Source organism: Rattus norvegicus, chromosome 18 (assembly GCF_021556685.1).
Source record: "Rattus norvegicus strain SHRSP/BbbUtx chromosome 18, alternate assembly SHRSP_T2T, whole genome shotgun sequence".
Lineage (NCBI taxonomy): Eukaryota > Metazoa > Chordata > Mammalia > Rodentia > Muridae > Rattus > Rattus norvegicus.
The window spans coordinates 48607265-48679353 of NC_141551.1; the positions used below are offsets into that span (position 1 = coordinate 48607265).

At 40.4% G+C, this 72089-nt stretch overlaps 1 protein-coding gene and 1 pseudogene across 1 annotated transcript; one reads left to right on the plus strand and one right to left on the minus strand.

Annotated features, from left to right (window-relative positions):
* Positions 3657-5513, minus strand: Amt-ps1 (aminomethyltransferase, pseudogene 1; annotated as a pseudogene).
* On the plus strand, positions 7801-49376 carry Snx2 (sorting nexin 2). The gene is given in 15 exon segments (NM_001106135.2): positions 7801-7944; positions 18315-18432; positions 23549-23712; positions 27015-27081; positions 27302-27345; positions 28857-28998; positions 32564-32642; positions 36344-36419; positions 37116-37229; positions 37485-37578; positions 39547-39752; positions 44908-45051; positions 46612-46692; positions 46798-46869; positions 48885-49376. Coding segments are annotated over 15 exon segments (1560 nt in total). The 5' UTR covers positions 7801-7836; the 3' UTR covers positions 48936-49376.
* The last annotated feature ends 22713 nt before the right edge of the window (positions 49377-72089 follow it).

The window sequence follows — 72089 nt, forward strand, 5'->3', positions numbered from 1 at the left end:
GAGTTCTTTTAATCGTTTTAGGGTCCTTGATTCAAGTAAAGTCAAATCTTGGTTTTGCCACAGAAAAGAATTTTAGCCAGCATGAAGCAGAATTGGTGTCTACTAAAGGATTATTGTGTGTGTGTGTGTGTGTGTGTGTGTGTGTGTGTGTGTATCTTAAGCACAACAGTTAATAGAAAGGTACTCAGGCAGAAAGTAAGGCACAATAAAAATATGGGTGTGGTCGTCTCAAACAGACCTATCAGCAAGTGTCTTTAAAGTAGTCATATACCTTGTTTGTGGTGGCTTCTTAATGTCTGGAATCCATTGCTAAATGAGGTCAATGGGGTAGAATTCCTATGTGTTGCCTAGAATTCGGTAGATAAGAGAGCTAGGTCATAGGTCTCAAGGGCTTAGTTCTTAGCTAAGAAGTTTTTACTGTAAATAAGAGATTTTTATCTTGTTTATGATAAAAGGAAAGGAATAAGGTCACAGTGGAAAAGGAGTAATGCCATTCTTGAAGGTCCTGTGCCATTATGCCTGGCTTATTTGTTTTTTATTCAGCCCTTGGCTGTCGTAAAATCCACTTCTCCTCCGTCTAACACTGTTTTATGGTTTGGAACTGAAATAAAGTCAACTAGGATTTTGAAGCTGGTGCATTACAAGTTCCAGGCCAGCGGAGGCTACACAGTGAGACAGTATCTCCAAAAAGTAACACCAAGGCTGGGGGTGTGGCTTGGCTGGTTGAGAGATTGCCTGATGTGTGAGAGGTCCTGGGTCCTCTCCCCAGAACTACTTAACCTGAACACAAAGAAGGTGGAGGGAGGTAGGGGGATCAGAAACGCAAACTATCTTCAGCTGTATACAGTCAGTTTGCGTGCTAGGGAGAAATCCAAAAAGAAAACAGAAAAACAGAACAGAACAAAACACCAAATTGGAGAGAGGAGCAGCCGTGCTTATATCCTGTCTAGAACCTTCCCTAGACAACTAAATGTCTAACATAAAGCAGACTCCAGGTAGGATGGAGCAAAAGGGTCAGATTCTTTAACCTGCTAAAAAGTCCTTCCCCCTCCCTTCCCCTAAACTCAGATGCCCCCGAAGTCCACGCAAGGAAAGGACTTTGTTCTGCAGGTTGTTGTATCCCCCAACCCCTGTGATGAGAAAGGCTCTCTCTGTGTAGCCCTGGCTGTCCTGGAATTCACTATGAAGGCCAGGCTAGCTAGGAATTCACAGGCTGCCTCTGCCTCCCAAGGTTGAGGTTGGGTTAAAAGCATGTGCCAGCCATACCCAGATGGCTATTGGATCTTCTGTCCCAGACATCCCCTTGATGTGAGTGGCTGTTACAACAAAAGGATACTTTACCATAAATCTGTTTCGGTACATCTCTTTGTTGAATTGATGATGTTTATCATTTAAAAACATTTGCATTCTAAATTTTTTATTTTGATTTTTCTTTTAGTGGGGTTGGGGGAGCAGCTATGGTGCATGTGTGGAGGTCAGGGGTCTTCTGCAATGTGGGTCCCAAGGGATTCAAGTCAGGTCATCAAGCTTGCATATGTTGAATGGTATGTGCCTTTAACTACTGCTCCATCTCAAATCCCTCTAGGTCCACACCTACCCAACCCCCGGATTCTCACTATGTGGCCCAGACGTGTCTGAACCAGATATCCTGAAGTTTCAGCCTCCTGAGTGCTAGGATTACAGGCATGTGCCACTGTGACCAATTTGTGTTTATTTGATTTGATTATATGGTTCCTGTTTTTGGTTTTTAATTTATTTTTCTTAAAGTCTCATGTGGTCTTGGGACTAGAAAAATGGCCCAGTGGTTAAGAGTACTTGCTGAGGACCTGGATTTTGTTTTCGGTTCGGAAACCAGGCAACATTTCATCCCATAATCTAGAGTAGGTGTTGGTCTGAGCAGAAGTTGGTTTTATGACAGAAAAGGGCTGAATTAAAAATAAATAAATAAATAAATAAATAAATAAATAAATAAGTGAGGTCCTTGTATAGCCCAGCACTCTGGAGGCTGAAGCAGGGAAATGGACAGTTCCAAATCAGCCTCAGAATAAGGTGGATGGGGGGCAGACAAAAACAAAACAGAAAAGAAGAAAAAAAGCAAAGAAGAAGGAGACAGCAGACAAGAGTGGACAGGATATAGAGGTGGGGAGATCAAACAAGAGTTAAAGCCCAATCTGAGCTACTAGAGACATAGAAGGGAGTGCGTGAGAAGGGAGGGAGGGGGGCTGGTTCAGGGTTTCCTGCATTAGATTTGAGTTCATGGTCTGATGATCTTGAAGAATGATACTGAAAGACAAGAAGTATGCAAAGTGTAGAGAAGAAAGCCCTTGTAGTCAGGCTGAGACAGGAAGTGAGTACCTCTCTGGACCACAGGTTCCTTTTTTTTTTCTTTTTTTTCTTTTATTTCTTTTTTTTTTTTTTTTTTTTGGAGCTGGGGACCGAGCCCAGGGCCTTGCGGTTGCTAGGCAAGCGCTCTACCACTGAGCCAAATCCCCAATCCCCCAAAGGTTCTTTTATATCTTGAGAATGGGTCCGTTTGGTCCAGCAAGGATCCATTAGCTAGTTCAAATGTACATGGGGAATCCTGATTGGCCACCAACTCAAGTGGAAGAAAGCAAACTCAGGAAAAAAAAAAAATACCAAAGGAAATGTCCTACAAAAAAAGTGTGAGGGTGGGAGGAAGAGGGAGTAGGGAGAACACTGTGTAGTAGTTAGCCGACATCTTGGTGAGTCAAGATGGGTTTGGATTTTTAGCTCCTGATCTTATTGATTGTGCCGAGTTCACTGTAAAACTTTGGTGTTGTTAGAAGTTGACTAGAGGCTTTGTTTTCCTAGGACCTGTAATTCCAACCAGTTGCCTATAAAGTGGGGTTACTTTACTCCTTGTTCCTATAAGAGGAACCCAGAAGCAAGTCATTTCGAAGTAGGTGCTGATGGAACAGAAACTCATGGATTGGCTGATGCTAACTTCTTTCAGTTCATCATTTCCCTTGTGTATTAGCTTTGAGGCAGACACCCTTGTTGAGGAAAGGGGCTATTCATTCTTACTTGTCTTTTGATCACTCTGTTAAACGGTTAGGTTGTAGTTTAGGGCAAGTTGGCGTGAGTGACTCCACCTTTGATTTCCTGTGATTTGTTTGCTGTACTGGAGATAATGTTATAGTTGCTATGGCCAGGGCTAGGTTGAGCTAGGGAATGGAATCTACAGTTGGCTTGGGTGGAGTCCGAGTGTTCCAAGATTCCTAGAACACAGTGTTAACCCAGTTGCTTTGTCAATCAATCATTTGGCTGAAAAGACTGTCTCTGTGGAAAGTGGATTCACCTAATTCCTCACTAAAGAAATGGGAGGAATAATTGTTTCTTTAAAGAGATACTGTACTTCTCTTTCCCAGACTTCCCAGGCCTCTAGGCCTCTGTGCAGTTACCCCAGAGCCAGGAGCAGACTGTGTTAAGTTGGCCTGATGCAAAAGGCATAATTTTGACTTTTTCTTCTTTTCTGTTTGTTTTTTCTTTTTGATGTTGGTCAGAGTCCAATGTGCTTTCTCTGGTACTTTGGGATTTTTCACTATTTCTCTGAAGCTATCTCTCCAGCCCCCACCTTTGCCGTGTGACTATTTACTGTGCCTAACTCAAAAAGTTCTTTCTTTCTTTTTTCTTTCTAAGAAGGAAAGAAATTTTAATTTTTTTCAAGAGTTAGTAAAGTATAATTATTGACATCAGCTGACCGAGATCAGCGCAAGTACTAACCCTGCCATGTCTTGACTGCACAGCAGGCTGGGTTGACTAGGGAATGTGGAAAGGTGAGTCCCATGTTTGCTTAGCCATCTCTATGTTTGCACACAGGAACAGCCTCAGCCAACACAGAGTCAGGAGTCATTTCTATCTAAGGAAAGGCTTCAGTGTACATTCATGGAAAGCAAAGTAGAGAAGGTGCCTAAGCCCACACTGCCCACAGTAATAGTCCTTTGAATTAGGGAAGTCATAGTGAGGTAGGTGGGACAGCTGTTATCCTCCACACAGAGCAAACCTTTGTTCTATAGCCAGCACCAGGCAGATGAAGGTTAGTGGAATTGTGGACTAAAATAGGACAAACACTGAGTATGGTGATTCGTCATTGAAGAATTGGGCCCTAAAATTGGAGTGGCTCTTAAGGGAGAGTCTAGATGGGATTCTCTCCTCACCCCTAAGCAGACCCAGCAAATCTCATTCGGCTTCCATGCCTGGGAAAGAGTTCTACTCCACTGGTCTGACTAAGCACTATGGAAAGCCCTGTAGAGAAACACTCCAGAACGGACTTTTCCATGGGCTGCTTCACTTGAGAGTATAGTACTTTGTGAGCATAAAAGGCATTTTGCTAATCATGGTTATTTGCTGCTTCCGCCGAACTTCTACCAGCAGCTGTGTTCCTGGCCGTCTGTACTTGAATGCCACATAACCCATCGCCACATTCTTCTTCAGGCTGGGTGAAGGGCAGTCACTGGTCACTGTACCGATCACAGCGCCTTCTGTGTTCAAAATAGGACTGTGTGCTCTCATTGGAGCCCCTTCGCATATCAACCCCACATATCTCCGCAGCACCTTACTCTTTAGCTGGGGAACAATGATTTTGGCTCCCCGGAAGTCCATAGCAATTCGGCGGCGCTTTCCCAGCATCCAGCTGAGGCTGCCCTCCACAGGTGTGGTATGTTTATCAATGTCATTCCCATACAGACAGAGGCCAGCCTCCAGGAGCAGGGTATCTCCGGCTGCTAGTCCTGCCAGCTTTACCTCTGCGTTTTTCAGCAGAGCAGTCGCCAAGTGGACTGCTCCTACTGCTGGCACTGATATCTCAACATCATCCTCTCCTGTGTAGCCACAACAGGTCACACGACAGCCAAACACACCAAACACCTCCATCACAGCACTAGTAATGGAGGGCAGTTTCCTCCTATCATCTCTCATCCCAGCCTTTCACACCTGTACTGCCGTGGGTCCTTGCAGAGCCAACAGAGCATTATCTACCACCTCCAGGCCCACATCACTGCCCCTGTTCCGGAACTCCTTGACTTTGTCCTGCATGAAAGTCAAGTCCTTGTCCCAGCAGCCAGCATTGGATACTACATACAGGTGCCCCTCAGAAGTATTGGTCACAATCAAGTCGTCTAAGATGCCTCCAGCCTCATTGGTAAACAGAGATAGTGCTCCCTGGTTAGGCCTTAGTTCTGCAGTGTCTCCAATCACTATACTCTCCATCAGCCTCACTCGGACACAGCCAAATATCTTGGTCTGTAGCATGTGGGACACATCAAAAAGAGAGCAGTGCCAGCATGTGTGCAGGTGTGAATCAACATGACTGTCCCGGTATTGCACAGGCAGATTCCACCCTGCAAATGCCACCATTTTCCCTCCATGGGCTAGGTGGAAGTCATGGAGTGGAGTCCATCCTGTGCAGAACTGAATGGGCAACTCTGGACCAAGAGTCATACCTGCAGGTGAAAACCCAGTGGGGCTACCTCCCTGACTGTCCACTGCATTGTGAAGTTCTTTCTTCCTTTCTTCCTGCCTGCCTTCCTGCCTTCCTTCCTTCCTTCCTTCCTTCCTTTCTTCCTTCTTTTCTTTTCTTTTCTTTTCTTTTTTTTCTTTCCATGTCCCTCCCCTAGGCAGTTGCTAAAAGTTACAGCTTGCCTGCCTGGCAGTTTTTCTTTCAAAGTCTGAATGAAACTGTCCTGGAGCTATCTTTTGAGTCTGTTCTACAATCCTTTTATTAATGAAACTTAGAATCTTGAAGAAGTGTTTGATTTCCCTGGAAGCACCCGTCGCCCTGACAGGACTCCCCAGAATTCCTACCAACAACCCAATCCAGGGCTGCACACACTGGGCAAGAGCTAACTCTGGACTGTATTCCCTGCCCTCCATTTTGAGCTTCAGGTTGGTCTATATAGGAGCTCAATCTGAGGGGATGCTTTCCTGGAAATTTTATTTAATACAACAGGAAATGGGCTGGCCGGAAAGTTATCACATGGTAATCCCTGACTATGAAGGAAAAGAAGTTTGATTGATTGATTGATTTTTGTAGCTGTGGCTGTCCTGGAACTCACTCTGTAGGCCAGGTTGGCTCGTATTCAGAATGCCGCCTGCCTCTGCCTCTGCCTCTGCCTCTGCCTCCTGAATGCTAGGATTAAAGGTGTGTACCACCGTGCCTGACTTTGAGTTCTCGCTATTCTTGTTTACTGTTTCGTAATATTGCCTTAATTAACATATTAATTATATGTAAATATAAATAAATCGTAAGAGCCCAGGAAAATACTTCTGTGTCAGGCTCACATGCTAGTATTTTGCTTCCTCTGATTTAAAAGAACTGGGTCTATTTTCTTTGTTTGATTTGTTATTTTTAGTCAAACAACCAATGTTGATTGAGTACTAAATCGAATAAGAATTTTATAGGGCACCATGGGAAGAGCAGTGAGGAACAGAAAGGCAAAAAGATGCAATTTGTAGTTAGAATAAGAATTTCTCTGATACTGGAGGCACAGTTCATGACTAGAACGCAAGAAAAGATAATGTCAATGACTTATTAATAATTTTATTTTGTTTTCGATTTACTAGTTTTTCTTTAATTTACTTGGCCCTCAATATTCTATTTTCTTAAGTCTTTTTCAAGTGTTTTTTTTTTTTTTACTTTACATTCCTGTTTTAGGTTATTCAAATAAACAGCTCTGTCCCAAACATTCCACATCCATAAACTATATCTTTAGGAACTATCAAACTGTTACTTCTTTCTTTCATTGATAATGTTCTACTGAAAAATTATTTCCCAAATATATACCAAAATTACTTTTTATTTTTATTTAAACATCATTTGCTTTTATTTAGATACACACATATATATGTATTATATATATATATATATAATACGTATATTATGTATATGAGCGGATACATGCCACACTGTTGTGCTTATGGAGAAGAAAGAACAACCAATTGGAATTGGTGCTCTCCTTTCCCCATGTGAGTTCCTGTTATCTAACTCACATCATTAGACTTTGTGCCAAGTGACTTTACCTACTGAATCATCTTGCCGCCCCCCCCAATATATGTGTGTGTATACATACACACGCGCGCGCGCGCGCACACACACACACACACACACACACACACACTAAGCTAGAGCGATGGCTCAGTAATTGAAAGCACTTGTTTCTTTTACAGAGGTCCAGGGTTCAAGTCCCTGTGAGACTATGGGGAATGTCTTCATTCAAACAACCACAGGGCATAGCCAGAGAGAGCAAGCCCCATTGCTGGAGCTCAAACTCAGAAACATAAACATGCTATGCAGGTGTTTGGCCCTCAAACTCCAACCTTACTCAAATGAAACAGCTCAGTTCCTCAAACTAGCCACATTTCAAAGGCCCAGGAGTCCCGCGTGCTTTGTCTACTGTATTGAACAGTACAGGAAGAGAAAGAACACTTGGATTGTGTCAGAAGGTTCTTTTGGAGCACTCTGACAATATTTGAGTGTGATTCTTGCCCTGAATCTGTCTTCAATCCAAGCTCAAAGACTGGCGTCCAAGCTCGTCTACTTCCTAGTCCTGTAGTAACAAGTATAAGCTTTTTGGACTTTCAGTCTGGTCATCGTGTGGGTAAGGACGCCAAAACAGACTTGCAAACAAGAAGGGGTGGGACCCGCTCAGAGCTCTAGAACAAGCACTGCCTCAGTCGGGGGCGGGGCCTCCAGGGGCGGGCCCGAGGGGGCGGGCCGGGAGGCGGGCCAGTCAGCGGGTCGGCGCGCCAGCCCGGCCTTGCGTGCTCACGTGACAGGTCCGCGAGGCCCGGCTCTTGCAGTCGTCCAGGCTAGCGAAGATGGCGGCTGAGAGGGAACCTCCTCCGCTGGGAGACGTGAAGCCCACCGACTTTGAGGAGCTGGAGGACGGAGAGGACCTGTTCACCAGCACTGTCTCCACACTTGAGGTGAGACAGCCCCGGCGAGGAGGCCGCGCCGTGCGTCTAGCCTTTCGCCTCGCCGCCTCTCCCCTGCCGCGACTTGTCCCTTCCCACCCCCGGGTTTGGCCAGGCCAGGTCCGGTGACACCTGTGACGCCGGCTGCACCTCAGGTGCCTGTCAAGGGGCCTGAGGTCGGCCTGGGCGGCCAGGCCTCCGGACCGCAGCTTGCGGGCCTGGGCGCCGACCTCATCTCCAAGGGGCCAGGACCCACGGACCGAACCTAGCGGTGCTTGCGGGCTCTCGGGCCTTCCGAGTCATTCGCGCCTCTTCCTCCAGGCAGGAGGAGGGCTTGTCTCAGGTTCCCGAGGCATCTCCGCTCCTCTGGGATTTCAGCAGCCCCGGGGAAGGGTGCTTGCTTCTCTGCCCACCGGAGGGTGTGCCCTGCTACGGGAGAGCCAGCAAGTCGTAAAGTGAACGAATTCTCAGTGGCTGAGGGTCCGAAGGGAGGTCTGAGCGCGCTTTTCCCTGTCAGTGCCCTTCACGGACTGTTAGTTCTCTTGGAGATAACAGCCCGTTTTTTAGTTAAGTAAATGCATTTGAGTTAGTAGGCTTGGGCAAGATCTCGTTGAGGCGCAGGCTGGATTCGAACTCACTATGGAGCTGAGGATGGCTTTGAACCTCCGATCATCTTGGCCTCACTTCCGACGTGAGCCACTGCTTGGGTGTTAGACTTTTTAGGGGCTGTAATGTTTGAAAAGTACAAACTCGGAGGGTGGAGTAGTCCAGGAAACTGGTTTTTAATTACCAGGGGAGAAATAGAAACAGATCTCCACTCCTTTTTCCTCTTTTTTCGCATGGTCAGCGATCTCTGTAACAGAGTGTTCCTGTTTTTGTCAAAGGAAACACTGAGTTTAGCTGTATTGGCCCGCCTTTTTCTAGTCACATTTGAATTATTTTACCTCGAATGAGAGCACATACACCGGAAGACGTAATTTTAAGCATGTAAGCACTTTTCTCAGAAGATTGTTTACCTCAGCTGAGGGTTTTTTTTTTCTTGAATTAGGGGTGTGTGTGTGTGTGTGTCTCTGTCTGTCTGTCTGCGCACTTGCACACGTGTGCACGTGCGCACACTTGCACTAGCACTTAAGAAAATAAAAGAGCAACTTTTGGGAATTGGTTCTCTGTTTACACTGTTGTCACGCTTGGTAGGCAAGCCCCTTTACCAGTTTAACCATCTTACCTGCTCTCTACTTTTTTTAATTTTTATTTATATGAGTACACTGTAGTTGCCTTCAGTTCCACAACAGAAGAGTGCATCAGATCCCATTACAGATGGTTGTGAGGCACCATGTAGTTGATGAGAGTTGAACTCAGGACCTCTGGAAGAGCAGTCAGTGCACTTAAGTGCTGAGCCATCTCTCCAGCCCTCTACTTTCTTATAAAGTTTTTTAGTATTAGCTTTGTTGGCCTGTTCAGGTCTGCACCAAATCAAATGGAAATAGCTGTAAAATATTCATTATCTGAATTTCAGTGACCAGAAACTGAAAACTTGGGGAACCGTTGAACACTGGTCGGATTCTGTTAATTTTATCTGTAGTGGTGAAGCCAAACCACTTTTCAACAGATTATACATTCTTCAGACAATGCCTCGGTCACTGATATGTACTAAAAACCTCGGGTGTTTGTGTCTTAATATAGCTACTACTGGTTTAATTGTCAATACCATCATCTCCTAAAATTAGTTAAAATTACTTTGCAGAATATATTTTTCTAGGCAGGGGGAGTTAGTGTCTTCATAGCCTTTGTTATGTTTTATGCCACTAACATGTGTTGAACATGTCTGCAGGGTCCTAAAACCTGAAGTGTCTTTTCTAGTCACAGTACGACTAGAATAAGAAGAAATATAGTCTGTATCAGAGAAAGTCTGCAAAGGTTTATTATGAATAAACTTACCTTGGCTAATGTACTGTGAAAGTTGTAAATAAAGTTGTTAATTGGTTATTGGTCTAAACCTTATCTCGAGGATTCATTTTAAGAAAGTGGTGTGACTCAGATTTTTAGATTCAGTTTTAAACATTTCAGGTTGGCATACAAGGTTCTTTTTTCCGCCTTGTAAATGTTTGGGGCGATCTATGCAGAACGCTGTGCTGTCGCCTCACTCCTCATTTACATGATGCTCCTTACACCTCGGTGCAGAAGAATCCAGTGTTCATGCACACATGCCTGCTGCACCTGGCTGGAATCCTACATGGTTAACAAATGCTTTTTTTTTTTTTTTTTTCTTTTGAGACCGGATCTCTCTTTGTAGCCTAGATTGACATGGAACTAATTCCTCTCGCCTGAGCCTGAGTGTTAGCATTACAAACATATACCACATTAGTGACATGTTGGTGGCGCGTGATTTTAGGCCCAGCACTCAGAGGCGGAGGCAGGAGGATCTCTTGAGTTTGACCCGAACCTGCTCTACAGAGTGAGTTCCAAGACTGCCAGGGCTACCACCCAGAGAAAACAAAACAAACAAAAAGAAGCTGTACCACCACTCCTGGTTGTAAAGTGGTACTTTTCCTGTAATTAGGTTGAATGTGACATTACTAGCCCCAAATCAATGCTTCTGACAATTGATAAAATTTATTCAATGGCCTCATTGTTATATATATTTTGTTTCTGTAGGACACTATAGAATCCTATTTATTATTTATTTAGAGACAGGCTCTCACTGTATAGTAGCTGACCTGGAAATATGTAAGAGAGAGAGAGAGAGAGTGTGTGTGTGTGTGTGTGTGTATCTGGCCTCAAATTCATAGAGAACCTCCTGCCTTTAATGTATTAAGAGTTGGTCTTTTAATGAGGTGAGAAATAGAGATCCACATAGACAGCCAATTATCTGGTTTCTATTTGTTGAGGAGGGTGTCTTTTCAGTTCTGTATATTTTGAACACCTTTGTTGAGAATCTGGTGGCTGGCTGCTGGTGAGATGGCTTAATGTATAAAGATACTTGTCATCAAGCCTGGTGACCACAGTTCAATTCCCAAGGAGGGAACTAATTCGTCACATGTTGCCCTCTGATCCCCTTGTTCGGACTATGCATGTACCCCTCATATCCTCAATAAATGTAAATTTAAAAACATTTAAAATCAGGTGACTGTGGTTGCATGGATTTATAGCTGGGACCCTGTGTTATCACAGTATGCACATGCTGGTTTGTGCGGTGCCGTGTAGCGCAGTAGGACTTGAAATCGCAGTGTTGCAGCGCTCCTCTTTCCTCTGCTCTCCTCGGTTGGTTGTTGCATCCATATGAACCTTAGTGTTCTTTTTTTTTTTAAGATTTATTTATGTATGTATATGAGTACACTGTCGCTGTCCTCAGACACACCAGAAGAGGGCGTCAGATCCCATTACAGATGGTTGTGAGCCACCATGTGGTTGCTGGGACTTGAACTCAGACCTCTGGAAGAGCAGACAGTGCTCCTAACCGCTGAGCCATCTCTCCAGCCCTTAGTGTTCTTTATATTTCTCTGAAGAGTGATACTGGAGTTTTGTTAGGATTGCATTGAATCTGTTCATAATATTAACTCTGTTGATCTGTGAATGTGAAAAGTCATCTTATTTCCTAGATATTAACAGAAATGCTTTGAATTTCTTTCCCTCTGTCTAGTGTGATAATGGCCATAGGCTTGTTATAAGTAGTTTTTATTATGTTGTGATATGTTTTTTCTATTGTCAGTCTCTTTGGGCTTTTATCGTGGAGGATTTTGCCCAAAGCCCCCCCCCCCTTTTTTTTTTATCTGTTGAGATGATCATGTGGTTTCTTGAGTCCAGTTGTGTAACAATTACTGATTTGTATGTTGAACTATCCCTATATCTGAAATGCAGCCAACTCGATCATGATTAATTACTGTTTTTGAAAAAAAAAAAACGGTAATTACGTGTGTACATGCCTGAGTACATGTACACTGCCTCTATGCAGGGGCCCAAGGAGGCCAGAAGAGGGGGTTGGATTTCCTGGAACTAGAGTTACAGGCAGTAGTGAGCCATCATGTGGGTGTTGGGAATTGGACCTGGTTCTTCAGAAAGAGCGATGAGTACTCTGTACCACTGAGCCATCTCCAGCCTGAATTATTATTTTTTTAAGTTGATTTTCTATGTATGAGTTTTGGGGTTGTTTTTGGCCTGCATTTATGTATGTATATTCTGCATGGCTGATGTGTGTATACTCTGCATGGCTGATGTGTGTATACTCTTCATGGCTGATGCCTTCGGTGGTCAGCCATTGGAGTAATTAGAATTGTGGGTAGTTTTTAGGCCACCATGTGGGTGCTAGTGAAACCTGCAAGAACAACAAATGCTCATACATAATCTGTTCTCTCTCTAGTCCCTGGGTTACCTTTTTAATGTGATACTGAATTTGATTTGCAAGTATTTTATCGAGGATTTTTGTGTCTGTGTTCATCAGGGAGACCGGTCTGTAATTTCTTTTTCTGTTGTGTTTATCTGGTTATGCCATCAGCATAACGCTGGAGTCATGGGAGTGTGGAGCATTCTCTCTTTTATTTTATAGAATATTTAGAGAACGATGATTGCTGATTCTTCTTGAAAATTTGGAAGAATGCTATAATGAATACATCTGGGGTTGGATTTCTTTTAGCTAGAAGATACTTATTACTGTTTAAATCTTGCTTCTTTCAGGCTTGGTTATATCATTTATCTCTTAGTTGAATTTCAGTAAGTCATGCATTTAGAAATTAATTTCCTTTTGATTTTCAAATTTAGTAGACTATAAGTATTTAAATTTTTAACAGCAGATTTGTGTATTTTATATTTAAAAATGATTTATTTTTATTATATTTATGTGTATCTGTGTTTGAGTGAATGCTGCGTGTGCACAGGTTTCTGGAAGGCCAGGAGAGGAGATGAAATCTCTTGGATCTGGAGTTAGAGGCCTTGGAAGCCACCAGACATGGGTCCTGGAAGGACAAGTGTGCTCTTACCTGCTGAGCCATCTCTCTAGCCCCCAATATACATTCTTCACACATAGCCGTATGCTTTTATGACGTTTTCTCCATTGTATTGGGGTTTGGGGTGTGTGCTACATACAGTGCATGTGTGGCACTCAGGCCTATTGTGTAGGTCCTGAGCTTTCTGTTAGGTAGGTGGCTGGGCTTGTTGGCTAAGAGCCCTTACCTGCTGAGTCATCTCATCAGCCCAGATTTTCTGACTTTCATTGTTTTTTGTTGTAATCTTTACCTTTTTGGCTCTGATTTTATTAATTTTGTTTTTCTCTGGTTCTTTTAGTTTGACTAAATATTTGGTAATCTTTCTTAGAATCTTTTCAAAGAATCAATTCTTCATTTATTCATGTGTTTTTTGTATTTTAAAATTTTTTCTATGTCATTTATTTGTTGATATTAGTTCTTATACTCTGTTGACTTTGGGTTTGCTTGTTCTTGTTTTTCCAGCATACTGAGATTATGTGAGGGCCCTCTAGTTTTTTGATTTTTTGTTTTAAAATATAAATGCTGGTAGTTACACACTTTGTTCTTAGAACTCCTTTCTCTATATTTCATGGACTTTGCCATGTTCTCTTCATTTTCATTCAATTCTAGGAATTTTTAAAAATTTTTCTTCTTGATTTCTTGAGAGATCTTTCTGTCATCTAGTTGGATGTTGTTTAATTCCCATGGGTATATGCATTTTTCTGTAATTTCTCTTGCTGATGATTTCTGTCTTTTTTACATTGTGGCCAGATTGGAAACAATAAAAAGTCATTTCAGTTTTCCCTCTTTGTACTAATTGGGTCTATTTTAGAGAACGTTACATGGGCTACTGAGAAGAATGTGAGTTCTGTGATATTTTAATGAAATGTTCTATTTTTCAGCCCCTTGATCTGTGATGTCACTTAACCTGGATTATGTATTTATATATTTATTCGTGTATTTATATACATAAATATTGTATTCGTTGGTCTTTTGAGATAGGATTTCTCTATGTGTTCCTGGCTGTCCTGGAATTTACTCTGAATTCAGGAGATCAGCCTGCTTCTGCTTCCTGAGTGCTAGGATTAAAGTCGTGTACCACCACTGCCCAGCTTTACTTTTACTCTTAAAATCTACTGTGTTTGTCGTGTACGCGCACATTCACCTGCATCAGGGTGTGTACAGTTAACATATGCTGCAGTGCATGTGTGGGGTAAGTGAACAACTTTGTGGACTTGGTTCTCCCCTTCCACATTGGTTTGTTTGTTTGTTTTAGTGGGATGACCTGTCTTAATTGGTGAGAATAGTGTGTTAAAGTCACCATAATTGTGTTGGGATGAATTTGATCTTATATCTAGTAATATTTGTTGTATGAATTGGTTGCACTTGTGTTCTGTGTTAAATTGTAAAGTCTTGCTGGATTGTTCCCTCTTGACTATAAAGTGGGTTTATCTTTTGCTTCAAAGTTTGTTTTGCCAGATATTAACAGAGCGACATATTTACTTCTTATGTTTCCTTCCTTGGAATATGTTTTCCCTATGCTTTCACTTTGAAGTTTCATTTGTAAAGCACATTTCTTGGCAGCACATAGATAGATAGTCCTAGGGGTTTTTTTATTGTTTAATTTAAAAATTATTTTATGAGTATTTTGCTTGCATATATGTCTACATACCACATTCAGGCTGTTGCCCACAGAGGCCAGAAGAGGTTGTTGGATCTTCTGGAGGTAGAGTTACAGGTAGTTGTGAGCCAGCTGATGATGTGGGTACTGGGAACTGAGTCCAGGTTCTCTGCAAGAGCAACAAGTGCTCTTAGTCATCTCTAGAGCCTTGATTTTTAAGTTTAAAACAAAATTGTTGTGTACACAGGTGGAGATTCGAGAACAATTTGGGAAAATCCCTTTCCTGCTTCCAGCATTACATACGCTTAACATGTTGAATTAAACATGTTGTCAGACTTGGTGACAAGTGTGCATGTCTGCTGAGGCATTGTACCTCCCCAATGATCTTATAGTGCAGGTGCTTGCAGCTGTAAACTCCTTTTAGGATTGCTTTTTATTGTACTATAGACTGTAGACGAATTTTCATTTGATTTTTAGGTATGTTTTTCGGTGGGGGTTGGGCTAGGGGAAGGTAGGGAATGGGCATTGGAAGTGGTGGCTGAAAGAGTCTCAAGCAAATTTGCTGAATGACCTTGAATTTGTGTTTCTCTTGCTTCTCCCTAGAGTGTTAGGATTATAGGTTTATGCCACCACATCCAGTTGATACTGTGATCGGTTTTAAAATCCAGGTCTTCATGCATGCTTGGAACTACTTGTCCAATTGGGCCGTGGTCTTAGCCTGTCTTTGATATTTTTTGATGACCTACCGATCATTTGATAGTGTGTTGTTCAGTTTCTGTAGTGAGTGTTGTGGCTGTTGATTTCTGTTTTTATTCCACTCTTATCTGGTGGAAGGCAAGAAATTCTTTTTCTTTATTTGTTAAGACTTGTGCCCTTTTGTTTTAGAGAAAGTTCCAGGGTTGGTTGAGAAGAATATATTTTCTACAGTGATTGGGTGGAATGTTATTAGATGCTTGTTAGTTCCATTTGAGCTATGCTATCATTAAACTGTTTTTGACTGGTTGACCTGTTTATTGGTGAGGATAGGACATTGACGTCATTCACTTACTAAGTTAGAGTTAATCTCTGATCTTATAGGTCTAGTATTACGTGAAACTGTGCTCTGTACATATTTGTTTAAAATTGTATTCTTGATGAATTGTTTTCTTAATCACTGTGAAGTATTTTTCTTTATCTCCTTGGAAGAGTTAGGTTCAAACTCTGTTTGATCAGAACAGTGACATCTGCTTACTTTTCAGTTCCATTTGCTTGGAATACCTTTATCCTTTTACCCCAAAGATTCCCTCTATCTTTGATGGTAAGGCACATTTCTTAGGCCTTATAATATGGATCCTGTCTTTCAGTGTGCCTGTTTCTTTCTTGAAATTTTATATATATTGGGGATTTGGGGGGGGGGAGTGAGCGCCCAAGCCATACAGATGAGTCATGGACTTCATATTTATAAGACTGATCTTAAGCCTCTTAAGTCTTGGTTGTCACTTCCAAACATGTGTCGACTAGCTGTTACTGCGGAGACAATAGGGAGATACGTCCCTCATGGTTGCCACTGACTTTGGAGAGCTGTATTGTTTTTTTTTTTGAACACTGGTCACAGTCACTTCTGCCTGATTTTACAAAGACTGTACCTGGCTTAATAAATTCTTTATAGCAATTGTCTCTCGCAGGAATAGATATTATCGTGTGGTGTTCTGGTTTCCTTTTACTGTCACACTAATGAGGCTTCTAATCTTCTAACTCACCTGGAAGTCCTGGTTTGTTTGTTTACAATTTCTCTCTCTCTCTCTCTCTCTCTTTCTCTCTCTCTCTCTCTCTCTCTCTCTCTCTCTCTCTGTGTGTGTGTGTGTGTGTGTGTGTGTGTGTGTGTGTGTGTGTAGTTTATGGGGGTTGGTTGTCTCCACCACATAGGTTCTATGGATCACACTAAGGTCATCAGGCTTGACCGCAAGCATCCTACCCACTGAGCTGTCATGCTAGTCTTTTGTTTTGTTTTTTGTTGTTTGTGTGTTCATTTGGGTTGTTTTAGTATTGTGAGATATATGTATCTATTACCACAGTCAGTTTTAGACGTTTCATTATTTTAGAAAGAAATCTTGTACCCTTTAGATGTTGTCCTATTTTCCTAGCCTACCCTCCCCCCACCCGCAAATGCTTTCAATGTTTTTTTCCTACTCAGCATTCAAGGGGGAGGGAGATGTTATTACAGTATACCATATACAGTGTAAATAAATAAAAATAAGGTCTTGCCTTGTGCTCAAGTGGCCTTAAGCTTGTGATCCTCTGGCTTCAGTCTCACCTTTGTACTACAGTCTCAGAAGTTTGTTACTATGCCTGGCCCTACTTTCATTGTTGATATTTTAATTGTCATATCCAGTATCTGATAAATGTTGAGTTACAAAGATTAAGGCCTTGGTTTTTTTTTTAATCCCACACCCCACCCCTGTCTCACTATGCAGTCTGGACTGTCCTGAATCTAGTAATCCTCCTACCTCAGCTTCCCCAGAATTAGGATGATATGAGTGCCCTACCACCATACTGGTTTTCTTTTTCTTTTTTTAGCTTTTATTTTATTTATTTTGGTTTTTCCAGACAGGGTTTCTCTGTGTAGCCCTGGTTGTCCTGGAATTCATGTAGGCCAGGCTGGCCTCAAGTTTGGAGATGTCAGCCTCTGCCTGTCCCTGGGTTTAAAGGTGTGTACCACCAGCACCTGGCAAGTTTTTAATTTTTTAAAAGAATTGTGTTTGAATGCACATGTACATGTGGGTTGCTCACGGAGGCCAGAAGAAGGTATTGGATTCTCTGAAGCTTGAGTTTATAGGCTTGATTCAGGGCACTGAATGTGGACCCTCTGCAAAGACATCAGGAACTCCATCTCTCCAGTTTCCTTGGTTTAAGATGAGGTCTCATGTAGCTCAGACTTGCACTGTAGTCAAAGATGGCCTGAGCTCCTAATCTTCCTGCCTCTGCCTCAACAAAGTACTGTGGTGACAAGCATGGACCAGCATGCCCAGAAGATGAATGATATCAAAGGGAGATATGGATGTGGTTCAGTAGCAGAGTATTTGCCCAACTTGTGCACAGGGATCTGGTCTTAATCCCTTCCACCACAAAACAAAAGATCATTCATCTTACAAAATGTTTACTAACCATAAAAATTTTTTTTTGCCCTGTGAAACTAAGAAATTCTGTTGTAGGTCTACTATTAATATAGAAAGATAACCCATGGACTGGCTGAAAATACTGTAATTTAAATCTGATCCTCCCTTCCCAACAAATTCTTTTTTTGAAAGTATATAAAGAGCCTCTACCAGCAGGGTGGGGTGCCTTTAATCTCAGTCCTCTGTGGGCAGAGGCAGGCAGATCTCTGAGTTTAAGCCCAGCCTGGTCTGCAGAATCAAGTTCCAGTTCATCCAGGTGCTGGTGTGCCTTTAATTTTCTTAAACTTGGATATATCTGCCCCAGTAGAAATGTAACCATGATTTAAAAACAAACAAACACCCAAAAACAACAACAAACCCACTCATTCTTAAAGTCAAGGGACTTGCTCTGAATTTGCTTGTACTGTGTTACATATGGTTTTGTTAATAACTAATTATGATATGTTAGTGCCTCTAAAAGGGATGATATACTTGAGTTAAGTGATTGTTGAGCAAAGGGGATGTATTACAGTGTATTTGAACCTTCTCTAAATATAAGTAATTGTTCTTTTCCTCTCTAACAAGAGAATGTTGTATTTCTTTAGCTAGAGACACAGTGAAAATCAAATAAGCATCCCAATCCATTGTCCCCCATTGTTCTTTTAACAGTCAAGTCCATCATCTCCTGAACCAGCCAGTCTTCCTGCAGAAGATATTAGTGCAAACTCTAACGGCTCCAGACCTGTAGAAGTCACACTAGACGATGACAGAGAAGATCTTTTCGCAGGTAATTGTCATATCTTGGGTTTTTTTTAGTAGTAGCCAATTATAATACACATACTATTAGAAAATACTCTCTAAGGCAAGTGAAATTCTGTCTTTATAGGAAACTCTGTAACACCTTAGAGAGTGAATGTGAATATAGTTGATTCCTGTAATCTTAGCATTTGGGAGCTGGAGGCATGAAGATCGCTGAGTTCAGAGTCAGTCCATCTTATAGGGGAGACCTGCAGCCAACCGAAAAGAAACTTAGCAGGATAGGGACTGTCTAGTTATGTCATTCTGTAAGAAATACATACAGAACAGTAGGAGAAGCAAAAATACCCTCAGTTTTTAAGCATTTAAGAGTAGGGTACATGATACTGACCATACCTTGGGAGGAAGCAGTGATTGTATTCTTTTTATTATTGTTGTTACAAGTTGTCACAAAGCAAAATCAAAGGATGAATTTAAGAATCACTACATGAGAGCTAGAGAGATGCCAAGGCAGCTCTTCCCGGGGACCCAGGTTTGATTCCCAGCATCCATATGGTGGCTCACAGCCATATGTTAACTCTGGGTCCAGGGTATCTGATGCCTTCTCTTGGCCTCTAGTGGCATCAGGCACACATGTGATGCATAGACATACACATAGCCAAAACACCCATATACATAAAAAATAAGAATCACTGTATGCTATAGGATTGCTGTTAGGTAAGTTGACGGTTGAGTTTGTTTTGGATATAGGATAGAATTTGGTGTAGTCCATTGTAACTTAAAAAATCCTTGACTCTTCTAAACACCTATGTCTTAAAATTAAATTAAGATATAAGTTAATATTTTAATATTAAAAAGAAAAATTAAAAATTTAAATTAACAAATTAAAATTTTAATATCGACACAGAATTAAAATAGTAGATAGCTTTGTATTTAGCAACTTAATTATGTAATTGGCTTTTATTGAGTTATTAATGCTTTCAACTTTTGTAGTGATCATATTCAAATATACAAGTATGCTTGAAGGTACAGTTCTTCATAAAAATCCATAGTTTCAAGCTTGAGAACCTGTGGCAGAATATTGTTTAGAATGTGAGGCTAGCCTGGGCTATATAATGAGAATATATATATATATATATATATATATATATATATATATATATATATACATATACATATACATATATATACATACATATACATACATACATACATATACATATATGAATGATCAGGGATACATAGCAAGATCCTATGCTGAAGAAGGAGTGAAGGGAGGGAGGAATAATGAAAGAACAGTATATGTCGGTGTTTTTTTTTTTTTTTTTTTTAACAGCCCAAACTATTTGGGACTGGTAAGAGGAATCAGTGGGTAAAATTCTCTATGTATAATCCTGACTGTGCCTGAGTTTGATCCAGTGAGCCCTCAAGGAAGGGAGAGAACTTACTCCTGAAATTGCCCTCTGACCTTTACATGCACTCTGTGACACATATTCCTGCACTGCCATACATGCATCATGCATACATACATATATGCATACATATAATTTTAAATAAAATTATCTTTATGCTTTACATTTTAACTTAGCTGTGTTTTGTAATGACTTTAGGTGATCTAAGACATGTTTGTATAAATAATACAACACTTGGCTCATATTTATAATGCATTTAGTCAGATCTGTCTCTTTTCCTATGGAAGCGTGTGATGCTAGGAACCAGTAAGTATAGCATATGCTCTCAGGATGATGAAACTGTTGTATAGTAGTAATAACATCTTGGGTGCATAAAATACAGATCTGGCTAAAGCAGCATAGCCATTGTGATTTTAAAGTCATAAAGAAACCAGATTATGTTGTATGTATTGGTGTGTTTTAGATAAGTTATATAGTTTGTATAGTGTTGGTAGTTCAATCAGCAGCACATGGAAAAAAAAATTAGCTGCGACATGTTATAAAATGTTCACCAAATGAGTTCAACTGTCTAGCCCTTCTCCACTTGTTACATTTTTTTTAAAAGATTTGTTTATTTACTTTATGTATATGAGTTTTCAGACACACCAGAAGAGGGCATCCTATCCCATAATAGATGGTTGTGAGCCACCATGTGGGTGCTGGGAATTGAACTTAGGACCTCTGGAAGAGCAGATAGTGCTCTTAACCACTAAGCCATTTCTTCAGCCCCATTTGTTACATCTTAAAGAATGCTTGAATATGGACAAAATCAATGTGTATTTCACTCAAGTTACAGCTCTATATTTTTCTTAACTTTGCCCTACATATGTATAGCTGTTTATTTAAGCACACACACAAAAAAAATTCATGTCAGCAATTTAAAGTCTGGGCACACCTCTGATTCCAGAGCTTAAGGCAGCAACCGCAGGGTCAGATGCTCCTCAGTAAATGAATTGGAGCTTTCATGAGATCTTGTCCTAAGAGCCAAACAACAAGGGGGGCAGTGGTGGTCCACACACTTAATCTCACTGAGGAGACAGAGGCAGGCAGATCTCTGAAGTTGAATGAGTTCCAAGACAGCTAGAAATACCCACAGAGAAACCCTGTCTCAAAAAAAAACAACCAACAAAACAAAATTAAAAACCCAACAACAACAAAATACATTTAAGGCAGACTGTCAGTTTGATTTCTTCCTTTTCCTTATTAGTTGCTTAGGTCATGTGTGCCTTACTTAAAGCTCCCAGCCCTTTGATGTTGAAGCAGCTACTAATGCAAGCAAGTAGAACCTTGTATCAGTGCAGTCAGATGTCATTGAAAAGCTTTGTTTGGCTTTCCACTAGCATTTCTTGATCTTCCTAATGCTATGACCATTTAATATACAGTTCCTCCTGTTGTGGTGGCTCCTAACCATAAACGTATTCCATTGCTACCTCATAACTGTAGTTTTGCCTGTGTTATGAATTATCATGTAAATACCTGACATACAACCGTCTTGGGAACAGCTGAGTTTAAATCCATGTCAGTGGAACTCTTTGGTTTGCTGGGGCTTGTGTGTGTGTTGCTGTAGCAGTGCTTTCTCAGGGGCTCATGGGGGCTGATGGGGCTCATGTGGGTGTGCTGCCATATTCATATTGATGCTTTGATCCTTTAAAACTCACACCTCAGTGTCTTTCTTTTTTTTTTTTTTTAATGTCTGAGTGCTTTGTCTCCATTTGTATTTGTGTAGCAGCTGTCTGTGGTGCCTATAGAGGCAGAAAAGGCCATAGGTTCCCTGGAACTGGAGTCATGGATGATTATATAGGCTGCCATGACTTCTGGCAAGTGAACCTGGGCCCTCTGGAAGAACTGCTCCTAACCACTGAGCCATCATTCCAGTCCATTAAACCCAGTTTTGATGTACTACATTTTACTTTTTTTTATCTTGTTGACTGTTTTTTGTTTTTGAGACAAGGTCTCACTATGTAGATCAGGCCTCAGATTCATAGGTATCTATTTGCCTCTGCCTCTCAAGTGCTGGGATTAAAGGCGAGCACCACCATGTTATGATTACTGTTGACTATTTTAACCTCTTTAAAAGTGTTATTACATCTATCGATCTATCATCTATCTATCTGTCTATCATCTATCTATCTTCTGTGTGTGTGAGTGTGTGTGTGTGTGTGTGTGTATGTATGTATGTATGTATGTACACAGCATGTGTATGAAGGTCAGAGGATTGTTTATAGAAGTTAGTTCTCTTTCCACCACGTGGGTGCTAAGGATCAAACTCTGTCAGGCTTGGTGGAAAGCATTTTTACCCACCAAGCCATTCTTTGTCCCTGACTTCATTTCTTTCTTTTCTTTTTTCTTTTGAAGAGTATTAAGTGCCATCAGCGTGCAAAGCCTAAAGTGGTAGCTAAGCTTTTAGTTTGTTCCGTTTATAGTCTGTTGTATCTATAGGCTTTTTCCTGGTTACCATAGTTTGGAAGATTTTAGTTATTAATCATTTTTATTTTAATATAAAAATATGAAGAGATCCATACCAGTTATCATGTCTATATTAAATAACCAGTCTAAAGAATTTGATAATATGTCAGCCTATATAATTTCAAGTTGACTACTTAAAGTGGCTCATTGACCACAATTACTACTTTCTCAAAATCCCAAGAATCCAGAAACCTTAGGCTGAAAAACCATTGGTCTGATCCCTTGTTTGCCTTATAATTCCACCTTCCTCTTCTTGGTATCAGTTCCACAAGCCAGCAGGACTGTTTTGTGTTGGGCTCTCTGATTGAATCTCACTGCCCCACTTTTCCTTATGCTGTTACTCTTATTTGCATGGTATTTTCTCCAACTTCTTCCTGCTCAAACCACCTCAAGTCAGAGTCACGTATTTTCTCATTTCCCCCACCCTGAAATATTGTCTCTTGTGTCTACTCAAATTATAGTGTTTGTTCTGTCGTTCAAATAGTAATTGAATGTCTTATAACATTCTTTATTGTTCTCTTAAGTCTTTTATTATTATTTAACATTCCACATGTCTTGTTTTCTCAACTAGATTATAAACTCCCTGAGGGCAGGTATGATTTTTTTTCCATTTCTTTGTGTTTCTTCTGCATTTAGCACAGCATTACATAGTATGTAGACTTTCAGTTTATTGATGTGATTTGATTTTAAATCTATTTAATTTTAGATACTTCAAGCGAATGAGCATTTAAAATTAAAATCTAAACATCTCTTTGCTTTATGTGCTATTTATATATTCAACTAATATCCAGTAATCTTTGGCAATTAATTGCTTTGGATTACTAACTTGGTGGGTTTTCCATAAAAGGTTTTTAATCCCAGTTGGAATAGTTAAAGGTAGTCTTCTGCTGTAAAATTTGTTTTATATGTATGAAATAATTATGTTAGCTTGAATAAAATATTTGAAAGGTAAGTTACTACATGTGCGTTGTATGACCAATCCAAAAACAAATTTATGTGGGGTTATTCACATTGCTTTTCCCTAGTATGGACTTAATACAGTTCTGCATAAAATCAACAGTTCCTATTTGCTGTAAAGTTTTCATAAAGAAGTAAATAGTTACATAAAGTCACCTTGTAGTGATAACTTATAAGTCATAGTCCTTTTGAGACTTATAGGCATGTTTTTCATATTTCATGAACTGCTATATGCTGTGATTTCCTTGATTAACTTGTTTAATTTATGTCTAGAAGCCACAGAAGAGGTGTCTCTGGACAGTCCAGAAAGAGAGCCTATCATGTCCTCCGAGCCATCTCCTGCAGTCACTCCTATCACTCCCACCACACTCATTGCTCCTAGAATTGAATCAAAGAGTATTTCTGCTCCAGTCATCTTTGACAGATCCAGGGAAGAGGTATGGTGAACATTTGTACTTCTAGGTTAATATGTAAAGAGTACATTTTTGTTCCTTACCGCTCTCTCGTTAGTTATTCCTAATCAAAGCCTTTCAGATATTTTAGATGGAAAAACCATACTAAGAGGAAAGGCATGGTGACACAAGTCTATAATCTCAGTGCTTGGGAGGCATAGGTAAGTAGGTCTTAGTTGGAAGCCAGTGTGGTTCTACAATTGAGTTCTAACCCAACTAAGTAAGGTTACATACTGGGACCTGATGTTAACACATACACACACCAAACACCCTTTCTCTCTCTCTCTCTCTCTCTCTCTCTCTCTCTCTCTCTCTCTCTCTCTCTCTTTTTCTTTCTCTCTCTCTCTCCCCCCCCACCCTTTGACCTGGAATATTGTTTACATTCCTTTTGTTCTAGTTTGGTTTGACTTTTGAGACAGAATCTTTTTAACTTTATTGCCTATGTTGGCCTGGAACTCATAGTGTCCTGATTGGCTTAAAACTCATAATACTCCTTTCTTAGCCTCTCCAAATAATCCACCCCAAGGAACTCTACTACTTAAGGTTCTTAAAGAGTTTGAAGCTGGTAGAGTACTTGCAGTGTTCAGTAATTAAAACACACTATTTGACATTTGAGGTCTTGTGATAATAGTATGTACCTCTGAAGGTTCCTATGTTGAACAAGTGATTGGAGAAAGTACTTAAAGTGGGGTTGTGAGTTTGTCTTTGATAGAGCATGTAATGAATACTATCGACACTTAAGATTGCTATATGCATTTATTTATTTTTACAGTGCTAAGGAGTGGCTGTGGGTTTGGTTTTTTGTTTGTTTGTTTGTTTGTTTGTTTGTCTTACCTCTGAGCTGTATGTGTAGCCCAAACTTTTATCTTTATTTATTTACTTTTTTGAGCTTCCTCAAGCTCTCATTTTTAAAAGAAAATGGTATAGATCAATTAAAGTTACATTCTCATGACTCGATAATCCTTTTACTTATTAAGAATAGGATTATTAGGGGGGCTGGGGATTTAGCTCAGTGGTAGAGCACTTACCTAGGAAGCGCAAGGCCCTGGGTTCGGTCCCCAGCTCCGGAAAAAAAGAACCAAAAAAAAAAAAAAAAAAAAGAATAGGATTATTAAGAAACAGCAATAGTCTTTTAATAAGGCACATTTGGAGAAGAAAATAATCATTATATAAAGATTATTTTAAGTAGAAAACATTTAAAATTATTTAACTAGTAATATATAACCAGTATAATCACAATTAAATAGTGACTATAGACTACATACAACATGTGAATGATCTTTCAGAATAATAAGAGGGAGAAGTAGTCAGATGCAGATGAGTACTCACACTGTACGCACTGTTAAGTATCAGGTAACAGCAGTGTTGGCTGGGGGAAGAGGTTGTAACCAGAAGGCAAGGTGTAAGGGGATCTGTGCCGGGGGTGTACGAGCTGCCTGCATTTCTCCTTTGAGTTCTGGTTACAAAGATGAGCTCGTCTTGTGAGAATCATTGAACTGTCTGTCCACTTAACACTCTTAGAGTCACAGTGTGCGTATATAAAAGGTTAGCTTAATATGTCTATAAAAAGTGACTGAACAAAAAAGATGGTAGGAAAATATACTTTTGTTATGGCTTTATATTACTAACATTGCCTTGACCTTTTGGCAGATTAATACTCTCAGATTTCTTGTCCTTTGCCTTTTTGGTTTTTGTTCAGTGCTGTGAATAGAAACCAGGGCCTTGCTTGTGCTGGTCAGGCGTACTACCTCTGAGTTACACTCCCAGCTAACCCTTCAAACTCTTCTGTAGCAAAAGTGTTTGAAACTCTTGGGGGTTTTCTGGTCTGTATTTTTTGTTTGGTTGGGTTTTTTGTTTGTTTGTTTAAGATAGGGTTTTGATTTTTTGTTTTGGTTTTTTGGTTTTTTGGTTTGTTTGTTTGTTTTTTAAGCCTTTGGCTGTGCTAGAAGTCACTCTGTAAACCAGACTAGACTGGCCTCCGTCCACCTGCCTTTGCTTCCCAAGGGCTTGCGCCACCACCTCCCAGCTGAAATGCTTGTTTTAAATTGCTTTCAAAGGGGCCTCTCTGTAGTCCCATCAAGTTATTTTCCCACTTGCTGATTTTGAAAATTGAGTTTTACAGGGCCTTGTCTTCAAGAAAAATGTGTTTTTTAAAAAAATAATTAGAGGAATCATTCTTTTAAAGTACCTTTTAGATATAATTGCTACAAGTAAGTTTCTACTAGTATAAGTAATGAGTTCTTTCTAGTTATTCAGGAGTGAAAATTCTGGAGCCAAGGCTGGGAAAATGGCATAGTAGATAAAGGGCTTAGATGGGTTTAGATACCCTGATGAGTATAAATGCCAGTGGATATTGGCAGTTCCCTGCAACCCCAGTGTTAGGCAGGCAGAAACTGGAACCCTACAGCAAGCTAGGTAGTTAGACCAGGCAAATCTGTGGGGTAGGAAGCTGAATAAAAGTAAAGCAGGAAAGCATTTATTAATCTAAAGATTCCACTTATTAGCTGTGTATGGTGGAGCACATCTATAATCCTAGCACACAGGATATAGAAGCAAGAGGAACATAAGATTTCATATTGAACCAAAAAAAAAAAAAAAATCCACAGTATTTTCAAAACTACCTGTTTTTTTTCTTTTTTAAAGTTTTCTTTGTTTACATAGCATATATGAAAGCGCCTGTTGGTTTTAAATTATTGTGACATGACCCTAATAAAAATACTAGGGTCTGTATATCTGGAAAAAATTAGTAAAAACTACACATTAATATTATGATAGTAATATAAATCAAAAATTTTAAATTTTACATTTTTTGAGAATTTCATACATGAGTACTGTGTTTTATGATTGACTGTCCATTTGGTATTAGATCACCTGTCAGCTAGCTCATCCTTAGAAAAAACTCAGCAGCCAGTGACTGCCTGTAGCTCTTTATTTATGGGTAGGATTTTGTGAAATTTCTCCCGTCCATATTGACATGTCAACTGGTATTATCAAATGTAGTCTCTATAGTCTCTATCTGTTGCACAAAGAAGCTTCTTTGATAATGGTTCAGAGTCTCCCTGTGTGTGGGTGTTAGGATAAGCATTTAGAATACAGTTAGGAACGATGTTGGGTTAGAGAGATGGCAGTAGTAGGATCTTTCCTAGAGTACAGGACCTCTCACACAGCCGGCAGGGCTGCTCCACTAGGCAGACACTCCCTATTGAGAGGGCCATGAGGCCACATAGACAGCTACACTTACCTTCAAGATAAATGGAACCTTTTAACACCAAAATACACTTTTCTAGATTGAAGAAGAAGCAAATGGAGATATTTTTGATATAGAAATTGGTGTGTCAGATCCGGAAAAAGTTGGTGAGTCATTATTGTATTTTGTACTTCTTTTTGACTAGCTTGAATGTTACATCTTCTAGTGGAGAAGTATTGTTTCTTTTTAAATTGCTTTTTATTTTATTTTGAATTAATTTAATTAAATGCAGGGTCTTACACACCCTAGGCAAGCATTCTACTGCTTACCTAACCTCTGCCCAAGCATTTGAATTTTAATGATATTTTTTGGCTTTCGTCTTTATAGGTGATGGCATGAATGCTTACATGGCATATAGAGTAACAACCAAGGTAAGCTTTGTGCTTCTTCAATAAAGTGTTGGCCCTTCACTGTGTAGTAGAGAGGATGTGTAAGCAGGAGTGTACAGGAAGTGAATTGATCTAGACCTGAATTTCAGGCATGGCTAAAGCAGATCCAAGGTGAATGATGAGGTAGTAATGGGAGGGAGGAGCAGGATGCTTCCTTCAGGCAGAAGATTTGCTTGCGTAAAAGGCCGAAGTCGAGGCATTGTACTTTCTAGAGTTTCATCTGTATATGACTCATGTCAGAATTTGGTGACCACAAGGCCTCGTGTATTTTGAGTAGTCATGTTAGGAGTTTTGGTTTTATCCTTAGAATAAAGGAGAGCTGTTAGAGAGGTTGGACAAAAGCATGGCACCATAAGATTTTCACTGGGACAGCTCTGTCTTAATTCCATATGGATTGTGAGGGTCCAAGTGTAGGTCAAGATCTCCAGTTGCAAGGCTATTGTAGCTTTAAGGATTAAGTCTTGAAACAAAGTAAGTCTGTCATAACATCTTAATTTTACACTGGGGTATAGCTCAGTTGGTAGAGCGAGTGCCTGTCTAGCATGCCTGAAGCCCCAGGGTCACTCTCCCAATATGCAGAAAAGCCAGGGGAGGTGGTACACACCTGTGATTTCAACACTCGGCAGGTAGAGTCATGGGGAGCAGAAAGAAGTTCAGAGTGGGTTCTAAGCCATCCTGGGACACACAAACAACTACAACTGGGGAGGGCATTGTTACTTGACTCTGAGAAAAGTTTTGAAAGTATGGAAATAAATGGTTGTCTGAATTACGTGGAGGTAGGAGATTTAATAATGCATGAGTAGAAGGTGTAAGGAGGAAGACATTATGATAAAGGAACTTTGTAGTTGAAGAAAGACAAGATGCAAAGAGACACACTGAGGAGGCAGAGTTTTGTTAGTTGATGAAAGAAATCCTTATTCAACTCTGACTATAATTTGAGGTTCTGTTGCAAGCATCTGGGAGTAGCACTAAAGAGTAGAGGATAGTGCTGTCCCTATGGGACTCCTACTCTGACAGGGGAAGTGCAGTGAGCTTGAGCTCGGTGAGGTTTGCACCAAGTTACCTTTTGGGAGGTCTGGGCCATGGGTAAATTGAAGACTCAGTAGTTCATGTTTGTAAGTTCAGAGGTAGCCTAGGCTGTGTGTGTGTGTGTGTGTGTGTGTGTGTGTGTGTGTGTGTGTATCAAAACTTGTCTCAGAAAACTAAAAGGGGAAAAACATTAGCAATAGTATGGTAGAGATTGGTGTGATAAATCAAAGACAGAATAAAGCAAGTATTTTCTAACCTTATTACTTTTTAAAGACTATAACTTGGACCATAAGTTTTAGTTCAGTTTTGTTTTTTCTTTTTTGTTGTTTTAAATCCATAAGCCACATTGGTACTCTGCATTCATTCACAAAACAGAGCAGACTACACTTGCAGTTATGTGCAGTATTCATTTGTAAATGATTGCTTACTACTAACGATGTGAAATACCTTCTTCTCATTTGTAGACTTCTCTTTCCATGTTCAGTAAGAGTGAATTTTCAGTCAAAAGAAGATTCAGTGACTTTCTTGGTTTGCATAGCAAATTAGCAAGCAAATATTTACATGTTGGTTACATTGTGCCACCAGCTCCAGAAAAGAGCATAGTAGGTAAGCATAAGTCAGAACAATTACTCCTTACTGTTTCTTTTTTTAAAACAACAAACAAAAAAATTTATTTATTTAATGTATGAGTACACTGTAGCTGTCTTCAGACACACCAGAAGAGGGCATCTGATCCCATTAGAGATGGTTGTGAGTCACCATGTGGTTGCTGGGAATTGAACTCAGGACCTCTGAGAGAACAGTCAATGCTCTTACCACTGAGCCACCTCCTTACAGTCCAATTCCTTCCTGTTCCTAATTCAGTTCTAGCTGTTCCAGTTTCTGTGTCCCTTGTCCTTCCCAATCAGGGCTCCCATCCAGAAGCTGCAGATTTGTATGTGCTGCGTGGATCCTGCATATCCTTAAAGAATGTGTAGCTCACAGTTTTAGTTTCTAACATATAAATATTTGGTTGTTGAATATTGGGTTGAAATTGACCAAACTGAAGGCAGTTAGAAACTGATTTTCAAGGGTCATTAGAATACCAATGTGATACTTAATGTTGTTAACATATTAATGTTTTCTCTAAGAACTACGTGCTGTTTGGTGCTCATCTATGTGTTGTCCAAAGAGAAATTCAGTTTATCCTTTTTTATATAAGAGTGATTTAAATTAATTTTAATTTGTTACATAATTAGTTCCCAATCAGGTTTAGTGAGGTCCTGCCTGAAATAAAACAAAAAATATTTCTACTAATATCAGGAGTAAGGGCTTAATATTAAAATGCAGAAAATTACAAAAAAAAAGCAGAAAGCCTTCATTATCTTTACTATAAAAGTTTTGCTACTTTATTTACTGTGTGTGTTGGGAGATGTCACTCTTGCCACCATATGCGGGTGGAGAGCAGGACAGTTATGGAAGTTGGCACTCTTCTCTTTATGAGTCCCTGGGTTTAAACTCAGGTTAGTTGGGTTTGGCAGCAAGCATCTTTATATACTAAGCCATCTCACTGGCCACCATTGGTCTGCTTTCAAGACCTATGTTTTAAAATTCGTAGGTTATTACTAATCTGCTTTAAGTTCTGGGTTTTTAATGACTCCATTTTAATTTTCTTTCTTTTTTTTTTTTTTTTTTGGTTCTTTTTTTTTTCGGAGCTGGGGACCGAACCCAGGGCCTTGCGCTTCCTAGGCAAGCGCTCTACCAACTGAGCTAAGTCCCCAACCCCTTAATTTTCTTTATACTCAAAATTATAACTCTGAAAAATATTTAAAATGGACTTTGCTGATCATTAATTTTTTTTAAAAGATTTATTTATTTATTATATATAAGTACACTGTAGCTGTCTTCAGACACACCAGAAGAGGGCATCAGATCTCATTACAGATGGTTGTGAGCCACCATGTGGTTGCTGGGATTTGAACTCAGGACCTCTGGAAGAGCAGTCAGTGCTCTTAACCACTGAGCCATCTCTCCAGCCCCCGCTGATCATTAATTTTATTAGGCTTGAAAGATCATTTTATAATGTGTAATTTTAAAACTTGTGTTCCAATGAATTTGTTATATTCTTTTCCAAATCCTTGAATAAAGAACTTTGAGTTAATTCTCTTGAACTCAGGGCCTTCAGCATGCTAGGTACACTATTACTAAATTACTCTCATATACTCAATTTTCTATTTTTTAAAAATAATAGTACTATATTGTTTTAGAACTGTCTAATGCATCTCAGACGGGTTAAATTTGGTTGGCTATGTAGCTTCTGTGGCAGTGTTTTCCTAGCATGCACAAATTCCTGGGTTTGATCCCAGCACTGAGGAAGTAGAGATGGGAGACTCGTGTTCAGTCATTCTTGGCTACACAGCAAGTCCGAGACAAGCCTAGGCTCTATTAGAGTCAATAAATAAGTAAAGTGCACTAGATCATTTGAACACCATTTCCTTATGAAAAAGTTTTAAGGCAAGTATATGTATGTCTAATACATAAATGTTTATATGTATACATGTATGTAGAGTCAGATAGGATAATATAAAGCCAAATAAAAGTTTCCTCTGAAAACTATGAATAATTAAAGGTAACTTGCAGATTTTTGAACTTTCTGGTGTCTAGTTAGTAGAGAAGCAATTATGTGTTCCACAACACCATATATTATTGACAATTTTTAATTAATAAATATTCTTTAAAAAATAATAGGGTCTCGGGGTTGGGGATTTAGCTCAATGGTAGAGCACTTGCCTAGGAAGCACAAGGCCCTGGGTTTGGTCCCCAGCTCCGAAAAAAAGAACCAAAAAATAAAAAAATAAAAATAAAAATAATAGGGTCTCATGTAGCTCAGATTGGCCTCAAACCCAGTGTGTTATAGAAGATAACCCTGAGCTGTTGATTCCCTATGCCTCCAAAATGTTCACTTATAGGTGTGGACCACCGTGCCCAGTTTGTTTGCTTGTTCACTGTATGTATTTATGTATGCATGCACACATTCACTTATTATCAAAGTTCTTGCTGTATAGCACAGGCTGACCTCACACACAGTGCACTTACCTCATTCTCTCAAGTTCTGGGATTTTGGCCATCTGCCACCACGCTTGTAATCCATCTCGTGAGGTGGCAAATTACAAATAGGAGTTTCCTGGGAAGTTGTAATTGCCATTGAAAGGAGTCTGCATATACTGCAGTTGAGATAAAAACACAATTCTTTCTAAACTATTAGAAAAGGAACAGCCTGGCACAAGAGTGCATTTGCATTTTCATAATGCCTTAGGCAAGAGGGCCACGAAGTCCAGTTCAGCCTAAGCTATATAGATAAGACCTTGGCTCTATGGATCACAGACAAAATGACCACAACAGTCTACCTAGCCATAACAAATGCAGACATGCTGGCTCGCATAGGGAAAGCATTTAACAGACTCATCAGTTATATGTATCTCATTTCATCATCACATAAAGACCTGCATTGACAGTCATTGACATTGTTTTTTAAGCTCCATTTTATGTTCAGATGTAGGAATGGGGCTTAAGGAGATGGCTCACAGTTAAAGAGTAATTGCTACATTTACAAAAAGCTGGAGTCTGCTACCCAGGACCCATATTGGGCATCTTACAACTGCCTGTAATTCCAGTTCTAGAGGATGTGATGTCCTCATCTGGCTTCTGCAATACCTATATGCATGTGTGCATAACAAAATACACTCATACACAGAAGTAAATAATGAAATCTTTTAAAAAAACAAGTATAGAAAAAATTAAGTTGGAGAATAGGTCCAAGGTAGAATACTTATCTAGCATTCATGAGGCCTTGGGTTCAAGGCCCAGGATTAGGGAAAAAAATACACTTGAAATATAAAACCGTTTATGTTCTTAAAGTATGAAGTAACACAAGTTATGAAATTTTTATGTAAGCTTTTGTACAAGTTTGAAACCCACAAATATAGCTCAAGTTGTGCTTTATGTGTTCCTGCTATAGATATTTATTCATTAATTAGAGATGTTAACATATCATGAGATGTAATTTTTCAAAATGCCTACTCTAAGTAAAATCCCAGTATCAACATGGGTCATTACAACTTAAAAGTCTATTTTGATTATGAAGATATTATGATGGTCTGTTTCTTACGAATCTCATCCAACTTCTTCAAAGGTATGACCAAGGTCAAAGTAGGTAAAGAAGACTCATCGTCCACTGAGTTTGTAGAAAAACGAAGAGCGGCACTGGAGAGGTAATCTGAGTTGCAGTTCCACCATTGTCAGGCCTTTACTAGTCTGCAGCTGTGTAGTCTAACAGCATGACACCTGTTCTGTAGCTAGCAGGAAAACACAGGAATGAGTGATTTGATGTCAGGATTGTGTCATAATTACCAAGAGCTCTAAAAGATGCTTGTCGTTAGTTGTAAGAGGGAAACATGGAAATTGTGCTTGCAGGAAGTCTTGATAGAATGTCAGGAAAAGCCATGTATAGTGCACACTCCTACAATTCCAGTATTCTTAGACTGGGAGGAGGAGTTCTGTCATGGGCATGCCCTGGGCTACATAGAAGGACCCAGTCTCAAAATCTAAATAACAGCGGAGAGACTGGACATCCATGGAGAAATGCTTATGTAACATTTCAGAGGGCTTGAGTCGTGACCTCACAGTCCTTTCCCAAATACTACAGATATAAATTACTTTGATATTTAGAAAGTTATGCCATATTAATCTACTGTTTTAATTATGCCATATTTACCTACTATTTTAATATTTATAGTTTGTCTAAATTGATTTTTAATTAGATTTGTTTATTTTAATGTATGCGAGTGTTTTTCCTGAACATAAAAATATGTGTGCATCATTTGCAAGCTTGGTGCCCGTGGAGGTCAGAAGAGAGGGTTGGATCTCCTGGAATTGGAGCTACAGATAGTTGTGAACCACTATGTGGGTGCTAGGAACCAGACTTGGGTCCTCTCTAAGAATAACAATGTTTGTGAATTATTTGATATAATAATTTTACTATTATTAAACTGTGAAAACTGCTTATGTGTGCCTTGTCATTTTTATGTACTTAATTCTGACTTTAAAGAATAGTAATTTTACTCCTTGCTTAGATCCAATCAAAGAATAATAATAAATATGTTCTATCTTCCTTTAGAGTACATAATTATACGTGTCCTGTAAACTACAAAACTTGCTTTTCTTCTTTCGTTTTTGAGACAAGGTCTCTCTGTGTAGTCATGGTTGTCATTGATCATATAGATCAGCCTGCCTCCGCCTACCACAGTACTGGGATTAAAGGCATGCACTGCCCCACCTGGCCTAAAATGTGCTTTTTTAATAGCAGGAAAGGGTTGGGGATATTCCCACTCCCAGCATCTTAACATGTAATACTTTCTTACTATGCTGAAATGTGAAAACAAAGTGAGACTGTCAGAGCAGTAAGCGAAGCTTTCTGTTTGTTTGCTTGTTTGTTTTTGAGACAGGGTCTTACGATGAAGTCCTGGCTGGTCTGGAACTCACTATGTAGACCAAGTTGGTCTCAGATTCACAGAGGTCTGCCTATTTTTTTCTGAGTACTGAGATTAAAAGAATGAACTATGACAATGGTTCACTGAGGCTTTACCAGTTTCTAATAGCATAGTTAATTTTGTCTGGTCTTCATTGTATCTTCTCCCTTACCAATGACTTAGATTGGTAGAATAGCCTTTAGGAGTGTGTGTGTGCGCGCGTGCGTGTATGTGTACACGTGTGTACATATCTTCATGGTACAAATTTTTAGAACTGTTTTTGAGGCAACTTCTTACTTAGTAGTAAATTATTCACATTTAAAAAAAAAATCCCCTAGTAAAGTCCAGTTAACCATACTCCATTTAAAAAGCTAAAGGGTGCTGGAGAGGTGACTCATCAGTGAAGAGCACTGGGCGCTCTTCTACAGGCGTATGTTCAGTTCCCAGTACCTCAGCGTCACTGTAACTCTATAAGGGATCTGACATTCTCTTCTGACCTCTGAAGGCACTACAGTGTACAGACCTAGACCAGGCAAAACACTCATATACATAAAATAAAATACAATTTTTAAAAGTTTAAAAATAAACAATTAAAAGCTAATGTTTAAGAGAGAATCTAGTTATTCAGAATTATTTAAGTTATATCAGAAGTTTACTTAAACTGGAATTGATTGTGTTTGAGGCCAGCCTGGGCTGCATGAGACAGTTTCAAAAACAAACAAAACCTCTCTAGAGCAGATTGTACTAGCCCCTAATCCTAATTTTATTCAATAAAACCAGAGTTCTTATAGTTGACTACAAATCCCTGTCTGATTGTTACCCATGTCTTTCATGTCTCTTTGGTCACCCACTTTGCTCTGGGCTACAGTGACCCTTTTGTTTGGAATCCAAGGCCTTTCTACCTTTTACCCACCTTCTACACCTCATTATCCTTTTTAATGTTTGAATGTTCAAGTGAGGCCTGTTCTGACAGCTGCTTCATGTGCCTATCTACATTGGCACAGAGCATGTCTATGTACCTGGTCCTGTGTACCCCATTCTTTCTCATGGGACTTGAGAAAAGCTATGTAGACCAACTTGGTCTACATAGTGAGTTCCAGACCAGCCAGGGCTTACATATTATAGCTTAGTATCTGACTTCTAGTACCAAATTGTAAATTCCAAAAAGGAAGAGATATTTATAACTTTTGCATGCTGATGGATTCTAGGACCTCAGAATAACATGTATTCACTGCTCAGCAAATGGTTCTTAAATAAATAGGTGATTGTCATCTAAGACCCAGAGCATTTGCTCTTCTAGTCTTTCATTATTTTGTTGGCATTGAATTTAAGAGAAATTAGTTTTAACTCTCTGCATCTTAAGGATTTTGCGCAGCTGTCTTTGTTTTGCTTTCTCTAAGCACACAAATAGAAACTGGAAAGCTCCTGTGATTCTCCTCAATTCACTCTGCTTAAAGCAGATCTGAGCTACCACTGACCACCCCACTTTTACTTCCGCAGCCCTTGGTAGGAAAATAGCAAATGCAACATCAGTTGGGGCTACCAATGAGAACTTGTTTTTTTGTTTTACAAAAATAAGAGGAATTGTTGAAGAAAATTTAATTCTTATCAGATTAGAACCAAGGACCAAAACCCGATTGTTTCAATATACCAGCAAGAAATCTTGATAGGCAGTTTCCCCATTTAGAGATAGTAGTGATTATACTTGTTGAGAAGAAAGTATACATGGTGGTATATTAACTTAATTCCCTAACATTATAACTGGAAACAGTATTTCTGTCTAAACATTGTTACACAAGCTTTAGTTCACATATTCTTTTGTAACTAAATCGTCATAGTGAGATATTGGTCAAGTGTTTACTCTGTATCCCTTTCAAAAGATGAGCAAAGAGGTCAGAGAGGTGGCTCAAAGGCTAGGAGTGCTTCCTGTCCTTGCAGAGGACCCAGGTTTGCCCTCAGTACCCACATGGTGGCTCTCAACCTTCACTGAGTCCAGGTTTGGCCTCCATGGGCACCGGGCATGTATATGGCGCATGTAGGCGCTTACACATACATATAAAATAAAAATAAATATTTTTTAAGTGAACAAAAATTATGTATTTGATTGTTTAAAATCCTGCCCTCCCTCCCCCCCCCCCCGAAATAGGGTGTCATATGTACGCCTAGCTAGTCAAGAACTTGCTATGTAGACTAGTCACAGACTCAAAGTCACAGAGACATCCACCTGCCTCTGCCTCCCAAATTCTCTGCCTCCCAAATTCTGGGGTTAAGGTGTACCACCATGCTCTCTCTGTTCAACTGTTTAATATAAATTCTAGATAATTATAGTGAGTGCAGACTAATAAGAGATAGATTAAAAATACTTTTACTTATCTATTTTTATTCTTTTGTTGAAACACAATTTAAAGTGGTACTAAAATAGGATCAATTCAACTCTTGAATAGGTATCTTCAAAGAACAGTAAAGCATCCAACATTGCTTCAGGATCCTGACTTAAGGCAGTTCTTGGAAAGCTCAGAGGTATTTCCACTTCAAATTTTCTCATTCATGTTTGTTATAACTAATACAAGATTAGATATTCAGTAAATAATTAGTTCAGTGGACATAGTAAAACCATCATGCTTTGGGATTTGTGGTGCTGGTTAATTGAATTACTTGCAAATACCTTCTTTTAGTAATAGAGGATGGTCAGTTCCTTTTTTGAAGAATTTAAACTAGACTTAACCAGAGAGATGGGAAATAATTTCACTGTCGCTGCCCTAATTGTTATTGTTTGAAGTTTAAAAAAAAAACAAAAAAACAACTTGACTTTAGTCTCAGAATTTTCTAGAAGTCTCGTAAGCACAGCCTTCACAGAGTGAGCATCTCTGCTCACCAGCAGCTTGTTTGTGCTCCAAGGCAGGTAGCTGCTATGCTAGAGTCCGGCAATTTCTTAATGTGTTTTGAGAAACAGTGTTTGTTCTATCTAAATGTAAACGTGCAGAAAAAAAAAGCAAATGGAAAGTCTATTTTTTACGTTTTCCTTTGAGAATGTACAAGTAGTGCATTTGAGAAATTAGATCTCACTGTTGAAATGTGTGAGGTGAAGAAAATACAGCTTCTTTTCTCTTTTCTTCTCTCTCTTCTCTTTATTTTGGGAGGGGGTCCCTTTTGTGCCCAGTTAAATCTCTAGGCTTTTAACCGGTTTGTTTGCCCTTATTTGTCATTCAATTCCAGCTGCCGAGAGCAGTTAATACACAGGCTCTGAGTGGAGCAGGAATATTGAGGATGGTGAACAAGGCTGCCGACGCTGTCAACAAAATGACAATCAAGATGAATGAATCGGATGCAGTAAGAGCTGATTTTTCGACTTGAATAATGAAATGAATTAATGAGCCCAACAATTGCGTTTTAAAGCTGTACAAGCAGAAAATAGGATATTAATTTGCTTATTGAGTCCAGTTCTCAGCTACATCAGTTGACCACCATGGTTATATATGGCTAATTTGCTGTTCTAAAACAAGGAAGGTAGCTTGCTATTGGTAACCTAATTTACAATGGTTCGTTCATCCTAAATTAGCTCCATTTTTCATTTTTTTTTCTTAGTGGTTTGAAGAAAAGCAACAGCAATTTGAGAATCTTGACCAGCAACTTCGGAAACTTCATGCCAGTGTCGAAGCCTTGGTCTGTCATAGAAAAGGTTTGTTAGCTGTGTGTAAGTGAATACTCTGAGGTGACTTTGGAAAAGACAAAACAGTAGCTTCAAGCCTAGTCTGCTGCATGAGGTGCACTTAGGCGGCTGAAGTAGAGCCGCCATGAGTTAGTAGTGGGCTGCCTCACAACAGAAAAAGAGTATTTGTTTCAATATCAATGTTTTCCTCTGTATTTTGATCTGACTTCTAGCTTAAAATTAGAAAACTCAAGAGCTTATAAAACCATTTTAATTTAAATTAAAACTATTACTCTTTTGGTTCAGCTCTTGGTTAGCATGCATGAGACCCCAAGTTCAATTCTCTGAACTATAATGTGGAAAATTAAAATTGACATTTACAGATTTTCCTAAAAGTATTTGTATTGTGCCTCTACTTCTTGGAAACTTCTGTAAATTATTTTCCTTATTTTATAGTATTTAGGGGCAGAAGGCCCTGGGTTTGAGCTCCAGCATCACATAAACCAGGCAGTCAGGAGCTCAGGGCCATCTTCTAAACAAGAAGTTCAGGGCCAGCCTAGACGAAAAAAATAAAAAAAATAAAAAATAACAAAGTTCAGACCACGATATTTAAAACTAGGTTTGGGGGAGTAAATAGCTCATAGGAAATTTGAGTTGAAATTTTTTTAGTCCACAAAGTTTTAGTGTTAGACTCTGTTTTGCTTTGTTTGACTTTAGAGTGGAGTATTCTAAATTTTTTTTTAGTTTTTATTTCATAGCATTTTATAGCATAGCATTGTTCATATGCATTATTTCATATGTGTTTTACCTGCATGTCTGTGTGAGGGTGCTAGATGTACTAAAACCAAAGTTACAGACAGTTGTGAGCTGCTATGTGGTGCTGGGAATTGAACCTGGGTCCTCTAGTAAAGCAGCCATTGCTCTTAACCACTGGACCATCTCTCCAGCCTCCATATGATAGTCATGTCTATATAATAGTTTGTCATAACTTTATTGTTTGAATTACCTATCTCTTAGGAAGTGGGCTTTGGAGTTTTTTTGAAAAGAAATTATATAGTATGCAGCATCAGAATAGTTTTTAGAAAATGTAATTTTTAGTCATTGTCAATAGCCTTTAAAAACATGATTTTTCTTCATTTGAAATGTCTGAAATGGTTGTGTTAAAAATAATCTAGAAATTCTTATTGGAGAGTAGTATGAATTTGAGAGCAGCCTGGACTAAATGAGTTCCAGGCTAACTCATGTTTCAAAAGACCACCAACTAACAATAACAACGACAAAAAAGATCTCACTTAACTCTTATCATCATTGCATAGCAAATAAAAAGGGACTTAAATTGATAATTTACAATAATGTACAAGCTTACCTTTTTTCTTTCTTTCTGGATAGATAAGATTCTTATTAAAAATTAAGATGTAAAATTTAAAAATAATAATAAATAAAAAATAATATTTGAGATACTGTTTTCTATGACAAATGTTTAAATGCTGAAGAATATAGTATGAATTAATTATTCTTATTTTTATGTACCTCCAGTGTGTGGGTTTGCAAACTTAGGGCCTCCAGAATACCAGTATCAACTTTTAATCTCGGAGCCGTCTCTCCAGCTCCATTAATGTTTATGCTTATTATTCAGATATTAGGAACACACTTACATCTTCAACAGAACGCAGAAGGCAGTAAAGGAGCACTTTGGTGTGAAAAGGGAAGGCAGGTTATTGAAGTATTCAGACACAGTTCCCCATCTGAAGATAAAATCTGTGATTCTATTTTGGTAGGGCTATGCTGGGGTTGCATGTAAACACAGACCACTCCACACCGTCTGGTGCTCCTATGAGCATCTATGCCCAAGGCACTTTATTGACTTTCTTATTAATTTGAAATAATTCATAAATGTAAAATTTAATTCGTGAGTAATTAAAATTTAGAGAGAATGACTAGTGTTAAAATTTTACTAGCAAGTACTAAACGCTTTTTTTTCCCTTTTTTTAATTTCAGAACTTTCAGCCAACACAGCTGCCTTTGCTAAGAGTGCTGCCATGCTAGGTAATTCTGAGGACCATACTGCTCTCTCTAGAGCTTTGTCTCAGCTCGCAGAGGTTGAGGAGAAGATAGACCAGTTACATCAAGAGCAAGCGTTTGCTGACTTTTACATGTTCTCAGAACTTCTTAGTGACTACATTCGTCTCATTGCTGCAGTGAAAGTAAGCGCTGTTTTCCAATCTTCTGACACTCTTGTTACGTAAGCCGTCTGCCTTAGAAATAGTTTAGACTGAGCATATGAATTGCCTACAACACTAGCACTTGGGTAGCAGATCAGACTAGACCAGTGAGGATCACACAGCAACACACACACACAATCACACTCATTTGGTCTTCTATTAGATATATACATGTAAGTGTGCAAATCTTACACTGCACTACTACATAAAAATGACATCAAAATGCGACTTGTAACAACATTTTCTTCTCTTAGTACATGGATAGTACAATAAACAGTTCTTAAGTCAAGGTAATGTCCAATAAGTGAAACACACACATTTATTTATGTATTCCTATGTAAGTTTGCAACTATTTGCGTATATTTACTTATTCTAGCAGTAGCTGGAGCTGCCTACCGGCTCTAGTCTTATCAGTAAGAAATGGGACAAACCAGCAGTAATTGTTCTCGCTCATGTTTCCGGGGGTCTCTAGCATGAATTTGGGCAGTATAAGGATTTTCTGTGTGTATTACTCAAGTGTGTAGTCACATACTCATAAATGAAATGAGACCGAGTTAGACCATGACTACATTTACAATGGTAGCATTAAATCTTAAGCACACCTATTTCTGAATAGGTACAGAAGGAACCTAGCTCAGCATTCGTACTCCCAGCTGAGTGTCAGTTTGTCAACATTTTTCTGAAGCTATTTTCTGATGCTCCAGAGTCTTTGGGTTACTATTGTGGATGAAAATCATAATGAGGAGGCTCCAGCTATTTCCTCTCTGCATTTCCTTGGATCCAAACATTTTAGAGAGCTATTGAAATCATCTTCCTTTCCTTTCTTGTACAAACTGATAGTCATCTTTGGTGAGAACACTGATACACTGCCTATTTATTGATGTTTTCGAGGTGTCTCAGGACTCAGCACTTCCAAATGGTCTTGTCTTGTCTTTTCTTTTCTTTTCCTTTCTTTTCTTTTTTTTTTTTCCGGAGCTGGGGACTGAACCCAGGGCCTTGCGCTTGCTAGGCAAGCGCTCTACCACTGAGCTAAATCCCCAACCCCCCAAATGGTGTTTTCTTTTCTTTTTTTTTCTTTTTTTAAACTAAAAGCTTTTTTTTTAATTTAGATTTATTCATTTATTATATATAAGTACACTGTAGCTGTCTTCAGACACACCAGAAGAGGGGATCGGATCTCTTTACAGATGGTTGTGAGCCACCATGTGGTTGCTGGGAATTGAACTCAGGACCTCTGGAAGAGCAGTCAGTGCTCTTAACCACTGAGCCATCTCTCCAGCCCCTCAAATGGTGTTTTCTTAATGTTGACAAAACTTACCAACTTTGTATACTCTTGTATGTGAGTCCTTATGCTTCTGGTGAGTTTTTTATTTTGTTTATAGCTGTGGTAACATTTATAGTGCATACTTTATTGTATTTAGGCAGCTTTTTTACCCTCATGCTGGCCTGGTTTTCAAGCTGGATATCTTTTATTGTTGTTTTTGTGGGTATTGTGTAGCTAAGGCTGGCCTAGAACTCCTGATCCTTCTGTCTCCTCCAGGTACTCAGATTATAAGCATGCACCACCAGATGGTGATTCCTATTTCTGTCTGATCATTTCTTAATACAGACAGATATGAGAGCTGTTTTTTTTAAATTAGTATTATTTTTATTCTTAGTAGAGATGTTATTTAAAACAAACAAACAAATAAACAAAACCCAAGAGGCTGGGGAGATGGTTCTACAACTAAGAGCACCTGTGTTTCAGTAGAGACACTCACTTCAGTTGTAGCTACACTCGCTCACAGCTGCCTGGCTCACATCCAGCTTCAGAGGGTCACATGACCCCTCTTCTGGCCTCCACAGGTGCTCTTGCACATGTATATACACATAGAAGCAAAAAATGAATTAAAAATAAACAAAAATGCTGAAGAAAATAAACCAGTGGGTCAGAAAGGGAAGTCGACAGTGTCTGTGAGTGCAGGTAGAAAAGAGCTACCCAGGGAAAGACCCCCCATGTCAGGGATAGGCCCTCCTGCCTGTGCTGAATCCTCAAGAAAAAGCTTTCATCACACTGTCTTAAGCCTTTTGTTAGGACAAGTGTCTACATTTCTTAAAATTAGTTATTGTCCATGTTTTTCAAAATATCCTAAAGAATGCTGGCATCAAAAGAGGTGTCACAATCAGCTTGGAAATAGGTATTTAGCCTTGTTTGATCCAGAGGCACCTACATTATAGGAGACATCTTTTTTTTCATACAAAATTTTTTTTCCCACTCAATATATCAAAGGTGTGTTGACAAATGCTGAAGATCAGTTGACAAAGAGGGTTATAGAGCTGTGGTCTAGTTTTGTGAAGGCAGATAAAGCTCTTGAGATCAATCAGGTCAGCTACTTGAACATAGGAGGTAGGAGTCATAGAAGCTATAACAAGCAAGAGTTAGACACAGGACAATTCAAATAATCAAAAGGACACATTTCCACTCTTCAGCCAAGACCTCTAGTTTCTCTGGCAACAGTTTCAGTCTGTGATGATTCTTGGTAACTTCATAAAAGACTTGGCTATGCATCTGTATGAAGCTAATGTTTGTCCCCATCCCTACTTATTTTGTCCTTTTATCAATATATCTCACAGATTCCCTCCTTTTCTCAGAAAGGATTCCATTCTTTGCCTGCCTCTTACCCTCAGTCCCAGTCCATTTTAGAGCGATCTCCATCCAGTTCAACGTTCATAGATATGTCACCTTATTTACTTTTCGTTTTTGAGCTAGTGTCTCATATATTCTGGCTGGCCTAGAAACTATATAATTAAGGATGACCTTGAACTTGAAAACCTCCTGTTGTGAATAGATGTGTGCTATTACATTCCCTTACATAATGCTGGGAAGAAAACCCATGCTTATTCAAGCAATTCAAGCTTAGTTTTATAGTGTTTTGACAATAACTCTTTTGATGTAAAGTTTCTAGAAATAGAATTATCAGCCAATGGTTATATGTAGATATGAAATTCAGTTTTATTTTATACAAGTACTGCATGCTCCTTTTTGTCTGCCTAATGATGGCGTTTGTATAGTCCAATTGCTCTCTTCCTCCCTACCCTTTCTTTGTGTTTCTTTTTTTCATCATTTAAAAAAAGTAATTTATTTTTATTTTTTATATGTGTGTGTTTTACTCATATGTGTTCATGTTTACCGGGTGCATGCCTGGTGTCTGTGAGAAGAGAGCATTAGATCCCCTGAAACTGGAGTAGCAGGCAGCTGTGAGCTACTGTGTGGGCGTGGGAACCATGCTCAGCTCCTCTGCCATAGCCGCAGAGTCCTAAACCCTGCTCCCTCTCGAGCTCCTGTCTTCACTCACTTGTTTGAGACAGGGTCTCACTGTGTAGCCCTGGCTGTCCTGGAACTTACTCTGTAGACCAGACTGGCCTTGAATTCAAAGAGATCTGCCTGCTTCTGCCCCCCAAGTGCTGGGAATCAGGCATCAGGCATACCCCACCACACCAGGTCACTGCTGCTTCTCCTCCCCGTCCTCTTCATCCTCCTCCACCATACAAAAAAGCTCACTGAGATCCAGTGCACACTTTCCTGTACATGTCTATGTCGTACTCCAAAGAACCAAGCCCTTGTGCCTCCTCTACCACTGAGCCACACCGAGCCCTATGCCACCTCTTTTTTTGTTTGAATTGCTAATTTCTTTTTACCTACTTTCCTTAAAAAGAAATCTTACCTATCTCTAATAGCTATTTGATAGTAACCGGCCTTCTGTTTTGTTCCCGTCAAGATGACAGGAATAAGATCATAATTTGCATTTAGGAGTACTGTGAGGATTTGCCAGTACCACAGAGGTACACTGACTGTTCAAGAGGGCGTCTAGGTTACTCATTCAGCTTGGAATGAGTAACATTTGTGTTTCTTCAGGTAGGCCCTGGTACCTAATGTTCTGTTTTTGTTTTGTTTTTCCAAGGCAGCGTCAAGGTCAAGGCGACTTTGAACTGATATGACTTTCTTGCCTCTGTCCTCCATTTGGGATTACAGGCTTGAACCATAACACTCAGCTATTTACTGCTTCTTGATTAAAATAGGGTTTAAAATTGAAATATCTCTGGCATAATACTTTTTGATTCAACTAGTTACTACTTGGCTTATTCGTTGAGTTAGTATACATTTGAAATAATGTTAACATATTCCCAACATCGAGCTAGGAAAGAGATTCATATTGGATTTTCCCATCCTGCCCATTGGTTTTCTATTTGGTCACACCTTAGTTGCTCTCCTGTATCTGCATTTCACTTGTCTAATCGTGATTTTACTCTGACAGGCCCATGAAGATAAGCTCTGGATGTGGTTGACTTGTTTTGATAGAGTGAGCCTGTGTCAGGTTTCATTTAGTCTTACTTTTAGTTGTGGTTTTTTGGTCCTTTTCACTATGTACGGGACTCAACCTTTTCCCCATTTTGTTAGACCTTTACTGTCTTATTTATTGTTTGCTTTTCCCCTATTGGAGTCTTCTGTGAAACTTTTCACTTCACTTCCTGTTACTTGAGGTCCGTCCCCCCCTTTTTTAAACTGGGTCACTCTATGTAGGTCTGATTTGCTCAGATCTTACATATAAACCAAGCTAGTCTCAAACTTAACAACAGTTCTCTTGCCTTTGTCTCCTGGTACTGGGATTAAAAGATTTGGCCTGGCTTGGTTCATTTTACCTTTTTTTCTCTGTGTAGCCTTGGTTATACTGGAACTTGATCTGTAGACTGGACTGGCTTTGATCTCACAAAGAAACACCTCACCTGCATTTGCTCCCTCCCAGTCCCCCCAGTTCTGGGATTAAAGGCATGAGATGACACAGCCCAGTCTTTTTACACTTTCAAATTCTGTTTTTTCCAGCATATAAATCTTTCTTATGTAGTGTTCAATTGAAGAACGTCTAATGTATACTAGTATTTTTAAATTGAATACAACATTTTTAGACTATACAACTTTTACATCTTACTGCAAGCCACATTTAAAACCCTGAAAGCTGTTGCCTTGCATATTTTCATTTTCTCCATATACTAGGAAAACATTTAAATGCTTGGTTTATAGATTTCAGTATTATTATATTTACATTGTAATGAGAGTATTTTACAATGTTGTTTAATAGCTTATGCCATCCATTTACAGGGTGTGTTTGACCATCGGATGAAATGCTGGCAGAAATGGGAAGATGCTCAAATTACTTTGCTCAAAAAACGTGAAACTGAGGCAAAAATGATGGTCGCTAACAAACCAGATAAAATTCAACAAGCTAAAAATGAAATAAGAGAGGTAATTAATAATACTTTATTTCTTTACTCAGATTTTTCATGTCATTCATATATGCATAATTTTTCATTTCTGAATCATTCAGCACTTAGCTATTTCTTCATATTTTTTATGAACTATGTGAGTTAGTTAAAAGTATTTAACATCATTAAAATCTCCAGAGCCCTCCGTTGCTTCACATGACTATGAAATGAGTCAAGAAGCATGCAAGGAAGAAATCAAAAGTTAACCTTCGCACTTTGCGTACATTTCTTTTCAAATGGTTTTGATTTCCAGACGGTTACTCATTTTGTATCTAAAAGTGGTTTTAAAGGTAGACCTACCCATATTTCGTTCTCTGGGCAATTTTATCCCCCATATATATGTATTATATATGGTGTTTTAATAAATTTGTATAAGTTTATTATAATTTATACACTTCTTTTGCCATGCTTCAATAAGGAAATTGAAGAGGTAGGACAACCTTTATATTACTACAAATAAGCACACCCGCTCTTTGCAGAGGATGAACCAGGGTTTGGTTATGTAGTGGGAATACCATTTCATTGCTTAAATATTTATTTTTAGCTGCTTCATTGGTCACTAGTCACATTTTGTTGTTACCATTCTGAATTTAATGATTATGAGTCTTCAGTAGATAATAAATAGTTCCATTTGAAAAAGACTAGTCATTTTACCATTACAAAATGTTTTTAAGTGTTTATCAAATATATTGAAGTATTTCCATGAGCACATGAATAGACGTGTTATTGGAAAATAATATCTTTGGCATATTTTGAAATGTGTAACAATTTATTTGTTAGTGAGCCCTATACTCAAAATTTCTCCAGTTGTATCTAATAGGTGTTTGTTAGGTTAATCTTTATTTTGTTGGTTTTGAGACGGGATCTAACCATGTTACCTTAGGCCTACACCCTCTTTCACAAAGTGGGAGTTACAGCGAGAGCTACCATTCTGGCAGAACATTATAGGTCATTAAACGTTGAAATATTCTAGTCTTAAATAGATATAGCAATGAATTATTAATGGAATTTAAACTGACATGTATCTCTACCACTAGAAAGTAAAATGCACTTTTTTATGCGTGTATGGGGTGTGCATGTATGCGTATGTGTGTGGGCATATGTGTATGTGCATGGACATAACATGTGCATGCATATGGAGGGCAAAGTTTCATGTTGGGTGTCTTACTCCATCACTTTCCACCTTGTGTACTGAGTCCAGAGCTTTCACTTGAACCCAGAACTTGCTGATTTCACTTGTCTAGTTGACTTTCCTCTGTCTTTGCCTGCAGGGTGCTGGGATTACAGGCAACTGTCATGCCCTCCCAGCATCTACATGGGTGCTAGAGATTTAATTCTCATCACCATGCTTGCACAGCAAGTGCTTTTCCCACCGAATTATGTCCGCAGGTTAGGCGAGTTCATGACTGAACTAGGTTAGATTGGGTTTTCTATATTGAGCTCTCTTGGCACTTTCAGGTATTTTGGTTAAGTAATCATGACAGTATAATATTTTTCCAGGTAATAATAAACATTTTTTTCTCTTGTTTGTTTTCCTTAGTGGGAGGCAAAAGTACAACAAGGAGAGAGAGATTTTGAGCAGATCTCTAAAACAATTCGAAAAGAAGTGGGAAGATTTGAGGCATGTATCATACTTCTGTATTTTCCTTACTCTTGCTATGGTTCTGTGGGAAAATTTAATTTCCTACTAATACCCTTTTTTTTTTAATGCATTGTGCTTTAACAGAAAGAACGAGTGAAAGATTTTAAAGCTGTTATCATCAAGTACTTGGAATCATTAGTACAAACACAGCAACAGGTAAGCTCATTTTTGTTATAGCTTCTGGAGTTTCTTGGAGAGTCATTTTAAAGATGATTAGCAGCTGTTTAAATTAGAGGAAAAATTAAAAGTGGACTAAATGCTAAAGTAACTGGAGACTATCTTAGGTCTGTTTGCCTCTACTGGGTAATACACAGAGATACACTGTTCCTAATATCAGGCCATAAAAAGTCAGAGTGGCCTGGAGAGAGAGATCGGTGGTTAAGAACACTTCCTGCTCTTACAGGAGACCCAGATTCAGTTCACAGCATGCACATTGCAGTTCACATGTAGTTCTAGTGGATCAAAGCCCTCTTTCGGCCTTCTGGAACAAAACACCCATGCCCATGAAATCAAATGCATCTTAAAAAGTATCCCATAGACGGTTTCCCCTTTGAGGTTCATTCTGTTTTGGAGATGGGCTCTGTCTGTATCCCAGGGTAGCCTGGGAATTGCCACCCTGTGCCTCAGCCTGCCGAGCGTTGAGGTTTTAGGGTGCAACCATGGCACCTGGCTTTACAGCCCTGGTTTCCTTCCCTTGTCAGACAAGGCAGACTGACAGAGTAGGTGCTCCCAGTACATTTCTCCCTTCCAGAGCATACAGAAACTTAGACTAAAAAATAAGGTTTTAAAATTTTCTCTGTAGTATTTGGTTTTATTTGAAATTTTTGATGCTTGAATACTATCTAAAATTGACATTTGTTTCCTTATGAGCTTTCATGACCATTAAAGTCTATAAAAATAGTATTTTGCATATACAAATCAAAAATCGTAATGTCTTTTAATAGAAATATTTTTTCTAGTTAGTTTTAAAATGTACAGAAATAGAGATATATAGATATAGGTAGAGTTAGAGATCTTCAAATTCAAGACAGGCACCATGGTGAAAGCTTGTGATCCCAGCTCTTAGTACGCAGAGGTAGGAGAGTCATGAACCCTGGAGGCCAGTCTGTTTTGAATGATAGTAAGTTTCAAGCCAACTCAGTTTTCAAGTGAGTAAAGAAAGTTAGATTTTTAAAATTTAACTGCCAAGTGGTGGTGGCACACACTGTTAATCCCAGCACTCAGGAGAGAGGCAGGTGGATCTCGGAATTCAAGGCCAGCCTAGTCTACAGAGTGAGTTCCAGGACAGCCAGGGACACACAGAGAACCTGTCTTGAAACTAAGTAGAAAAAAATTGTTTTCAAAGAAGTTGCTTTAAATTAACTTTTTAGTATTCAGTTTATCTGTTCTCTAGATGACCCAGAGACTGGCAAGTGGTTTTTCCAGTCTCTCTTTTCCTTCCTTATTCAATGTTGGCCCCCCTCCCCTTTCTTCAAGTCCTCTTAACTAGCAATATTATAAAATGTAAATAAATATCCTAGGAATTAGGATTTGCTTTGTGTTGGAAATGGTTGTTATAGTTAGGGAAATGTCAGGTTTTTAACTGTTTAGTAACAGTAATATTTTATGTATAATTTTGCATATATCTAAGAAGTATAAAGAATAGATATTTTTAAATTATTTATACCAGAATCTGTAATTAGCTAGGAGTAATGTTTAAATAGGTTATATATTAATTCTGTTGATAAGACATCTGGTGAGGAAATGATCCATTTAAGAACCATATGTAGCCAAGGATGGTGATGAACACCTATAATCCCAGCGCAGTGAAGCACAGGCAGAAGGGCTGCCACGACATCAAGGACACATGTCTGTAGTAGGGAAGCTTGTCTGGAAAACCATTGAAAAACCAAGTAGAAATCACACATAGGATAGGCGTGGTCCTGCAAGCATAACCCCAGCAGTGGGTGGCTGAGGCATCATGAAATCCTGAAATTTAAGGCCATCCCGAGCTTACAGTGATACCTTTTTGCAAAAAGATAAAAACAGATTATCACCAGTAAAAATACATATATGTATAAATGTGTAAAAAGACTAAATTAATATGAGCTGCTTGTGTATATACTTAAAAAGGATATATGCATTAAAATGGCAAAAATGTAACAAAAATATCTTTTTATTATCACCCACAGCTGATAAAGTACTGGGAGGCATTCCTACCTGAAGCCAAAGCCATTGCCTAGCGTTATCCCCGTTAAGGAGACATTGGATTCCTCAGTGAGATCATCTAAAAAACATCTAAATAAACCACTATATATTTTATGAATTACATGTGGGTTTTTTATATATAAAAACATATGCGCTGACATTTTATTACAAGCTGCATGTCCTGACCTTCTTGGAATTAAGTGGACTGTGGCATGACATTCTGCAATATTTTGCTGAATTGAACACTATTGTGTCTTAAATACTTGCACTAAAAGGTGCATTGCAAGGCCAGAAAATTTTACAATCTTTTTTCTTTATGTTCTGTAGTGTGTTTACCCTCATTATGAAACAAATTAGCAATGCATTGATTAATGTTCACTTATACATTCCTGTACAGAAATTATGATTTTTGTGATTATAGTAATAAAATGATATTACTTGTGAAATATTAGTAATAAATTATTTGAGTATATAAACATGTTAGGGATCTTTTTTTAATAGGAAAAATGCTTTATCATTAATACTATAATTCCTTAAGTAGTTGATAGGAAATGCCAAATTCTTACTTTGAATAATTAAATGAAGTTTATAAATTGTCTTATAAATCGCGGAACAATCATCTTGGTCATTTTGGGTAAAGAAGAGAATATTTTAAATGCCCAGTTTAATATGAGAGGTTGGGTGTGTAGTCATGCCTATAATCCTAGCACTTGGGAAGGTGAAATTCGTGGACCACTGTAAACTCAGGCTGAGAGTCCAACCAAACAAAGGTGTCTGTGTTTCAGTCATTTCAGTCATGTGTCATGGATTTTTTTCTTTTCTTTTTTTTTTTTTTTTAGCTCGTCTTGTCTTCAAATGTTTTATTGTTGCCTCTGTTTCTATTTCAAACACAAAGTAGACCATCTGTGGTCATGATTGACAAGGAGCTAGTGCCATGTTAAAACACTATGGTTTGATGAGAAGCTAAGGGCAGCAAAAGCAAATCTGAAGGAAAATGAAATGTACTGTGGCAACTGACTCACCCTTCTTGAAGGTCCTATTGGAGATTGATAAGCAGTGCTTAGTGATGACAAAGTGGTGAGTCATGACTGGCATGGCATTAGTTTTCCCTCAATCAGGTATCAGCAGTATACCGTTAAGGAGGGGTGAAAACTTGGCCAATCAAACCTCATTCTTTGTTTTTGGCTGTCTGCAAAGCCAGGCTCTTAAGAGCATAGCATTAGGGAAAGGAAGGGTGAGGTGGACCCTTCAAGAATCCATGAATCACTAACAATGACATAATTCTTTAGGCTTCGCTAAGATTGCCTGTTCAACCTACTGCTCACATATAGCCAGTAACTGTCAGCTTGTCACAGGGTCCTGAGATGGTGAGCTCTGTTGTAGCGTCTTCCAGCTCAACACTGAAGTACCCTTTAATCCCCAGTGTCTTGTGTCACTGTGCTGTTTCATGATATCTAAGCACACTGGGCTCCAAATGGCTCCCCTCCCCTGACCCACATGCCACATGAGCTTGGGTTACTTATTCCATCACAGCAAGCTGGGTACTCTTGATCCTTTACTTGTTTGGGAGGAAAGAGTTGCATGCTGATTCTATTCAGTGTCTTTGACTCCTGTAATTTTTATTTTTTAGTAAGTTCTTAAGCTGAGTGTAGTGGCATATATATATACACACATACCTATAATGCTACTTGGAGGCTTGCAAGTTTGAGGCCAGCTGGGCTACATAAAGAGGCCTTATCTCAAAACACCAGCAAAGCCCTCCAGTATTCTTACTAAAAAGGACCCTGAGCTTGTCTACAAAATCTCTCTCACTTTCAACCTTCACATCCCACCAGAGCGTGCAGAGGAAACCTTTCTTTCTTCCTTTTTTTTTCTTTTTTCTTTTTTTCTTTTTTAACCACTCTATTACTAAGCTCCAATACCTTGTCTACACAAGGCATTCAATCTTCCCTTCCCCAGAAAGCTTTTTTTTAAAAAAAGATTTATTCATTTATTATATATAAGTACACTGTAGCTGTCTTCAGATACACCAGAAGAGGGTATAGGATCTCTTTACAGATGGTTGTGAGCCACCATGTGGTTGCTGGGAATTGAACTCAGGACCTCTGGAAGAGCAGTCAGTGCTCTTAACTGCTGAGCCATCTCTCTAGCCCCAGAGGAAACCTTTCTGCAGCTCCTTGACCACATCTCCCTTGTGTCTTACTGGTATATGAAGTGTCTCACCATGTCCTGAGTGTGCCACCACCACTGTGGTTACTGTTCACATGAGACTGATAGAACCCTGGGGAGGAGCTGAGCTGATACAGTACGTGCAAATAAAGGCTCAGTGACCTTACCAGGGAAAACAATTCTAAAAGATAGAAAATAATGTTTGCTTTTAAAGAAAGCTACAGAGAAAGAATGCAGTCTTACATTGCTGCTTACATTGAAAATAGCTTTGAAAAATTAGTAATTTGTAGTAACATATCAGATGACTTCTACCATAAATATCAAACCCAGGGGACGGTGAGATGACTCAGCAGGTTAAGGTACCCGACACTAGGTTTGATCCCTGAATCCCACCCGATGGAATTTGACTCCCACAACTTGTCCTCTGACTACATGTACACTGTAGCAGGCATGCCTTCCCACACTAAAAAGTAATTTAAAATAAATATTAAGAAAAAAGCCTGTTAGGAATTTGGTTTCATTTGAATGACGTCCTTGGTTGCTGTAATTGCAAGCACGTGGTTTCCACATAGCTAAGTTACTCAGATCCAATTCTTCATCACTGGAATACCAAATAACTCCAAATAATTGAGTATTTTCAATCTTGGTGAAGCTTGAGAAAATAACCAAGGCTATTTTCTCTAGCCCATATTTACTACTAGTGTATTGGAAACCTCAGATACACTGTACGAGTCTCCGATACCCACCGGCATTTCAACAGTAATTACTTCACGTGTTGGCCTTCTTCTCTCCTGTTCAAATGTCTAAAATCCTTTCTCCTGGCTAGAGAGATTTCATATCAGTTAAGAGCCTGTCTACTGCTTTTCTAGTGGGCCTAGGTTCCAATCCCAGCTTCTCCCCCACTGCGCAACAACCATCTGCGACTTTCCAGGCCATCCAACACCCCCTCTGGTCTCTGGGCATAAGATGGGTACACAGACATACATGCAGGAAAAGCACCCATACACATAATTTTTTAAAAAAAAATTCTTTCTTTCCAAAAGAATAAGAAAAGGGATTTGGGTTGGTTTTAAATGGGATGTTTCTTTTGTTTAAATCATAAACTTGGAAAAGGACCAAAACAACAATACAGTCTGAACGTGGGTACATATACAGCTTTGCTTTTGTCACTTAAGGGCTATATTAGGGCTTTGAACTTGCTACATACATTTTTCTCCTTATATCTTTTTATGTATCTCAAGCTGACATCAAATTTGGTACTGCTTCATCATCCTGCCTCAGTCTCCTGTGTTCTGAGGTTATTTGGTATGAATTACCATACCTGTCTACATCTGTTATATTTAAAACAATTTTTTTTAAGTATAAATAAAGGACTGTAGTGATGGCTCATTGATCGAGAGCACTGGCTACTGTTCACTGGGTACTGCTTGGTTTCCAGTACCCAGGTTGGGCAGCTCCAGGGGGATCCAACACATTTGAGCTCTGAGGACACCTGCACTCATGTGCACATACCCACACACAGAGACACAATTAAAAATATAAGTAAGAGTGGGGCTGGAGAGATGGCTGAGTGATTAAGAGCACTGACTACTCTTCCAGAGGTCCTGAGTTCAAATTCCAGCAGCCACATAGTGGCTCACAACCATCTGTAATGAGGTCTAATGCCCTCTTCTGGTGTGTCTGAAGGCAGCTACAGTGTACTTATATATAATAAATAAATCTTTAAAAAAAATAAGAGTGGGTTCTTGAATATCTTTCTCATATATTTTCATTTAAACTATTCAAATTTCAGTATAATTCAAAACACTTTTAAAGTTATTTGTACCTATGTAAGTATAGGTGATTTAATTTGAGAATTGGATCCAGGAGTAGTAGCACACACCTGCAATTAAAGCACACAGAGTCAGGAAGACTTGGTTCAAGTTTGAAACCAGACCCTGTCTACCGTCAACCCATCTCCCTTCACAAAGAAAAGAAAGGAGAAACAAAGAAAGAAGAAAGTTTCAAATTCAAGAGATTAATCTACTAGTACTGTAAACTAAAAGGAGCAGACTGTGAGTCCTCTTCATATGTTCATGTAGGTATTCATGTGTGAATCTGCCACAGCACTTCTGTGATGTCAGAATACAACCTGCAGGAACCTCTTCTTCCACAGTATGGGTCCTGGGAATCAATTTGTGTCATCAGGCTTGGCGGCAAGTGTCTAACCAGTGAGCCACCTTGCCTGCTATCCCTTTACCTTCTCTTTTATTTCAGACATTTTGTTTTGAAGCATGGTCTGGGATGGGGATTGTGGTAGAGTGATAGCCCTAGCATGCACAGAGCCTGGGTTTCATCCCCAGTACCATGTGAATTGGATATGGTGGGATAACTCGAAACAGGTGGGGACGGGAGACTCAGACGTTAATGGTCACCTTTGGCTATGTAGTTCAAGGGAGGCCTGGGCTATAAGATGGCCTGACATGCTTCACAAACATTTACATTAATCTCAGAAGACTTTCCCACCATTGCTCTTCTCTTTCTCTTTATGGCTCTGGTCTAATAAAGCCTCCAAGTCTGAAGTGTTTCACTTGTGCTTCAAAATGTAGACTAAACCTCTGAATGAGACTGGCTCATGTCTGTAATCCAGAGGTAGAGGCAGGTGGATCTCTCAAGTTTTACAGAGTGAGTTCCAGGACAGCAAGGATACACAGAGAAACCCTGTCTCAAAACAAACAAACCCAAGAAGAAAGAAATTGGCCTTCTTCAAAGGAAAGAAGCCAGAAGAATTGCAGAATGGAGGTTAAATGACTTCACTTTAGACGATTTCATGGCATAAAGTGTATAAATAATGGGTTTCGTTCATTTTCATACATGTTTACCTCCAGGTCCCATTTCCTTCCTCTTCTGATTCCCAAATACCCAACCTCTTCCCATTCTATGTTCATGTCTTTTTCCAATCTGTATTTTGAATATGAGAGAATATACTGTATTTGTCTTTTGGGGCCTGACATTTCACTTAACACGATGCTATCCACTCCTATCCATTTTCCTACAAAAAGCGTAAATTCATTCTTTTTCCTGTAAGATTGTGCTTTGTTTATACCATATTGTCTGTCTTCCTTCATCCACAGGTGGGTCCCTGAGCTGAGTAACTCAGTTGGGAAGTGTGATTAGTGCTATGATAAACAAGAGTGTGCACATAGATGCATTGTATCTGACATATCTCTTCAGGGCTGGATCCTGTGGTCATCCTCGTTTAAGATTTTTAAGTAACCTCCCTAGTGATTTCCACAGTAGCTGCATGCACCCAGCAGCATTTGCTGCTTGTTTTCCCCACCATTCTGAGACAGAATTTCAATGTAGTTTTAATTTACATTTCCCTCATGTCTAATTATGTTGGACATCCCTTACAACTAATTTCTCATTCCAGATTCCTAAAAAATTACAGAAACTTCCATATTTCTGCCTCAGGGTTGTGACTGAGCTAAATGACAACTTGATTTCTCTTGTCTTAGTCTCCAATAGGCAATTATCTGCTTATCTGAGTCAGGGAGACAGCACACACATAGTAACTAGAGATTGGCTCAGCAAGATCCACCCCTTTAAACTGGAGTGGCTGTGAGAAGGGAAAGTGACACCTCTAGAAAGGAAGCCCTGACACCAGCTTAGGGATGCAGGGACGTTTTCATACCTGATATTCACTAGTTTAAAAACATTGTGGAATTTTAAAACACTGATTCTTAGAAAGGGACTCATTGCTGAAGACTGTTTGGAACTATCCCAGCAGACCCAAATTCAGTTCCCAGCACCTCCGTCACGTAGTTCACAACTGCCTATAACTCCAGCTTCAGGGATCTGATAGTCTTTTCTGGACCCCTCGTGCCCTCACACATGTAGAAATAATTTTAAACATTTATGTCTCTACAGTTAAGAACAATTGCCTCACCCTAGATGCACAGAACACATGAAACTCAAGAAGGATGACCAAAATGCAAATGCTTCACTCCTTCTTTAAAAGGGGAACAAGAATACCCTTGGAAGGGAATAGGGAGGCAAAGTTTAGAACAGAGGCAGAAGGAACACCCATTCAGAGCCTGCCCCACATGTGGCCCATACATATACAGCCACCAAACTAGATAAGACGGATGAAGCAAAGAAGTGGAGGCCGACAGGAACCAGATGTAGATCTCTCCTGAGAGACACAGCCAGAATACAGCAAATACAGAGGCGAATGCCATCAGCAAACCACTGAACTGAGAATAGGTCCCCTGTTGAAGGAATCAGAGAAAGAACTGGAAGAGCTTGAAGGGGCTTGAGACCCTATATGAACAACAATGCCAAGCAACTAGAGCTTCCAGGGACTAAGCCATTACCTAAAGACTATACATGGACTGACCCTGGGCTCCAACCTCATAGGTAGCAATGAATATCCTAGTAAGAGCACCAGTGGAAGGGGAAGCCCTTGGTCCTGCCAAGACTGAACACCTAGTGAACGTGATTGTTGGGGGGAGGGTGGTAATGCAGGGAGGATGGGGAGGGAAAAAAAAAAAGAACAATTGCCTCTCTTATAGATTCAATTCCCAGCACCCATATGGTGGCTCAAAACCATCAGTAACTCTAACTCCATGCGATGTGACACTCTCTCTGGCCTCCTAGTGCACCAGGCATGTGTATGGTGCACAAACATAAAACAAAATACATGGAGGCAAAACATTCATGCACATGGAACCTTAAAAGAGAAAAACAGAAATGTGTGTGATGAATTTCTTTGAAACTATGGGTAAAAGACTGAATAGAATTGCTATCCCTTAACTAAAATTCACAATGAATAAGACCATGCCTAAACTATAAAGAACAAAGCTAATAATGGAGACCATACATGAAAGCTGAGAGGATTATATTTTCATAGTCAGACTATAAAGAGTGAAAAGAAATAGGTAAAATTACTATTTAATCCAGACACTCCAAAATATTTTAATTTGTGGCCCAATATAGTGACTGTTCCTGAGATATTTTGTGTTGTCCTCTGTTGTGTAGCTCTACCAGAGCATACTGGATCCGTGGATGAAAACACCGACACACACAGTCTCTTGTATCAGTTTCTTGATACCTAGAGTATATTTTAAACTATAATCGCATCTTTAGTCATAGCTTCTCAGTTCTCACACGTGGCTGTTGGCTGATGTGGATAGCACAGGTTTAGACAATGTCTACAGGAATAACAGTGCATCAGGGAGCTCATTTCCCACTCTAAGTCCAGCGAAGAAACTGAATAAAGGAACTCTAGGTTATCCTCCAGTCAGGTGCATTATTCTGTGGCTTTTATGTGTGCATGACTAGGTAGCTGCTATGAGTAAGGCATAGTACTGAACTGTCAGGAGACACAAGCTACCCAGTTCTAATTACAGATAAGCTGATCTGGACCTTAAATCGTGGCTGGACTATATGCTTCCTCTTGAATTTGTGTGCTAACCTGTGACACGTGTTTTTTCTTGGTGTGTGGTAAGCTGTTCAGGATTCCTATTCTATTTGTCAAATGTTCTAGGAAGTCTTTGGGACCCAGAGCCTGTTTCTTCACACTGTTGCTTCAGAGACTGCTAAGAATAGATGACCATAGACAACTGGGAAGTTGTGGCTTGCCGGGTCATTTTTCAATGCATGTGAAATTTTAAAAAGCTTATTTTCCTTTTTTATTGTATGCTTCTAAAAATTTACTCAAGACAAATACTCTTAAGTATTTTTCTCAATTGGGAAAAGCAGGGAGTTTTTAATTAAAGACAAATACGATTGTAATTACCCACTTGATTTTGGTTTGTTTTTGACAGGACCTCACTCTTCAGCCTAGTCTGGCCTGAAACTCACTGTGTAACCCAGGACAGCATCTCACTTAAACTCAAGGTGATCCTCCTGCCTCAACCTCCCCAAATCTGGGATTGCAGGTATGTACCACTACATTTGAGTTTACCTACTTGTTAATAAACAGAAATTATTTGTATTAATGTCAGCTAACATAATGAAATATTCTAAAGGAATACTTGGAAGGGGAGAACGTTCTATTTTAAACTTATATAGGTAATTTAATAAAACTAAATGCAAACTTATCTACTTGCTTTCTTATTGCTCCATAGTTAAATCATTGATTTTAATATTTTATTTATTTATTATCTATGAGTACACTGTAGCTGTCTTCAGACACACCAGAAGAGGGCATCAGATTTCATTACAGATGATTGTGAGCCACCATGTGGTTGCTGGGATTTGAACTCAGGACCTCGGGAAGAGCAGTCAGTGCTCTTAACCACTGAGCCATCTCTCCAGCCCAAATCATTGATTTTAATCTATATTCATTCTAGTTCTCTCTACTCCCAGTGTTCTCCCTGTATGTAAATGCAGCGTGCGTTTATGGCTGTACACCTGGGCGTACATGTTAGACAGTAAGATGCTAACTAGCCTTTGGGTTTTAAATTTCAGCTAGAAGTATTTCTCAGTAACTAAGACAGAAAGGAGAGATGGGACAGGGTCTGGAGATCTCTAAATAGACTTGAGATCTCTGCTCATTTAGATTGTTCAGTCCCCGTGCAGCTCTCATCACATTTGTGTGGTCTGCCTGCCTGGACTAGTCTGTATATTTCTTAAGGAATGATGAGGCTCTTGTTTCTCATCAGCCCAAACACTGTAATAGAGTGGTTAGGAACACCATGTTGGGGGGGTGGGGTGGCAGAAGAGATGGCTCAGCAGTTATGAGTATTTCGTGTGCTTGCAAAGGGCCAGTTCCCAGAATCCAGCTCCTGCAAAGCTCACAACAGCCTTTAATCCTAACTCCAGGGCACATGATGCATGTTTTGGTTTACACACACACACACACACACACACACACACACACTCACTAAGAAAAATAAAACACAAGCTACATGAAGCCCAGGTGGTCAAATCCTGCTTCATGGATCTATATGGAGCTTAAACATGTTCTGTATCTCTTAAGACTTAGTCTTGGGGCTGGGGATTTAGCTCAGTGGTAGAGCGCTTACCTAGGAAGCGCAAGGCCCTGGGTTTGGTCCCCAGCTCCGAAAAAAAGAACCAAAAAAAAAAAAAAAAAAAAAAAGACTTAGTCTTTTCAGCTGTTGAGTGGGAAACATACCCCAGCTGGTAGGAACGCTGTAGCAATAGCAAATACTTAATATTTCTTAGTACACATCCAGCAGTATTTACTGAGCACTTAGCCACAGTTGAATAAAGCACACCTGAATTGTTATTAGTTCAACCATCTTTAGTCCTTCAAAGCAAAGAGCCTATGCTGGATTAGAGAACTGTGCTGGTTAGTTTATGTCAACTTGACACAAATCTGGACATTTCTGGGAAGAGAGAATATTAATTGAGAAATTACATCCATCAAATTGTCCTGTTGGCATGTCTGTGTGACATTTTCTTGATTGCTGATTAATGCAGTAAGACCCAGCCTACTGTGGGTAATGCCATCCCTGGATAGGCGGTCCTGGGCTATACAAGAAATCGAGCTGAGAAAACCACAGGCATCAAGGCATAAGCTGAGTTCCTCTGTGGTATCTGCTTCAGGTTTTACCTTGAGGTTCCTGACATCAGTGGCGGACTATAATGTGAAGTTTAAGCCAGTTAAACCCATTGTTTCAAGAGTTGTTTTTAGCTATGGTTCTTTGTCACAGCAACAGAAAGCACACTATGACAAAAACCAACAGGGCTCCCTCCCAGAACAGTCTACCCAGAAGATCTGCCATGAGTGTCCTCAGGCCAGGAAATCAGCTGTGAAAAAACCATTGTGGTCAAAACCATTTTCTACCCATTTAGTAAAAGTTTAGAACTACCACCACTACAAAAGAAACACTAACAACACAAACCCCGTGTGCTTAAAGAACAGTGACAGTGAGTCTTTAAAGAAGTCTGAAGTCAGCCTAATGGGGGAGATCTGTAGTCCCAGCCAGTCCAGAGGTGAAAACATAACTACCAGAGGTTCAAGGCCAGCCTGGGCAACTAGGACTATTTTGAGGTAAAAGAGGACTTCCACTGTAGTGGAAGACTTGCCTAGCAAGTGTCCAGCCCTAGGTTGGAGCCAAAGACGAGCAAGAAAAATGGAGGTAATTGCTTAGGAAAACAACTATTTCTTATACAAACAGTGGAAGAGCTTTGACTGTAGTGCAGACTAAGGGGGAATAGCAGTCAGGGGAGGAAATGGGCAGGTGAGGGGCACAGAAGGCAGCAGCCATCCAGATGGGGCTGCTGAGGCCAAAGCATACCACAGGTTGTAGAGGGAAAGGGAAATAAAAGTAGGCAAGTATACTTTTTCCAGCCATTTATTTTGCAATCCGCATGACTTGAAAGGATTTGTCTCCATTTTAGGACCAGGTATGACTTCAAAAGAAAAGTCACCAGTCCCAGGAACTAGGTCATAAATCACCAGCTCCAGGAAAAGACCATAAATTCCAGCAACAAGGTCATAAAACCTCCTTTCCAAAGAACAGTCTAGGGATAACCACAAGAATGGGAAATATCTTATCTCAGGATGGGCCATCCATGCTGGGCAATCTTATATGTCTTGGGTATCTCATCCTGTGGCTAAATGTTCCTGGCACAAGGATACAATCTGCTGACTACCTGGGCATGAGCCAATCAGAAACCAACCCATGTAACTTCCCTGGCATCCACCAATGAAGATTTAGATTACTTAACCCTAGCTAGAATTCCCCTAGTTCCCTATAAAAAGTCCTGTGCACCCTTTGTCAGGGGTCACCATTTTGATGAATGATAGAGCCCTGTATGCTGGATTTCTGTAGAATAAATGCTCTTTGCTTTTGTATACTATTTGAGTCTGGGGTATGACATCATTCTACAGCAACTCTTTTTCCTATTTTTTTTTATTAACTTGAGTATTTCTTATATACATTTCTAGTGTTATTCCCATTCCCGGTTTCCGGGCAAACATCCCCCTAATCCCTCCCCCTCACCTTCTTTATTGGTGTTCCCCTCCCCATCCTCCCCCCATTGCCGCCCTCCTCCCAACAATCTAGTTCACTGGGGGTTCAGTCTTAGCAGGACCCAGGGCTTCCCCTTCCACTGGTGCTCTTACTAGGATATTCGTTGCTACCTATGAGGTCAGAGTCCACGGTCAGTCCATGTATAGTCTTTAGGTAGTGGCTTAGTCCCTGGAAACTCTGGTTGCTTGGCATTGTTGTACATATGGGGTCTCGAGCCCCTTCAAGCTCTTCCAGTTCTTTCTGATTCCTTCAATGGGGGTCCTATTCTCAGTTCAGTGGTTTGCTGCTGGCATTTGCCTCTCTACAGCAACTCTTGAACCATTACATGTGGAGGCTCATCTGGGAATGCTGGAGATTCCATCCTCAAATAGCTGAGCATTTCAGGGAAACTTTGCTCCCCACTGACTGGTAAGTTTGGAGTGTTCCATGGTCTATATGTGTTTTTCTATCTGAAAGCAATCTGGAGGCTGAGAGAGACAAAGCAGATAATATTTTGTCATCTGGCCAGGAGTATAGAGGACATCCCTGACTCTCTACCAGAAGGAGGAGAACTTGACTGTTCTCATCTGATTTCTGAACTGATTGCAGGTTTGTTTCTCTTATGCACAGGAGAGACCTTACAATACAGCCTTTTTGGTTTTCATTTGTTTTTTTCCCAAAAACAACTTTCTGTGTCTGTGTGTTTTTGTCCTTGGTGTTCTTATCTTCTTGCTGGGCAAATTTCTAAGCTAATCTTTTATTTTAGTCATGGGCCAGATCCAGACCACTCCACTTGGATTGTTCCTGGACCACTTCAAGAATTTATGTCGAGTGGCAGATCATCTGGACTTGTTTTCCAACCTGGTCAATTATCCATCTTTTGGAGAAACAAATGTCCTACTTTCAAGGTTGGATGACTACAAGAAGGACGTTTCCATCTCTCCAGTGTCTACAGGGTCAAAGTGGTGAACTATGAGAATGCAGGGCACCCCAACCATGTCCTTTACATCACCACCGTGTAGTACCTGGCCAAGAAACTTCTGTCTTGGTTGAAACTTTTCAGTTTGCCTGCCTTACCGAATTCTGCAATCCTCCCTGTCAAAGAGGGTCTTCCCCCTGGCCTGCCCTCTTTACCCTGCCTCTCAGCCACCCTGCAGGAAGAGGACCTCATACCCCTTCCTTATGCCCCAGTGTTGGAAAAACAACCATTCATGACTGGAGGAGATGAGAAGGCCTGACCCTAACAGAGCCCACACTATACCTGGGCCTGTGCAGCCAGAGCAGACTTGACTGTGGTCCTGCCCTTGAGGGCTACAGGACCCTTCCCCACAGATGCTCAAGGGGGACAATTCATAACCTATTTACCTTTACCAGTAATGACCTTTACAATTGAAAGTTTCAGAACCCCCCCATTTTCAGAGAGGCTATCAACTCTCAATAGCTCTCTTAGATTCAATCATGTTGACTCACCAGCTCACCTGGGATGATTGCCAGCATCTGTCCAAGTCCATTCCATGATGAGAGAGAGAGAGAGAGAGAGAGAGAGAGAGAGAGAGAGAGAGAGAGAGAGAGAGAGAGAGAGAGGTGGAGGGGAAACCCATAGACTTTCTGATAAATACTGGTGCCCAACATTGAATTCTGAAAGAGCCTTATCTGTTGTGGTAAATATTTTTTAAAAAACCTGATAATCTTTTATCCCACATTGGCACTGGCTCTTGTAGGGCCACATGGCACTGTGGGGTACAATACCTGAACCTTTTATCCCATGCTAGTGCTTGCACCCATGGGGCTGCATGGCACCATGGGTATCTTTATCTCAGCGGCTCCACACTGCCCCAAAGTACTTTCTGACTCAAGTGGTCCATGGGGTCTTTCAGCATAGTACCTTGCCACGCTGGTCTCTCATGTTAGTCCTGGGACCCGTGGGGCCAAATGGGACTACCATAATTTATTTCTGATTAGTATCTTTCCAGGCAGCTTTTTGCTAGCCTAGAACTCTCTGGTTTCAGCTACCTGATAAAATCGGGGCTTTAGAAGTCCAGCATTGGTTGGCCTATCACAGCTCCCTGCCACAGACTCTGCTCACACTCCCAACAACCCAGTGAAATCATGACTCAATAAACTGTAATTTATCAATCAGATATATATGTTAAATTCTCAATCCACAATACATCCACACAATAAACTCACAACCAATTGATAAGGATATAAACCACCCACCTAGATAAGATAAATTTGCCTGTAGAAATCCATCCCTTAAGAAATATACATAACTACCTTGGCAATTCAAGGTCACCCAGATCTGGGTTCTCCATCTCCATCTTGATTCTCCTTCTCCCTCCCCTTCTCTCCTGCTTTACAAAAGCTTTGTCCCTGCCTTATTTTTTTTTACTGCCCAACCATGGCCTTGACCTGACTTGTCTGCCCTCACCTCCATATAGACATCAAACTACACTTATCAGGAAAAAAGGAATGGGTACTGGGAACTATAGGCTCCAAGCTCTAATATGGACTACCCAAAGAAAGGTAGAGTTGGGAATGAGACGAGTAACCCATTCATTCCTGGTCAATTGTGGATGCCTCTACTCCCTCCTGGGGTGAAATTTACTCACAAAAATAGGAGCCCAAATACACTTCAACCCTGAAGGGGTAGACATACTAGACCAGAATGGCCCCATCCATATGCTAACTCTGGCTCTTGATGAGGAATACGAATTGATTCCCCAGTTTCTCTGTCACAGGAGATGATGCTTTACTCAACCAACTCTGCTTTGAGATCCCACATATCTGGGCAGAAAATAGTCAGGTGGGAGTTATCAAGTCCCAATTCTGATCCAGCTGAAAGCTGAGGCTACCCCAGCCCAGATCAGGCATATCCTATGCCTAGAGAAGCAGAAATAGACATAACACTGCATATCAACAGACTCAGAATCAGGGGTCCTGGTCCCCCGTCAGTCACCCTGGAATACCCCTCTACTTCCTGTTAAAATCCCCACTCTAATGATTATCGACCAGTGCAGGATCTGAGGAAAGTCAACATAAGGGTGGAGGACATCCATCTTCCTGTCCCAAGCCCTTATACTCTACTGAGCAGCTTACCCCAGAGTAGACTAGATGTACAGTGCTTGACCTGAAGGATGCCTTCTTCAGCTAGCCTCTGACACACCCTAAAGTCAACCCATGTTTGCCTTCAAATGGTAAGATCCAGAGAAGGGCTTCAATGGACAACTGACCTGGACTCCCCTGCCCCAGAGTTCAGAACTCACTCACCACCATTTTTGATGAGACGTGGATGAGAACCAGTGAGTTCACCTTCACATAAGTCTGATTCAATATGTAGATGCCCTTCTTGTTGCAGCGTCCACTGAAGAGAAATGTAAGAAGGCTACCTGAGACCTACTCTAAGAACTGAGTTGGCTGGGGTACCAAGTGTCTGCCAAGAAAGCCCAACTCTGCAGCCCTGAAATTGTCTATGTTGAATACATACTCAAGTGGGGACAATGGATGCTGTCATAGGCTTGGAAGCAAACTGTCCTCAATATCTCAATCCTAGCCACTCGAAGGCAAGTGCAGGGGATTCTGGGATAGGCTGGGTTCTGTAGGCTGTGGATCCTAGGGTACACTGAAATAGCCAAGGTGCTATGTGAAGCCAGCAGGGGGCATGGGAATACTCTTGAGTGAACCCCTGAAATGGACAAAGCCTTTAAGACTCTGAAGGAGGCCTTATTACAGGTCCCTGCTCTGGCCCTCCCAGACATCCACAAACCCTTCCATCTGCATGTGGACATAAAGGAATAAATAGTAAAGGGAGTGCTGACTCAAACCTTGGGGTACTGGAAAAGACCATTGGTATATCTATCAAAAAAAAAAAATTGGACCTGGTCTCCCAGGGTTGGCCAGCTTGCCTTTGAATAGTGGTGGCCTCTGCTCTCCTTGTCAAAGATGCCAACAAAATAACCATGGGGCAAGAGCTTGTCATCACTACCCTGCATGCCATCAAAAGTACACTAAGAAATCCACCCAATCAATGGCTTCCAAATGCCAGACTAACCCACTACCAGGCTCTGCTGTTGAAACACCAAAGTCTATCGGGTCTTCAGCCCTGAACCAAGTTATCTGACCCTTCCTTGAATGTAGAGCATGACTGCTCCATAGTTCTGAGCCACATACAGAGCATCCAGGCTGATTTGGCAGATATCCCATGGTCATATGCAGAAAGGACATGGACAGGTATGGTTTCCATGGAGGGACAAGGTATGCAGAAGTGGTGGTGGTGGACTTGGACTCTGTCATATGGGTCTCAACAGTACTACCTGAGACTTCAGTCCAAAGGGCTGACTTGATGGCCCTAACACAGGCCCTAAAGTTAGCAAAGGGAGGTATTGCCAACATCCACACAGACAACAGATGTGCCCTTGCTACTGCCCATGTACATGGGGCTATTTCTAAGGAGAGAGGATTACTGACTGCTGAATGGAAGACTGTTAAAATCCTGGCACTATTAGCCCTGTGACTGCCTCTAATGTTGCCATTGTACACTGTGCAGGAAACTAAAAGAGAGCACTGAGGGAAGCACAGGAAAATAGACTAACTGATAAGGCAGCAAGAGAAGCAGCCATGGCAGCTACTCTGGTAACCATAGCCCCTCCAGGGCTCCTTTCTGATCCTCATTATACCACTGAAGACAAAAAAGGTCCAAGCCCAATGCCCAGGCATATACAGAAAGGTGCCGAAGGGTGCACTAATTTACCCAGAGACTTTGCTAGTCACCTAATTCCTCAGATTCATCAGGCCATGAATCTGGGGCAGAGACAATTAAAAGAATTACTTCACGGAGCTCAGTATAAAATATTCAGAGTAGGAGATTTAATAGGTCAAATAGTTGCAAGCTGCCCCATTTGTCAGGTTGTAAATTCCCAGGGCACAAACAAAGATCTTGAAACTAGGATCATAAGACAATGCACTGGAGTCAACTGGGAAGTAGATGTCACAGAAACAGAACCAGGGAAATACGGCTTCAAATACCTGCTGGTCTATGTAGACACTTTCTCAGGTTGGTTGGAAGCATACCTCACCGAAAAGGAACCATCAACATCATGATGAAGAGACTTCTAGAAGACCTAGGAATGGTCTCCATTCCTTGATTGGGTCAGACAATGAACCAGCCTTCATTTCTCGGGTGATATGGTCTCTTATTCATTCCTTGGGGACCAATTGGAAATTATATTGTACATACTGACCCCAAAGTTTAGGGCAGGTAGAGAGGATGAATCAGACCCTGAATGGGGCCTATCAGTGATTAGTGTCTCTCTTACCTTTTGCCCAATACAGTGCTAGGAATACTCCCTATTCCCTAGACCTAAGGTCTTTTGAGATATTTTATGGAACCCACCACCCTCCTCTGCTACCTATTTTGTCGTGTGACATTCTGGCCGAATATGACCAAAATATATGCATGGAATCTTTGGAAGCCCACCTTCGGGCTCAAAAGCAGCTCTGGTCTGCTTTATGAGTTTGTTCCCCCACCCTCAACCCCCATTGCTTTGAGCCAGGTGACAAAGTCTCGAAGAGAGGCACAACACAAAACCCTATAGCCTTGCTGGGAGGGGTCTCACACGGTGACTCTAACCACCCCCATGACTATGCAGGTAAGATACCATCCAGACTTGAATACATCACAACCATGTCAAACCAGCAGGGCACTAGACATCTCTACAGCTGAAACATTGGTGGGGACGACTTCCAGACAACTATGTACCCAAGGCCAGCACAGGATAGTGTCGAGCTCTTGCCCATTCAGGAGATCCACTCAACCTAAGAATTTTTTAAAAACTGCCTTAGACACACCCCACTGTGCCCTAGACAATGGCGGGTCCCAGTAAGTCTCCAAAGGGCTCCTCATACTTATTCTGCTCAGAGATCAGATTTCACGAATTTTCACCAACCCATTACCACTTTGAGGACTTAAGATACTGAGATACTGAGAGAACCCCAAGACACTTAAGGAGGGAGGTACAGACTTGACTGCAGGGTGAGTGCCACTTTTCCTGTTTTCAACCTAGACCTTTGTGTCCTGGCTGGATACATGTGGAAGGATTTGGGTCCAAGAGGTAAACCCTGTTCCTTATATAAGGAACTGCAAAAGGCTGGGGCAATTTGGGGGGAGGGGTTACCAAGAATGGTGATTCACAACTATCCAACTCCATGCATGACCAGGGACAGATGACTATGGGACTTCCAGTGGTACTCAACGTTTCTTCTGCCATAAATGGGTCTGTTAAATCAATACCCCATGAGTACACATATCCAGAGATGCAGGACAATAAACCCAACACCCGGGGATTGGTGGGCTCAACATGGGGAAGGAACCCCTGCTCTATCTCAGTAACAGAGAAGGGGCAAAAGAGAAGAGGCTGGGAGACTGGGAAAGCTTGGGGCTTGATGGTTGGTGTATTATGGACACAATAGGAGACTCTTCTTTCAGATTCAAAAGTAAATGGTGCTGCCTGGATGACTCCCACCCCATAGCTATAGGACCTGTGGCCACGGCAATGCCAATATCCATCCTAAAACCACAACATCAGCCTCAGTTCCTCCCTTATAAACTCAGTCTCTCCCCTGTCATCGAAGGCCTCCCTAGGGCCTTCGACACATCTGTCCTGTTTAAACTACTTAACTTTACCTTCATTTTTATTAACTCTACTACTAACCTCACTAGAGGAGATTATTGGCTCTGTCTGGACTCCAGGCCCCCATACTATACTTCCTGGGCTACCACAGGAAATTTGTCAACACCCCTAAAAAGCCTGCCAAGGTATTCCTTGGGAAGATTTCTGGTCCTCAACCATCAAGCCATAACTGGAAAGGGACTATAAGTACTAGGAAAAAGGGGAAGACTAAATAGCTTCCTTCACCTTAAACATCTTTGCAAATCATACCTTTACTATTGAAGCCAGCAACTCCTACCTCATGCCCCACCAATAGAACTTGGTTGGAATGCACGTCAGGTTTAATCCCTTGGGTCCATCGACAGATACTTAAAAATTCCATGTATGTGTTCTGGTTACCATGTTCTCTCCAGTCTCTACTTCCCCTTCAGTACCTACATGGAGACTGCTCTGGATCATCACAGGGAAAGACGAGATTGTGGGGCCTCAGCAATCCTATTTAGGGTGTGTGTAGGATCTGGCATAGCTGTGGGAATCAGTACTGGTGCTACAGACCTATCGAAGCAGATCAAACTCTTCAAGTCCTAAGTCATCGTAAGCAAGTAAGCTCAGTTAGAAAAGTCTATCAGTTAGAGCAGACATTAGACTCACTAACTGAAGTAGTACTACAAAATAGAAGGGATTAGACTTGTTCTTCCTGCAGTAGGGAGGGCTCTGCCAAGCCCTAGGAGAGCAATGCTGTTTCTACACCGACACCTCAGGCATTATCAGAAATACTATGGCCATGGTTCACCAGCGACTAGAGCAAAGGGCTAAAGACAACAGAATCAAACTGCTATGAATCCTTATTTTCCTGGTTTCCCCTGGCTGACTCCACACGGCACTAGTGGGGCTAGTCCGGCTCTTGCTAAGTGTTCTCACTTGTGGACCATATACAGGAAGTGCTCTAGTCAAATTTGTAGGAGAACAACTCTCTATGGTACAATGGATGGTTCTTATCCTGGAGACATGTCAAGGATTCGAGAGGGAGCCTTACTCAAGGAGGCAAGGAAAGGATGACATAAACCCCATTTGTCTCCATCTCAGGACTGGGCCTGACTGCAAAAGGAAAGTCATCGTCCCAGCAACTAGGCCATACATCAGCAGCTCCAGGAACATAGACTTATAAAACCTTTATAAAGTTCTAGGAACAAAGTTATAAAACCTTCCTCCCAAAGAGCAGCCTGGAGATAACCACAAGAATGGGAAAGACCTTATCTCAGGATGGGCCATCCATGCTGGGCAGTCTTATATGGTTTGGGTATCTCATCCTGTGGCTAAATGTTCATGGCACAGGAGTACAATCTGCTGACTACATGGGCTCAAGCCGACCAGAAACCAACCCATGTAACTTCCCTGGCATCCACCAATGAAGATTTAGATTACTTAACCCTAGCTAGAATTCCCCTAGTTCCCTATAAAAAGTCCTGTGCACCTTTTGTCAGGGATCACCATTTTGATGAATGGTCGACCCCTGCATGCTGGATTTCTGCAAAAATAAACATTCTTTGCTTTGCATGCTATTTGAATCTGGAGTATCATTCTGGGTGATTATTGGACCCTTACAGGCTGTTGGATAAACATAATGTTTAAGAAAAGGTTAGAGAATGTAAGGAACATGGTAACTGCCCCCAAAAGAAATGGCGTATTCCTCTGAGTAAAGGAAAGGGAAGGTGTATTTGGAAAAGTGTAGGAATTTGAGCCTGATTTTATGATCTTACTGAAGCAAAACATGAAACCGTTACCAGAGATCTCAAAAAAGAGCACAGATCGCCAAAACAACGAATGACAGATGTTTAGGAAAAGAGAGAGATAAGCGAGGACGATGGATGAACAATGAGTATTAGAGTTTGGAAATCCTGAGCTTACACTGAAGCTGAGACAGCAGGCAGAAGCAGTAAGACCTCTGTGAGTTCAAGGCCAGCCTGGTCTGCTAGGGAGTTCTAGGAAAGCCAGGGCTACACAGGAAGACCCTTTCTCAAACAGCATCAAAAATACAATGAAGCCAACACACACACAAAAAAGTATCATTTTCTTCAACTATAGGAAAGCAGGACCTAAAACCTGGTTGAATTTATTTGGCATTTTGGACTGTTGATGGGTATTGGAGAATATTAAGTGGAGAAGATTTGTTAAGAACACTGAGAAAAGAGGACTGGGGATAGTACTCAGTGGTCGAATTCTTGTCTTCAAAGCCCTGGGTTCCATCCCCAGTACCTGGCAGGAAACAGGGAATGGATAAAACAAATATATGCCTAGAGGCCACCAGATCGGGATTAAGGCCTGGCTACATGAGCCCTACATCCAAGGAATAGAAAGGAAGGCCCCACTGCTTGGTGCAATGGGACACATTTGTCATCCCAACATGCCAGAGGCAGAGGCAGGATGATCACAGGTCACTAGCCTGGTCTACACAGTGAGTCATGTGGGGCTGCACAGGGAGATCTATTTCAACAAAGTAACAACAACAACAACGAAAGACAAGTTCAAACTAATGTAATTCAAGACCACCAAGCCAGCACTGCAGAAGATACAGAGATTCTACACCCAGAAGAAGAAACTGTCAATCAACAGAAAAGAGGAAGGAATGAGTTTTACGAAAGGGCAATATGCAGGTGAGACATGAGCACATGCACTTAGCCCTGAGCACCTGGAACCAAGCTGCCTCTGTAGTACAAGGGCAGCTTAGTTCTGTCGGCTTTAGGGCCTCCCTTGAGGGGAGACTGCTGAGATTCTGAAGGTGTGGGTGGGGCTGTTCCCTTTGTTAGTTGGAAGGGAACTTGCATTCCAAACACAAGGAAACCATGGCCCATAGAAATAAAATAGTGTCCCCACCACAGTGCAGAATAGCAGAGGTAGCCCAGGTCCCAAATATTTTGAACAGGTGGCCCAGTGCCTAGGCCCCCGGCTTGTAGTTGAGAACTTCCTAGACTTTGGACTGGACCTCATGAATTTTGTGAGATTTTTGCCCAAGGGAAGTAAAGGTAAGGCTAAGATTGATGTATTAGGATATCTGCTAAGTGTCTGGATTTCTTCACATGGCCACTGCCAGGAAAACCTTCTGGCAAGGCCTGCAGGTCTGTGCTTGTGCTGTGGAAGCAACGGTTCAGCTGAGGAGAGAGAAAGAGATTATAAATGAGACATGGTGGCAAAATCCTCTAATCTCAACAGTCAGGGGGCTGAGGTGGGAGGACTGCCAGTGTGAGGCTCAAAAAGGAAGGGGTGTGGGGAGGGAGAGAAGAGAGGGTCATTGAAGAGGTATGGGGAGACTGAGAGGAAAGGGGAAGGGTGGTCGGGGCTGTCTGGAGGCCTCAGTGCTGTGTCCCTGGCAGTTCCCCAGGGGCCATTGCTTCCTAAGTACACATGTTAAAACAGACTTCTTGCTTTAGAACATTGTAGGTGTCTGGAAAATGAAATACTGGAGGCCATGCAGCTAATCTGACTTGTGCCAGGGAGCAGTGATGCCCTTACAACTGGGTGTGGTGGCACATGCCTTTAATCACAGCAGTTGGGAGGCAAAGGTAGGCAGCTCTCTCTGAGTTCTAGGCCAGCCTGGGCTATCTATAAAGTTCAAAAGACAACAGAGACTAGCAGGTAATGATTGCTCAGGCCTGTAATCCCAGCATGCAAGGGACTGATGTAGAGGGACTGCCACAGATTGGAGACCAGAGTGGGCAGTCTAGAACAAGACCCTGTTAAAAACAAAACAAAAGGCACAGAATGAAGGAACAAGATCCAACTATGTGTTATCCCCAAATATACAAACCTCATAGGACTCAGGGAAATTGTGTGGTAAAGGGTGTTAATACATTTGCTATGTAAATGGAAGCCTAAAGCTAGCTTGTGTAGTTGTTCTTATAATACATAGAATAAACTTCAAGCCAAAATTAATCCACAGAGACGAAGAGGACATATATTAATATAGGGAAAATATACTTCTTTGCTGCATATAGAATATTCCTGAGTATAAAAGCACTGAAATGTTGAGTGTCCTAGTTATATAAACACAGACATAAAAGAACAGATAGGTCCTAATACAATAACCGTGGGTGACTTCAGTCATTTACACTGACCGATAGTAGGTAATCCAAACTAAAAACTGACAAAGAAATATCAACATTATGTTACATAATAGATGGAACAGTGCTTACAGAATAATTCCTCTAACATCTGCAGCATGCACATTCTTCTTCTCAGGAACTTTCTCTAAAATGACCACATGCCAATGACACGGCTTGGGCATCCCTGTGCTGGGTAAACCCTGGCAGGCAGCCGTTGGGGGTCAGTGCTTAGAGCCTCTGAATGGGGTGGATCCAGACACCTACAGGGGCTGCTGCCAACAGCCAGCAACTAGAGAAGCTGCTCAGCTGACTGTTTTCTGAGGAAACAAAGCTCAGTTTACTGGGGCTGGCACTGTCTGTGGCCAGCAGAAAACTGTGAACTCTTTTAACTCCTTGGAGCCAGTGAGAAAGAGAAGAAAAGGGAGAAAATTCACACACATACACACACACACACACACACACACACACACACACACACACACACACGGGGTGGAGGAGAGAGAGAGAGAGAGAGAGAGAGAGAGAGAGAGAGAGAGACAAAAGTCAGAGTCCAAAAACTTCATACCCACAAATATACATGCACACACACACATGCATACATGCACACAGACCTACAGACAGATATATACATATTCACACATAGAATGGCTAGAGCAAAGCTCCAATAAGCAGGGTCCAAGTATTCCACAAATACACACAACTGGTGGATGGAAGGAGCAATATTCCAATCCCCATTTACAAAAACTTTACACATACACACATAGTTGATGGTTGGGGAAACAATGTTCCAGCCATACCATACCATCCTATATTCTTTCTTCAATAGCTTACATGTTCCAGCAAGATTAGTTTTTTCTAGTAAATGATTATGAAAAAACAGTGTGTTTTCCAATACCTTTATAGAAAAATAACATTATGTAGTACAGGTAAAGAAAATAAATTATGGGGTTGGGGATTTAGCTCAGTGGTAGTGTGCTTGCCTAGCAAGTGCAAGGCCCTGGGTTCGGTCCTCAGCTCTGGAAAAAAAAAAAAAGAAAATAAATTATTCTAAAACACCCACCTAAATTTCTAGCCAAGCAATTTGTTATAGATTAACAAAGTGTAAACAAGCAAGATAGTTTTCTCAGCCAGTTTCTCTTACAGGCAGGCAGAAATTTGCATTTACAAAGAAAAGATCAATTATTTTATTATTTATCTTTAAAAGTAATCTTATAAGAATCTTAAAAGAATCACAAATCTAAACTTTTATATAAAACTCAGTCATATCTACCTTAAATCCTCAGAAT